Consider the following 71665-nt stretch of genomic DNA (forward strand, 5'->3'; position numbering starts at 1 on the left):
AATAGTTTACTCGTGTTTTTGTTGGTATGTGATAACATGCTTCAGTGTGACTGCATGGAAGGCCAGAGGAGGACATCAGGTTCTCTGCTGTTGTCCTCTGCCTTGGTCCTTCAGTCAGGACCTGTGTCTGACTGAACCTGCTGTGGGCTGGCAGCCAGCATCCTCCAGAGTACCTCCGTCCAATTCCCCTGCCACACTGCCACCCCTTCCCCCAGCCGTGCTGCTGTCGGGGGGCATGGGGGCTCACACCTGAAGCTGCTGTCACAGATACGAGTGTTCACACCTGGAGCTGGTGGCACAGGCACGGGGGCTCACACCTGGGGCTGGTGGCACAGGCACGGGGGCTCACACCTGGGGCTGGTGGCACAGGCACGGGGGGCTCACACCTGGGGCTGGTGGCACAGGCACGGGGGCTCACACCTAAAGCTGCTGTCACAGATACGAGTGTTCACACCTGGGGCTGGTGGCACAGGCACGGGGGCTCACACCTGGGGCTGGTGGCACAGGCACGGGGGCTCACACCTGGGGCTGGTGGCACAGGCACGGGGGGCTCACACCTGGGGCTTGTGGCACAGGCACGGGGGCTCACACCTGGGGCTTGTGGCACAGGCACGGGGGCTCACACCTGGGGCTGGTGACACAGGCACGGGGGCTCACACCTGGGGCTGGTGGCACAGATACGAGTGTTCACACCTGGAGCTGGTGGCACAGGCACGGGGGCTCACACCTGGGGCTGGTGGCACAGGCACAGGGGCTCACACTTGGAGCTGGTGTCACAGGAATGAGGGCTCACACCTGGTTTTTTATATGGGTTCCCAGGATTTGAATTCAGATCTCTAAATTTACACAGTGAGCAATCTTAGCCCTGTATGCTAATTATATTCTTTTGGCTTCTATATAAATATTTTACAGACTTACAACTGATAAAAATAGGTTGGTTTCATACAAAGTTTGCATAACTCAAAAAACATAAATATTGGGGCAGCAGGGAGGCTCTGAGGGTAAAGTGCCCAATGACCTGAGTTGTATCCCCAGGATGCACGGTGGAAACAGAGAACCAAGTTGTTCTCTAATTATCACAGTCATAGTGCCGGTCATCCCATTCACACACAGCGACACAAATTTATAAATTCACTTAAAGATCTGTAACTTTTTAAAAAAGTAGCCAGGCTAGTATTTAAGAGAGGTGGGTTTTTATAATGTCTGTTTAAGAACGATTCAGATTTACTAGAAGAAAATGAGAAATGATTTCATTTTGTTCTTTTTCTGTTTGCGTTTGTCTCTGTGCAGGCAATTGGCTGCACAGCAGCAAGAGCCTATGGGTACTCAGCAGTGTGAGTCCGAAGCTTTGCATTAATCACTTATGTGTCAACAAGATCTTGCATATTTCTACTGAAGACAAAAATGAACGAGGTGAGTCTCCTCCAAGAAATACAGTCTTATAGAGAGGCCAAGTCGTGGCTTTTTAAGTTAGGAAATAGTTTACTTGTAGTGAGGACAAGGGGGGAGGAGACGAATGGAAAACTGTGGGCTGGGATCTAGTTCATTCCTCGGGAGAATGTTGTGTAGCGTGCGAAATTCTGTGTTTAATTGCGGCACCGGTGAGCCTGCTGTAGTGAGTGTACTTGTAATCCCCAGCAATCAGTAGGACAAAGCAGGGGCATCAGGAGTTCAAAGTCTTCTTTGGTGAGTTAGAGACTAGTCTGGGATATGAGAGGTCCTTTGTTAAATAAATAAGAAAATAAGCAGCCCAGTGGTGTTGGCACCTGCCTTTAATCCCAGCATGGGGTTGGGGGAATTGGAGGCGGGGGGAGTGTGCAGAGGCAGGTGGATCTCTATGAGTTTAAAGCCAGCCTGGTCTAAAGAGTGAGTTCCAGGACAGCCATGACTGAGAAACAACAGAGAAACCGTGTTTCAAAAAACAGAAGGAAAGAAAGAAAGAAAGAAAGAAAGAAAGAAAGAAAGAAAGAAAGAAGAAAGAAAGAAAGAAAAGAAGAAGAGGAAGGAAGGAAGGAAGGAAGGAAGGAAGGAAGGAAGGAAGGAAGGAAGGAAGGAAGGAAGGAAGAAGGGAAGGGAAAGGGAAGGAAGGCGAAAGCTAAGCTAAAGCAACAAAAGTAAGCATTGTCTTAGAAAATCTGCTTATCCCTGGCTAGACAGAGACTGCGGGTTGTGTCTGACTGTGGCCCACGAAAAAGGAAGAGTGAGAACATCCCTTGTAAGTCTCAGTTGGGTAAAAAAGACAAATCCACCCAACTTTCCATTTTCCTCGCTGGTAGCAGCCACGCAGTGAAGCACTTTGATGTAAATAAAGTTCACTGTGACGAAGTAAGAACTGGCTCGTAAATGGGCCACAGTAGCACTAGGAGATCCCCCAGGCCCCTGAGTTATTATTTGCGATAGTCAAAATCAGATGAGCTAAGGAGCTCTTGAGAGCATGAGAACATGGTACATGAACATTGGGGAGCTGGATGCCATTACAGGGATGAGTGATGAGATGGGGGCCCTTGACATCAGGTATTAATAGGCCACTAGTGCCACACTTCTGTTGGTGGTAACCCTAGAGGCCAGTGGGTACCAACACCCTAGACCCTGAACAAAATAGAGCAGGGTGTGAGGTGACTGGGCAGTTTCTCCCTACTCCCCTCCCCCCCTCCCTCCCTGTCATCTAAACTCAGGAAAGTGAGGAGAAGGAATTGGGTTAGAAGAGGAAAAGTAAAGGTAGACAGGACTCAGTCTGAAAGGTCTAGCTGCTCTGCAAACAAGGGCCTGGGCTAGTGAGGACGAGGGGAGGACCTCTATGGGGACAGTACCAGAGAGTCAGCCCCTGGTCTGGGTGCCCTGTTACCCCCGCGTTACTCTCGGTACAGTTCTTGAGTCACAGTACTGTTCTTGAGCCCGGCAAGGGCCTGGAGATTGAAAGAGCACACAAGAGACCTGGGTCATTCGAAAGGAGATCAGCCGAATGCCCTTTATTCGAGTTTAGGAAAATCCCTATATACCTAGCTGCTGCACAGTGGAATTCCCCCCAGGCAGGTGGGAAATTACCTCGCCTGAGGTGGAGTCAACAATGGCCCTATAGCTAACCACCAGCGGGGCAAGGGAGCACGGGAACAAACGGGATGTTTAGCTGGCTGGCCAGAAATTGTCCTCAAGATGAACCCTTGGAGCAGGGGTAGACCCCTGGGCCCTACAGTGCCCTATTTCTTTGGGGCTTGAGCTGGGTGGGGCTAGCTAGGAATGACTTCTCACTTCTGCCGGTTGTGGTTTAACCAAGGCTCCAGAGAGGAAGGACTGTAAGGCCAGCTCTCCGGGTGATGGAGGCAGGAAGGATGAGTAGCTCAAGCAGTCCTTGGCATCTAGTGAACATGAGGCTAGCCTGTGCTACATAACATACTATGAATACACCAACCAACCAACCAACCAACCAAGCAGGGGTTAGTGAGCCATTGTAGCTGTAGCTGGACCGTGTCTTGAGGCCAGTCCCCACAGCTTCTAGCAATTAAGGCAGCTATTGGGAAACCTTCACTGGGTCAGCTCTATGGTCAATTCTTTATAAAAGACTTAAGAGAAGAAAGACTTAAGTAATTTACATCACACCTACGCTGGTTACAGATAATAAGTTTGGGTTTTGCATGGGCTGATGGGAAAGGCTTGTGTTAGGAATATTTCCTAACCGAGCTACTCCACCTACACAAAATAATCCCAATCAAACCAAATCAGACCAAATTAAAAGATATTCAGGTTTAATTAGACACCTGCGGTCCAGGGTGGCCCCAAGGGCAAACAGGAAGCCGCCTATGCGACCACCAAGAGGAAGAGGGGAAAATGTGTGTTTATTTTCTGGGAGCAGTTTAAATAGCCTGTGGGAGTGGTTTTGACTTTTCCTGGGGAGAGGTCAAGGTTTGAGGGGCACAGGGAAGGGGCCTCCAAAGGTGGAGGCCAAGGCTAAGATTGCAGTTTGTAGCAGAAGGGATAGGTGCCTAGAGTTGGTTGGGACCGTAAACAGGAAACAACCTGGTCATGGGTTCTGAGTTAAGGTTTGAACATACATTCAGGCCAGTGAAATGGTCTTTGCTCTGACCTAATGCTCGTCAGCTGGTGAATTGTCCCCATCCCTCACTTTTTTCTGTTTTCCAGCTCTTGAAATTAAATTGAAGATATCTTATAAGTTTTATTGTGTCTTAAATAGAAAAAAAAATCCATTAAAATGAGACTGATTCCAGTGCTTAAAATGCTGAGGCAGGAGGATCACCACGAGTTGGAGGCAAGCCTGACTACAAAGTGAGTCTGACAGCCTGGACTACAGAGCAAGATCTTGTCTCAAAAACAAAACAAAGAATGTCACGGGGAAGGCTGAGCTTGGAGCTCAGAGTACTTAGCTGCCCAAGCCCTGGGTCAAATCCTCGCACAGAGCAAACTAACATGGAGGTGCACTCCTGTAACACTGATTGTGTGTGTGCGTGCGTGTGTGGGTGCGTGTGTGTGTGTGTGTGCATTCATGGGGGCTGTGTATGTGTGTGCATGAGTGTGTATGAAAGTGTGGGTATATATATATATATATATATATATATATATATATATATCCAAAGTTCATGATAAAACAAAAGCTTCCCAAACGACAAAGGAAGCATAACAAAAGCCCTGTCTCAGAATAGATGCTTGCCCAACCAACCCGCTACACTATTCACAGTAGCTGAGGTAGGGCACCCATGCCCATGGGCAGAGGGAAGGTTACAGAAAATGTGATGTACACACTGCGTTACGCAGGCTTCTCTAGAGTCACAGAACTTACGGAACGAACGTACATATATGGGGGCGACCGACAGGCTACCTGCGGAACGAAACTCCAAGAATCCAGTAGTTGCTTACTCCCACGATGCTGGGTGTCTCTGCTGGTTTTCTGTGTATGCTGGAATCCAGAAGTAGGTTCCAAAGCCAGTGAAGGGATGGATGTGCTGGCAAGGTGAGGGTAAATAGGCAAAGAATGATTGAAACCTTCCATATTGCATGTCCTAATAGAGGCTTCCAGCAGAAGGTGTGGCCCAGATTAAAGATGTGTCTTCCCACCTCAGTATCCAGATTAACAGCATGTTGTCTTCGTGCCTCAAGATTGGATCACAAGTGCACACTCCATTTCTGGATTGTGTAGTTCATTCCACATATAGTCAAGACAATCAAGAACAGCCATCACATACACAATCGAGCTTTATTTGACCTTGATGAAGAAGGAATTTCTATCATTGCCACAGCATGGATGGCAATGGAGATCACTGCACTAAGTTAAAAAATGAAAGCCAGTGTTAAACAGGGGTTGGACCCCCATCCCTACAGTCCCCAAAAGCTAGGCTTAGCCACCCATCCCAACATGCCAACCAGAGAGATGGACAGGATGCCAGGCATTGTGGCACACACTTTTACCTCTAGCACTAGTCAGGCACTGGCAGACTCATGAACTAGGGCAGCCTATTCTGTAGAGAAAGTTCTAGGCTATCTAGGGTGATGCGTAGACCCCATCCAGAGAAACAAGTGACAGCTGGGCAAGGGATAGGGAAAGCGGAGAAAGGAAACTTGCTCAGCGCATCAGTGGAAGAAAAGGGAGACTGAGATCTCATCTTGGAATGCCGACAGGAGCTCTGGCTTAGACAGAGAATTGGAGGGGCCAAGAGGTACGCAGGATTAAGCAGTCTTTGTCAAGGTGTGGTTGCATCCATTGTCGTCTTATCTTGGTACTGTAACCTTAAAGGTTTGTTCCTTTGTTTTGATATGAGGTCATTTTATAGTCTGTTTTAGGGTTTATTGCTGTGAAGGGAACCATGACCACCATAACTCTTAATTAGGAAAGTGTTTAATTGGGGTTTGCTTATAGTTCAGAGGCTTAGCCCATGGTCATCATGGTAAGAAGCATGGTGGCACAAAGACAGACATGGTGCTGGAGAAGAGGCAGAGAGTTCTTTTTTTTTTCTCATTTTTTTTATTCTTTTTTAATTAAAATTTCCAACTGCTCCCCATTTCCCATTTCCCTCCCTCTCCTCCCACATATTGCCCCCTCCCCCCGCTCCCTTCCCCCATCCCCACTCCTCTTCTCCTCCCCCCCAGTCCATTCCCCTTCCCTCTCGATACTGAAGAGCAGTCCACATTCCCTGCCCTACAGGAAGACCAAGGTCCTCCCACTTCTATCTAGGTCCAGGAAGGTGAGCATCCAAACAGGCTAAGCTCCCACAAAGCCAGTTCATGTATTAGGATCGAAACCTAGTGCCATTGTCCTTGGCTTCTCATCAGCCTTCATTGTCCGCCTTGTTCAGAGAGTCCGGTTTCAACCCATGCTTATTCAGTCCCCGTCCAGCTGGCCTTGGTGAGCTCCCAATAGATCGGCCCCACTGTCACAGTGGGTGGGTGCACGCCTCGTGGTCCTGATTTCCTTGCTCATGTTCTCCCTCCTTCTGCTCCTCATTTGGACCTTAAGAGCTCAGACCGTTGCTCCAAATTGGGTCTCGAGGCAGAGAGTTCTTATCTGGATCCAAAGTCAGCAGGAAGAGAGAGAACTTCTGAAACCTCAAAGCCCACCCCCAGTGACATGCTTCCTCCAACAAGGCCACACCTCCTAATAGTGCCACTCCCAATGAGCCTATGGAGGTTATTCTCATTCAACTGACCACATAGCCCCAGCTGTCGTGGAACTTAGAGCAATCCTCCTGCCTCTCCTGCCTAGGCTTGGATAAAAGGCATCAGCTAAGGCTGGCTGAGCTTGATACATCGTTATCTGCTCATCACTGCCGTCACAAAAAAACCAGTGTGATTCCTCAGGGTTGCTGTGCTGGGGGTTGCTGTGCTGGGGTGTGGCCTCCTGGGGCATCTGATTGTTCTTGTTAGTATGCCCTTGTGTCCTGAGAGGATACTTCCTCAGCAGCAGCCTCTAAGAGCACCTCCTGCGTAAGTCTCCTTTTAAAAGGTGGATCTTGCCCACCTCCTGTGTCTTTCTCTCTCTTTCTCTTCACCACTCTTGTTCTCAGGAATCAGTCCCTGCCCCCTTCTCAGCCTCTTCTCTCTCCTCTTCCAATAAACCTCCCAAGTGAGCCCTGTTGCAGGAAGTGACTTCTCTTCACAGCGTTTTAAAATAAATGACGACAGTTTTTATCTGGGAAGTGTCTGTCCTGCTGATCATACTGACCCCGGAAGCTGAGGGATTGCTCTGGAACTGGCTGGAAGCAGGTGCAAGGCAATGGCATCTTTGTGTCCTCAGCTCTGAAGAGGTCTGAGACAGGTTAGGCTGACAGACACTCCCTCCTGATTCATGCCTTTACAGAGTAGTGCCAGAGACCAACACACACTCAAGGAGACAAATGCCACAAGAGGGCACAGTTGCCAGGACCCAAGGGAGGAGCCGGTGCTTTTTAACAAAAGTAGTTGCTAAGCCCCTGTATTGCAAGATTTCTTTCATACAAAGAAACTGTATTTTATTTTTTAAAGTTGTAGGGAAGGTGCTGGAGAGATGGCTCAGAGAATAAGAGTGCTTGGTGCTCTTTCAGAGGCTGAGTTCATTTCCCAGCACCAACACTGGTTCGCAATTGCTGGTAACTGTTAGGACTATTTCCTAAGACGAGCCGCTCCGCCAGCACAAAGAAATCCAAACAAACCATATATGCCAAATTAAAATGCCCATGTTTAATAAATGTTGCACTCTCCGGTGGCAGGGAGAGCATGGCAAGGGAGAGAGAGACGAGGGACCCATTCAGACCCAAAAACCACTTGTTCTTTCCGGGGCAAGCCTAAATAACCTGGGAGAGTGGTCCTGACCCTCCCAGGGAGGGGTCACCGCTTGGCAGGCTGGGAGTTGAAGTCCAAGCCAGGTCAGCTTCCAGGCCAGGGGCTTCCAATTTGTAACTTGAGCTCGTGGGCAATCAATGGCTCTAGGACTCTATAGGACTCTAAACTCTAAATGTTTAGAAAATAAAAGACATGAAAGTAGAAAGGGGACTGCTTGGGAAAAGAAAGGGGCCAGCAGGAGGAGGGGCAGGAGAGGTGGCAAAGGTGTCAACAGGATCAAAGGGCGCGTAAGAAATGGTTAATTAAACAGCCAGGCTTGGAGGCCCATGGCCTAGAATTCTAGCACTCCCCAGGCTGAGGCAGGAGGGCAGTTGGAATTCTAGGTCAGCCTGAGCTGCAGTGTAAAACTTTGTCTCAAAAATATAAAAATAAATAAATAGGCTAGGCATGGTGGGATTTGTTTTTAACCCCAGTATTCAGGAGGCAGAGGCAGGTGAAATTTTGAGTTGGAGACCAGTTTGAGCTACATAGTGAGGTTCTAGGACAGCACCAGCTATGTAACAAAAACTCCATAAAAAGAAAGAAAGAGAGAGAGAGAGAGAGAGAGAGAGAGAGAGAGAGAGAGAGAGAGAGAGAGAGAAAGAAAGAAAGAAAGAAAGAAAGAAAGAAAGAAAGAAAGAGAAAAGAAAAGAAAAAGATCAGTGTTTGCATGGAAGCATCACCCCAGCCCCTGGCATCCATATATCCAAAGAGTCTGGAATGTTTGGGTGGAAGCTCCATCCCAAGCCCCCTCCCTGGGAGCTGCTTCAGTCCAGACTCCACCACAGAGAAAAGCTCCCAAACGGTTACCCCTCCCCAGAGAGCTCAAGACCACTCCCACAGGGTATTTAAACTGCCCCCCAGAGAACAAACATGTGGTTTTCTGGTCTTCCTTCCTTAACTCCTCTCTGGGGAACTGGAAGGCCACCCCACCTGGGAGCACTGGCATCCATTAAACCTGGGCCCTTTCAAAGTAGGTTTGATTTGGTCTGATTTGGGTTATTGCATTGGCGGAGAGGTTTACTGGGACGCAAAAACTTTTCAGTCAGCAAAACAAACCGACAATATAAACAGGTGAATATATAAATAAAGTGAAACCTATTATTTTGAACCTTTTTATATTTGGAAAGTTACTCAGGCTAATGTGGCAATATTGAAAATACTTTCCTTAATTCTTAAAAATCTCAATTGTGGGATTTTTCATACTAGGGTAGCAATAACTAACCCATAAAAGAATTAAGATTATGTCAATGTCGATGGCACAAATCTGTGACCCCAGCTCTTGAGAGATGCAGGCAGAGTGGTCAGAAGGATTAAACTTGGCTCCATAGTGACTTGAAGACAACCTTCAGCTACAATGAGTCCCTGCTTCAATAAAATGAGAGAGAGAGAGAGAGAGAGAGAGAGAGAGAGAGAGAGAGAGAGAGAGAGAGGGAGGGAGGGAGGGAGGAAGGAAGGAAGACAGGGAAGAAGGGAGGGGAGGGAAGGGAAAGGAAAGGAAGAAGGAAAAAATATTAATTATAATGTCATAAATGTAGAAGTCACAAAAATTTTATAATTATGTTTATATAAATTATGATACAATAAAATACTTACTGTGAAGTTAATTAAAATGTTTTTAAGTGATAAAATGTGAAAAAAAATAATTAAAATTTGGGCATGGTGGCTTAAGCCTGCAGTTCCAAAAGGATCATCATTGGCCACATACAATTTTGAGGTCCACGTGGGCTACTTGAGACTCTGACTCAGACAACAATAGCTCCAGCAAGAAGATAAAAATCAAAACCTTCTCCCTGTCACCAGGACTGAGAATTGTTATGCAAAAATGAAGAAAAACGTGCCCCTTCAGTAATCTGACCCCAGGGAGGGGTCAGGACCTGGCCTGCTGGGATTTGAAGTCCAGATCAGGCCTGGAGGCTGAGGTAGATGCGAGGGACTGGGACCTACGCTCCCAACCTAACACTAAAGATACCAGCTTTTGGAATATTGAAGCAGGAGTGAAAATTCAACAGCCATCTGGGTCACACACTAAGTCCAAAAAAGCAGAGGTAACTTACCCGTGCTATACCATGAAGAAAATGATCCCCGCCCTACTCACCTCCTCCTCTCCCCTTCCCTTTTCCTCCCCTCCCCTTCTTCTCTCCTTCCTCCCCCCCCCCCCAGAATCTCGCTATTGTTCTGACCACATTCACTAAGACAATCGGAAGGTGCTCCTCCTTCCTCCACAGGCACTAGTCACGATGCCCAGCTTTTTCTTTTTACTGGCCATATCCCCTTAGTGTTTGGGCTTAGAGGAGGAGGCACGCCCCCAGGGAACAGTCTTTCGTGAATAACTTAGATGGGGATTTTAAATAACTGTGTTCATTAAGTTTGCAGATGGAAACTCCATGAAAATGTCAGATTTCATATTTACTGTGGCTTCAATAAAGCAGAAAACTAGATTAAAATGTCCAAGAAGTTAAACTATAGTAAATAGAGATTTTGATAAATCAACTCCACATTCCTTAAATGGGAAATTTGACTTAGAAAGATCCAATATTGGCTGGTATGTAGCTCAGTTGGTGGAAGGCTTGCTTAGCATAATATAGTCCTGGGTTCCACCCCAACAACCCAGGCACTCTCTGGTAAACATTCCGGAGTTCCCAAAAGCCTACAGGGGGACTCCAAGGCCAGCCTGAACTACACGCCCTGTCTCTTCTTGCTTGTTTGTTTGTTTGTTTGCTTGCTTGCTTGTTTTTATGAGGCTGAGTCTCACTCTGCAGCTCTGGCTGTATTGTAACTCATTACGTAGAAGAGGCTGGCTTCAAGCTCAAGCCTTCCTGAGGGACTAAAGGCATGCACCACCATGCCACCTGAGACCCTGTCTCAAACAAACAAACAAAAGCACTAGGCTAATGCATAACTCTGTGAAGCTTTTTCCTTCTTTATAGACATAGATTTTAAAATATTTTCCTTTCTTGATGTGGGGATGAGGCACGAATGTGCCACGGCTCAGTGTGGAACTCAAAGGGCAACTTGCAGAAGTCAGTTCTCTTCTTCTCCTTCTACCACATGGGTCCCGGAGACCCAGCTGAGGTCCTCAGTCTTGGCAGTAGACAGCACCTTTATTGCCCAAGCATCTCAGCCCCTGTAGGAGCAGCTGTTCTAACATGGTTGGTTCTTATCACTAAATGTTATGATTTGTATATTTCATTCTTACCTGACATCAAGCAATCCTGGGACCAAAACTCAAACCAACTCTGTCATTTGCGTTAAAAATCCTTGGCTAGGCTTGGGATGTGGCTCAGGGGCAGAGTCTTTGTCAAACACATGAGGACTGAAACTCAAAAAGTCTCCCCATGGCTTCACATTGACCCTCAACGCATGTATTTTTTTTAATGATTTTTGTAATTTCTTTTTTCTGATTCAAGGAAGTAGGAAAATTCTATGGGGCCTGAAATGGGTATCTTCTGGGGATTGCAACCGGGATTGCCTCTGTAGTATGGATCATGTTTCTTTTCAATATTTATAAAGCTTCACATTAGGGAAGAAAATAATGAAAACACGCATTGAAGCAACGGGCTAGGAATTCTGACTTTTGTTTCACTGTTAGTAGAGTGAAATTTTGTCTCAAATTGGAACTAAAACTGAAAAACAGTTGTCAAAACAAACTGGAACTAATTTTTAGTAGAAAATAAGACTCAAGCCACCTCCTGGGATTACGTAATGAAACCTCTGGCGGATAGAAAGGGATCGAAGAGATTAGCAGGTGACACTTAAAAAGCTCCCACACCAGGGTTTTTATAACTTTGATCAGTTTAACAGAAAGAAAACCTAAGAGTAAATATTTGGTAATTTGAGGATGTATCCATGTATAAATATAAATCTATTTTCACAGGATTTTTTTTTATTTGTTATATGTAGGTCTCCATAGATTGTGTGTGTGTGTGTGTGTGTGTGTGTGTGTGTGTGTGTGTGTGTAAAACCAGAGATCAGTGTCAGGTGTGTCCCTCTACTGCTCTGTGTTATATGTAGGTCTCCATAGATTGTGTGTGTGTGTGTGTGTGTGTGTATGTGTGTGTGTAAAACCAGAGATCAGTGTCAGGTATGTCCCTCTACTGCTCTGTGTTATATGTAGGTCTCCATAGATTTTGTGTGTGTGTGTGTGTGTGTGTGTGTGTGTGAAAAACCAGAGATCAGTGTCAGGTGTGTCCCTCTACTGCTCTGTGTTATATGTAGGTCTCCATAGATTGTGTGTGTGTGTGTGTATGTGTGTGTAAAACCAGAGATCAGTGTCAGGTATGTCCCTCTACTGCTCTGTGTTATATGTAGGTCTCCATAGATTGTGTGTGTGTGTGTGTGTGTGTGTGTGTGTGTGTGTGTGTGTGTAAAACCAGAGATCAGTGTCAGGTGTGTCCCTCTACTGCTCTGTGTTATATGTAGGTCTCCATAGATTGTGTGTGTATGTGTGTGTGTGTGTGTGTGTAAAACCAGAGATCAGTGTCAGGTGTGTCCCTCTGCTGCTTCTCAATTGGTTTTAGAAACAGGCTCTCTTACAGACTCTCTTACACTGACTGACCAGAGAGTCCCAGAGGCCATCCTGCCCTGCCACCCCACCCCTGGGTTATAAACACAAGTCACCGAGTCTGGCTTCATGTGGGTGCTAGGGATCCATGCCAGGTGTCTTAGTTATGTTTCTATTGATGTAAAGAGATGACACTGTTAGGAATATTTCCTAAGCTATCTCTCTGATGATGCAAAAAATACGAATCAAGCCAAATCAAAACAAACCAAATTCAGAAATATCCAGGTTTAATGGGAGATCTGCGCTCTCGGGTGACCACGAGGGGGAAACCGGGAAGTCGCAGAAACGCAACCCCAGGAGGAAGAAAGGGAGACCACGTGTTCTTCTTTTGGGGGGATCACTTTAGTACCCTGGGGAGTAGTCCTGACCCCACCCCCAGGGAGGGTCAGGACCTGGCCTGCTGGGATTTGAAGGCCAGGCCAGGCTTGGGATAGATGCGAGGGACTGGGGCCTATGCTCCCAACCTAACAATCACGACCGTAGCAACTCTTATAAAGGAAAACATTTAACTGAGGTGCCTGTTATGGTCAAACGCTGCAGGTCCCCGAGTGGTGGCAGTGGGCCATGAGACCACGGCAGCCACCAAGGCAGCCCGGCCCAGGCAAGGAGTCACACAGCAGGTGAGAGGCAGAAACGGCTAGGCACACGCCATGCAGTGAGTGAGGTTGGATATTTATTTAGTGGGTTATGGAAGGGAAGGAGAAAGGGGAGAAGGGGGAAGAGCAGAGACAGGCAGAAAGAGAGAAAGAGAACCAGAGAGAGAGAGAGAGAGAGAGAGATAGACAAAGAGAAGCAGAGAGAGAAAGAGGAGGAGGAAGGGGATAAGGGGGAAGAAGGGAGAGAGGCAGAAGAAAGAAAGGGGCTCAGACTGGAAGCAGAAGGAAGATTCTCTTGCCTCGCTGGTGGATGGGGGAGGGAGTGGGTGGGGCTTGTCTCTTAAAGGGACAGGACAGACCATTACAGTACCAGCTTCCATTTTCAGAGGCTTAGTCCACTATCATCATGGTGTGACATGGTTGCAAGCAGGTAGACATGGTGCTGGAGAAGGACCCAAGTGTCCTATATCTTGACTTGCAGGCAACAGGAAGTGGCCTCAGACACTGGGCACGACATTAGCTTATATGAGACCTCAAAGCCCTTTTCCACAATGCCACACTTCCTCTGACAAGCCCACACCCGCTCCTACAAAGCCACACCTTCTAATAGAGCCACTCCCTTTGGGGGCCACTTTCTTCTAAACCACCACACCAGGGTTCATGAACTTTAGCAGTATAGACTTCCCCATTTCCCCAGGCTTTCACAGATCTCACCCCTCTGAGCGGGTCCATAGACTCAGCTAAGTAGAAGTCGCATTATCCAAAAAGGCACAGCCTACTCATTCTGTCTTTTCTCATTACTGTACCATTTATCTCCCAAACTAATTCTTCTAAATTCTTTCTCCATTCTCACAGGAAGTGGATAATTTGATGGATATATAAACATCTCTTCCTGGAGGCTGAGGAGAGCAGGGGTCAGGATTTGGCCTCTGGTCACTTTTGTCCACCTCTGACAGACACATAATGAAAGAAGCGCGGAGCAGGGGGTTACTATTTCACGTCGCCTGTGTCTCTCCTCTGTGCGTGTCCGCGCTCAGGCTACGGGAGGAAGGCAAGGAAGACCTTGACGAGGAGGGCGTGAGACAGAGCACAGGCCTAGTCCATTCCTAAATGCCCTGACATTTAACACAACGGCTGCAGTTCACCGTTCCATTGTCAAAGGATAGAGATGACTAGAATGTTCAGAAACGACGGGCCTTGTTTGTGGCAGGAAGAGAGCTGGGAGAACAGTTTGTAAAAAAGCCAGAATTTAGCCACGTGTTTATTTCCATCAACCCTTAGGCCAGCACTTTAAGAACGAGTAGAAACCCTCTCTTCAGGGCAGACTGAAAGGCTGAGCTGTGGTCCTAGCTGCTGACTCTTAGTGCTTCCTTCCGTGTTTCCCAAGCTCTGTAATAAAATTAAGATTTCCATCTTTCTACCTCCCTTTGTCCCTCCCTTCCTCCCTCCCTCTGCCCCACCGCACCTCTTCTGAACTTTATCTCATCTGTCCCAGGCTGGCCTGTGGCTCCCTATCCATTTCCTGAGTGCTGACGTCGCAGGTGTGTGCCACCTGGGGCTTTGTGCTAGGCAATCATTCCGCTGATTGAGCTACATGCTCAGGCCCCTTCCTGCCGCCCCCTTTCTGTCAGCTTGTGCACGGATGTGTTTGTGTGTGCACACACTTGTGGAGGTGAGGGTTTGACATCAGGTACCTTCCTCAGTTGCTCTCTAGATCTTGACAGAGTTCCCTCCCTGAGCCTGGAGCTCACAGACTTAGTTACACTGACTGGCTGCCAGCCCAGAGGATTCTCTGGCCTGTGCTTCCCTGATGCTGGTATCGAAGGTGTGAACAGCCACATTGGCTTTTCCTTCTTTTATATTTTAAACATGGATGCTGGGAATGGAACTCAGGTAGGTCCTCCTGCTTACAAGGAGAGCATTTCATCACTGAGCCATCTCCCCAGCACTCCCTTCCCACTTTTCTTTCAACAGAAAAGCTAAGGATAGGTGTGTCCTTCAATAGAAGAGTGCATGCTCAGTGTGCAGAGGGCCTGCATGAAGCCCCAGCAGCCAACACCACTTAACACACACAGTAAAATAAAGGTAAACTCTAGCAGTTCTGTGAGCATGTTGCCTGAGTGCCACTACTGTAAACAGTAAGTGCCAAATAACAAAAATAGCATGGATAGCAGCAATAAGCTGTGTGCTGGTTGGTTACACACGTGCAGAAAAGTTTCCAACTTAGCATCGTGCAATCACAGCACAAGCAACTTGCAGGCCTGGAACCTCTGTGCTGTGCCAAGCCCGCCTGAGTTCATCTCACGCCACAGGACCAAGCAATGATGCTGAGGACTCACAGGGCAAGAAAGCTGACTTTTGACTTTTAGGAATCTGTTGTTGTTGTTTGATTGCCCATTTGCTTGCTTGCTTCTTTGAGCCACTGTGGCTCAAGATCCACAGTAACCCTCCTACCTCAGTTAGTTGTGCTTCTTTAAACCAGCTTTCTTGCCCTGGGCAGTGGTGGCACAGGCCTCTAATCCCAGCATTCGGGGCGGCGGGGGAGTGGGGGAGCGGCAGAGACAGGTGGGTGGATCTCTATGTGTGAGTTCAAGGCCAGCCTGGTCTACAAGAGCTAGTTCCAGGGAGGGCTGCAAAGTTACAAAGAAACCCTGTCTCGAAAAACCAACCAAACAAACAAACAAAAACAAAAAAACTTTAAAGGTAAATTGAAAATTTGCTTTCTTCCTAAACTCTCTGTGATGGTTAATATCGCCAACATGTCAGGGTCTAGGACACCTAGAGACAAATATCGGAATATACCTGGGAGTTTCTACACTGAATTCATTAAGGTGAGAAGACCCATCCTAAATGTGGGTGACACCATTCCATAGATTAGGGTCCCAATATTTAATTAAGAGGTGAAAACAAACTGAAGGCCAGCATTCACCACTGCATCCCGGCTGTAGGTGACAGTGGGGACAGAGCATGGCTCTTCTTCTCACCATGTCCCTCACCATGATGGTCTGGGCTCCCTCACACTATCAGCAAGATAAAGCCCGCTTTCTTACACGCCTTCTGGTCCAGTACCAGGTCACAGCAATGGGAAAAGCCACTGATAAGCTGAGTAATGGCACACCCACACCCTGATGGAGTGAAAGCATTTATGCCTTTTGTTACCAGCGGGGAAAGTCCTAGAACATCGTCCCCTGTCCCACTCAAGTATGTGTGGGAGTATAAAACCCCAAAGAACAGTGTCTCTTTTTTTTCATATTTTGTTTTTCTATAAACAAACTTTATCTGTGGCCTTGTGGGAGACAGTCAGTTCCAGGAAACAGAGCTGACAATGTCATTCCCCTTGAACTGTGCATAATATAAAAACAGAGTTTAAGTAAATATTTGAATTAGGACAATTACAGAAATCTAACTTTGGAGTAGCCTCCCCTAGTATGTATCAATCCTTCCTTCCCAGGGCTGTGGTTTCAGTGTGTCATACCTGCTCCGCTCAGAGGAATGACCATGACATTGGATGTGCTGGCACAGGGCGACCAAGGAGACTGTGATGGAGAGGTTAAGCTCCTGCCACCTCGCAAGGAAGCACGTGTCTATAAATAGCAGTAGAGCAGCACCTAGTGCTAAACCCAGACATAGCAGAGGGATGTAACAGCAGGCCTACTGAAGTGTAGACTGGGAGGCAAGCGGAGGATGCCTTCTTGGGAGTTTAACTGTGGATTTGCTCCAGGGATGACATGGCTAGTTCTTAATGTCCCTCTGGCTCTGTCTGTGACTCTCCGGTTGGCTTATCCCTTCCTGCTTTCCATTGTTAGTGCCACACATTCTTTTCAGTGACTTTGCCTGTTGGATACGGTGGCCGTGCTTGGCCCCAGCTTTCTCAGCTTGCTTTGTACAGACAGTGAGGAAGGAATGGAAGCGCTTTGTCATTTGGAAGTTGCACAAATGCTTCCTTCCTTTTCCTAGCGTGGAAAAAAACACCACCAAGGACAGAAACCTGGGCTGAAAAGGGAAAATTAGCCATTGCTCATGCTATAGATCTGCCAAAGGGTGATGCTTGCATTGAGACCTAAAGCTATACCCAAAGGGTTTATTCAGATGATCAATTTTTGTATCTCAGAAAAGATTGTGATATCATCTATATGGAGATTCAGTGGGAAAAAGAGTTTGCATAGTTCAATCCTCCTTTTTCCTCCTCCCCGCCCCCCCCCCCCCCCAGCACTTTCTTGTCAGGGTAATAGGCATCCCAGGCTTGCCTTGAACTCACTATGTAGCTGACGAGGACCCTGAACTTGTGATCCCCCTTCTCTACCCCAGTCCAAATGCTTGGATTACAAGTGTGTACCACCACAACAGGTTTGTCCAATGGAGGGGATGGAACCCAAGGCTTCATACTTGCTAGGCAAGCAGCCTACCCACTGAGTGTGCCCCCAGGTCCCTGTGATTATCATGAGAAGGACCTGCACTAGTGGATTAAAGAAATACACACCAGAGTGCTCTCCCTCCCTCCCTCCCTCCCTCCCTCCCTCCCTCCCTCCCTCCCTCTCCCCTTTCCCCTTCTCTTCCATAACCCACGAAATAAACTATACCCACTTTCTCCGCATGGTGTCTATCCATCTCTTACCCGCTGTGGCTCTTCCTGGGACTGGCTGCCCCTCGGACCCTCCGAGATCTCTTACCCACAGCCTCCCACCCACCTGGGACCCACAGAGGCCTCAGGTGGTCAGACCCGGCTGCCCCTCGTGGCCCGCTGCCACCCCTCAGAGAACCATGCCGTTTTATCTAAACCACTACAGTGTGTACAGTGCAGATCTCCAACTGGCTTGGCTCTCCTGGAAGGCAACCCTTGTGCTTCTATGTGGGCTTTCAGAGAGGAGAGCCCTGGTTCAAGGAACCAGCCATCACGTGCTTCTCGGGGAAGACCTGTGGGGCTGTCTTCTACAGCAGATGGCTTAGACACACTAGTGGTTGTGAGAAGCGGTTTATCAGTCCAACAATCCGCCCTAATCCTGTTCTCTAGGCTGGACACTGTTTTGGGGTGTGGTATGCGTAACTAAAGGCCTTGCATTCACAGGGCTTCCCTCTGGTGGGGGAAGATGCACAATAAACACATAATCCAAGAACTTGAAGACAAATCAGGCGTGATAAAACCGTGTCATAGTATGAAATGTATCCCACAGCTCGTATGTCCAAATACTTGGTTACCAGCTGGTGGTACTCTTTGGAATAGGTTCAGAACCTTTAGGACATGGAGCCTCACGGGAGAAAGAAAGTCACTGGGGGCAGGTCTTGAGATTTTATAGGCTGGTCCCTCTCTGTGTCCACTCTCTGTCCCCCCTACGCTTCCTGAGTGCTGGTGCCGTGACCAGCTGCCTTCGCTATCATGCCTTCCTCCCTTAGTGGACTGAGTCACCCTGAACCGTGAGCCCAAACAGTTCCATCCTCCTTCAAGCCTTCTTCCTGTCAGGTGCTCGGTCACAACAAGAAAAGTAACAGAGCCCCCCAAATAGTGGGAAGAGCACTGGGCATGTGCTGCGGGGGCTTTGTGCAGAGACTTTGGTGTGAGAGGATGGGATTGTTTATGACACCTTTACCTCACCTGGGTTCCCCACTTGTGTAAACAGAAGCCTGAAGCTTCTGGTAAGTTTAGCATTACTTGGAAAAGACAGAAAAAGTATTTTGTTTCTAGATTGGTCACAGATTTCTAGAGGCCCAATAGACATTTATACTGTCCCCTCTGGGGCTCAGAGCACCTTAAAGAAGAGGAGTCAGAATGGAAAAGCTGGAAAATAGCGAGAATGTCTGCAAAAATCTTAATGTTTGAACAAGACATAGCCATGGCAACCATGAACTCACAGCAGTCATAGCCATGGCATCCACGAACTCACAGCAGCCATAGCCATGGCAACCACGAACTCACAACAGTCATAGCCATGGCAACCATGAACTCACAGCAGTCATAGCCATGGCAACCATGAACTCACAGCAGTCATAGCCATGGCAACCATGAACTCACAGCAGTCATAGCCATGGCAACCATGAACTCTCAGCAGTCATAGCCATGGCAACCATGAACTCACAGCAGTCATAGCCATGGCAACCATGAACTCACAGCAGTCATAGCCATGGCAACCATGAACTCACAGCAGTCATAGCCATGGCAACCATGAACTCACAGCAGTCATAGCCATGGCAACCATGAACTCACAGCAGTCATAGCCATGGCAACCATGAACTCACAGCAGTCATAGCCATGGCAACCATGAACTCACAGCAGTCATAGCCATGGCAACCATGAACTCACAGCAGTCATAGCCATGGCAACCATGAACTCACAGCAGTCATAGCCATGGCAACCATGAACTCACAGCAGCCATAGCCATGGCAACCATGAACTCTCAGCAGTCATAGCCATGGCATCCACGAACTCTCAGCAGTCATAGCCATGGCAACCACAAACTGTCAGCAGCCATAGCCGTGGCAACCATGAACTCTCAGCAGTCATAGTTGTGGCAACCATGAACTCTCAGCAGTCATAGTTGTGGCAACCATGAACTCTCAGCAGTCATAGCCATGGCAACCACGAACTGTCAGCAGGTCATCACAAGAGTGGGCCATTCAACTGTCAGGCATGGATGGAGGAGGGCTCAGGGGTTCTATCCCTCATTGCAGAACTATTTGCTCCTAATAGAATCAGGGAACAATCATTACCTTGATCTGTATACCCCTTCACGACCCCGTCAGACCCCACTCACACCTCTAATCCACAGTCACAAAGATGGCTAACTAAATAGGTCACTAAAACCAACCAAAAGTCACAAACCCAGGAAAGGGACTGGTAGGGTTACGCATGTGATATGGTAGGGTGCTGGGGGTGGGAGAGAAATAAGACAGGCTGCGAGAGTTAGCAATTAAAATACATTATACACATGTACGAGATTGTTAAATAATAAAATTAACTAATAAAAGATGATAATCTGGAGGTTTGTTTTACCCACTCTTTGCCAATCAATTGCCTTTGAGCTCAAGAAGCTGGAGAAAACACACCTCTCCTTCCCCAGCATGGTACCTCACAACCATCTCTAGCTCCAGTCCTTCCTAGAAATCTGATGCCCTCTTTTGGCCTCTGTGGGCACTGCACACACAGGGTACACAGATGAATATGAAGTGAAACCTTTGAAACACATAAAATAAAAGAAAATTTTTTTTAAAGAAGATAGAAAAGAGTAGTGATTCTTTGTCTGCTCACGTGCTTTGATTTCTTTATAGCACAGACAACCATCATCTGATGGCTCAACCATTGTGACTGAGGTTAACAACACTGAAGCTGCTAAGTGTTTAACTGGTAGCCGCTAACTACCCTGATTGCCGTTATTCTCCCAGGTTCAAAGGGAATCTTCTTTCTAGTAAGGCTGGGCGAAATGTCTCAAGCAAGGATCCACCTAGTCCAAATCCAGTGCTCTCAGATCTTGCTGCCTTTGGCTTGTACGTCTAGGAGCTCTGTGACTTCATCTCAACTTTCCAGACCACGGTGCAAGGAATGAAGGTTTCCTAGGGGTATGTAGTCTGCTCACACAGGTGTGTCTGCTCTTTAGGGATCTAAGTCACAAAAATTCAGAGACCAACCATCTCAGAAACTATCAAGTCCTATCTCCACATTTAATGAGATTAGAAGGGTCGGAACTTAGGAAACGCCATTCTTCACTTTTTTTCCACCAAGAGGTGTTTTGTTTTGTTTTGTTTTGTATCCCGGAAACTTCCACACATAAGATGTTCGTGTCCATGTTTATCATTTATACTCTAAGTGAAAGTTAAAAATTAAACACACACACAGAGAGAGGCAAACACACATAGGCAAACACACCTACACACATATGCACACACAGGCAAACACACCTATACACACACGCACACACAAGCAAACACACCTACACACACTCTCACACATAAACACACAGACATATACATGTACACACACATACACAGGTAAGCACGCTACACACATGCACACACATGCACACACACACACACACACTTTAACTGAGATTGTATGTATTATTATCAGGGGGGTGCATGTCTTGGTACCCATGGAGAGGTAAGAGGACCACTCTGTGGAACTGGCTCTCTCCTTATACCTTCACTTGGATTTTGGGGATAAACTCAGGATGTCAGGCATGAGCAGTAATGTTTTTTTCAATATTTTTATATATAGAAACAAAGCTTTGATTTTAGTTCTCTTCTTTAGCTCAATTTAAGAGAATGGTGGGGAGAAATCTTAATACGTGTCTTTGTTCAGTTCTCTTTCAAATGTGGTAGTAAAGTCATTATCTCATGTCTGACATCTCCTTGGTGTGTCGGCTTCATCACCATATCCTCTCGTGTGCTTAGACTGAATACAGTTCTGTGTGCTTGTTAAAACGTTCAGGTGTACACACAACTGGGGGGAGCAGGAGGGAGAGAGAGGGAGGGAGGGAGGAGAGACAGAGGAACTCCTATGCGCTGGTCTAGTGGAGAAGAATGAAAGCTTCAATCTCCAGAGCCCGGGAAGCAGAACTCAGAGTGGGACTGATACCACACACCTCAGAAGGTCAGCAAAGCATTGCAGCCCCGGATCACAAAGGGAACCAAGGAAAATTTGGTGTTTGTTTTTTTGTTTTGTTTTTTTTAATATGTCAAAACAAGGAGTTAAGTGATGGTACATTTCCTAATTAAAAAGATAAAGGCCAAGGTTCTGGTACATAGGGGTAATCCTAGAACTTGGGAGGCAGAGGCAAGCTCAAGGCTAGTCTGGTCTATGCACCAAGTTCCAGACCAGCCAGGACTACATAGTGAGATACATACATACCTAATACATACACACATACTTACTTAAGTATGTACATGCATACATATATGAATCAAAGCTTTCAAACTATCTCCCATAAAGCAATATTTAAAACAAACAATACGAGAATTTTTTGGGCACCTGGCAACTTTGATTTGCTTATTTTTATCTCTTTTTTCTATTTCTTTCATTTTCCTTCACTTTTTTAAAACGTTTTGTGACCTGCACACAAGCAGCTTGCAACTTCCATGACTCCTGTGTTCCCAGTCCAACTCTCCCAGGTGCTGACTTTAGATTTGTGATCACCACAGGAAGCCGTTTATGGCCCCAGGAGTTCTCTTAGTTCCAGCTTGACTCGCTGCTGTCCGCGCTGTCTTCCCCAACCCTCTCTCCTCCGACACCCTTACGGTTTCTCCCTGCCTCTTCCTGGTGGCCAGAGCGCCAGTCTGCAACACCCCTGTCCCTGGGGTGGCCTTTGCAGAGGACAGTGCCCACGGTGGCCCGTGGGAGGTTCCTGGTAGGGACAACGGCACAAGTCACAGCTTCCCTCCCTCGCCCCCCACCCCCACTCCCCCGGAATGAGAAGGCTGGGCTGACACAGACGACGACGGGCTGCGTGAGCTTGCTTGGTGACTGTAGTTGTCTTGCCTGGGAAAACCAGGGAAAGGCTGATTGATTTCAGGTGATTTCAAAACGCGCGTGGGGGAAAGACACCGAAAGCAAATACAGTTGGAATCAGGTTAAGTATAGGTCGGTACAACTATCTCTAAGTAGGTCCAAATATCTTGCAGATTGGAAGGTTTAAAACTGAATTTGACAGTTCCTAGTTAGGGACAATAAACATTGAACTTTGCCCTCCATCACCCCCGGGTCATTATGAGGAAAGAAAGTTTAAGTCAGAGTTGAAACTAAACAACTAGTAAAAGTAGAAGAAACAAGCTGTGTGCGAACACTGGAAATGCTTAAATGAGTTGAGAAATGGGCTCCTTGGAAAGAAACAGTCTACGAAAAGGTCCTTATGCGTGGGAGGTGTCTCTCCACAATGTACCCCGGCGTGCATGCTCCGTGTTAGGCTAGAAACCAGGCTTTAGCTGGCTGCTGAAGCAGACCCAGGAGCCGTGTGTCCGGCACCTTCAGTCCGTCCTCGCCCTCAGAACTCGCTGAGCCGGCACAGTCCATGTTTAAGTTGAAACTTTGAAACCTCCGGAACTGTCCCAGCATCCTTCTTTTTCATGACTTAACTATTCAAGCAATGCTGACGAGTTCAGACATTTAGTACCTGAATTGATTTGTTTCTTTTTTTTTTTTTTTTTAATCAGGTTCCATTGAGATACTCTTGTACAAATGCTACGCAGGTGACCCTGAGCAGGCCATCCCATCATACTAGGAGGTGGTGATGTCGGTTAGTCCTGTTATGGTCATAGTGTGATCACTCGTTACTATGACAACTGGCATACTACACTGCCTTTCTCTTCCTTCAGTATCCACGGATGAACCCTGCTGGAGTCAGTTACTACACTGCTGTTACCAGTGGTTTATTTCTTAGATTTTTTGTACTTATTAGAAAGAATCTTCGCCGGGCGGTGGTGGCGCACGCCTTTAATCCCAGCACTCAGGAGGCAGAGGCAGGCGGATCTCTGTGAGTCCGAGGCCAGCCTGGTCTACAAGAGCTAGTTCCAGGACAGGAACCAAAAGCTATGGAGAAACCCTGTCTCGAAAAATCCAAAAAAAAAAAAAAAAAAAAAAGAAAGAAAGAAAGAATCTTCAATTCTAAACTAAGGTCCTTTCTATGTTAGGGTGGGAGGGAGGGAAAGAGTATATGGCTAGACAACTATGACATATATGTAGCTGTAGGAGGACAAGTCAGGCGTCCACCCTGAGCTTCCACCCTGAGCTTCCACTCTGAGGCAGGGTCCTTTATGTACCTTTGGATAAGCTGAACTAGTTGGCCTGGCAGATTCCAGGAAATTCTCTTATACTCTTCCCTTGTCTCTATACACCCCATCTTGCCTCGTGAATATTGGAATTACACACACACACACACACGTGCACTCACATGCACGCACACACTCACGCATGTAGGTTCTGGGAAATCCAGTTCTGGTCTTCAATTCTTGAGCAATCAGCACTTTATCTGTCGGGCCATCTCCCTAGCAACGCCACCCACTTTTCTCACTGGGTTTCTAACTTGCTATGTGGTGAAGGGTGACCTTGAGTCTGGATCCTCCAACTCTGCCTCCCTTAGGATTATAGGTGTGTGCCACCAAGCCAGCAAACTCAGGTCTTTCCAACACCAGATGTGTGCTCTATCTGCTATATGTGTGACCACCCCTCAATTCTAAAATAAGTCAGATGTCTGAAGCTACTAGGAAAATATATCTTAAGTACGTCTCTCTCCGGAAGCCCCATTTTCTTTCTTTTCTCTTTTTAATATAAATGAATCTCTCCAGTAGTTTTAAGCCCTTTGAAGCCTTAAACCTCTAGCACCCACAGGGCTGTTATTCATAAGGATTATATGTGAAGGGATGTACTTAAAAAGACACGGGATGGCCAGGCGGTGGTGGCACACGCCTTTAATCCCAACACTCGGGACGCAGAGGCAGGCGGATCTCTGTGAGTTCGAGGCCAGTCTGGTCTACAAGAGCTAGTTTCAGGACAGGAACCAAAAAGCTACAGAGAAACCCTGTCTCGAAAATCCAAAAAAAAAAGACACAGGATGATGGAATTTGTGAGTCTGGGATTCCTTGCTTGACTGTGTGCAGTGTGCGGAGGTGAGCTGGATTCAAATGTCCATTTTTGTGTGGGTGGTTTTTTCTGTTTTTGTCTTCGTTTTGGTTGAGATAGAGATTTGCTGTGTAATCCAAGCTGATCTTGAAGTACTGATCCTCCGGCCTCAGGCTCCCAAGTGCTAGGATAGGCGTGCAACGTCCAACACTGTTTTGGTTTGTTTTTCATTTTGTCTGTAGTGGAAAAGTGGGATTGAAATGTTGGTGGAGCTGCACCATCCTCCCTTGAGCCAATATCTTGGGGTTTCTTTGGGTAGAAGAGAAGGGAAGGTGTGCAAAGACTTTGACTCTGCCTCCTTCTAGAAGAATTTACAGAATTCCTGCTTGAGGAAATTGGTGCCAAGAAGGAGAAGGGGCTTCCCCGGAGGTGGCAGCTGCTGGTGCCTAGGTACAGAAGGGCTGACAGTGGAAGCCGAGAACAACTGCACACCCACTTCTGTGCCCGCTGAAAGACGCCCTTGCTTTAACAAAGTAAACATGAGTCCAACCTCTCTGGGAATCACGGAGGGAGATGTCCCTAACTCCACTTCATTTTCTACGTGGTCATATTTAGCAGTAACACCTTTGAACCACTAATAAAGTTATATGGACAACATTTGGGTTAATCTGGAATGTTATGGGCTCTTAACATGTCCCCACATTAAAAGGAAACATTCTGTCTTTGTTTGTCAGCCTTTGCACTGTGTACTGTTTAACAAGGGGATTTCAACAGTCTGTTTTTCAAACGTGCAAGCAGCAGAGAGTGAGCTGACCCGGGGCGTGCAAGCACACCACAGAGCTGTAATCTCGAGATAAGAAGTAGAGGAAAAAGTCAAAACAGCTCAATCAAATATGAATGCAGACAAATCTTTCTTCCCCAGACCCTTTCCCCGGGCATGAGGGAGCAAGCTGGCCTCGGCATCAGCTCTGGTGAACTTGAACTCACATGCATTCACCCTTGTGCTGCTCCGTGGGGCCCAAATGCAGACTGGACAGGCTAACACCTCCATAAATTCATTCAACAAGTATTTACTAGTGTGGCTCTGCTCCGTAGACACAGTCCTAAGCTGTCAGAGACGCAGTCCGAAGCTGTCAGAGAGGCCATGCGTATGAAGACTCACAAGTTCTCTGCCCTTCAGGAACTTCAGTAGTTTATGGAGAAAGAAAACAGTCTGAGAACCTAGCCCACAGCACTGAGAGGAACCAGGGCACAGTGGCCGTGCCAGACAGTCTGAGCAGCTTTCCCGGATTCTGCATATCTGCATACAGCTGTTTTGAAATCTGGGTCAGCTTGCAGAATGACTGTTGTAGATCAGAAAGACAGAAGGTGGGGAAAGCAGAGAACAGACGAGAGGCGCCCCTCTCTGGTACATGTCAGGGCCTTTTGGAAATCCTCATCAATCTGATCAGCAAGAGTCAAGCCTAGTGTTTCCAAGGTGATGGACAAGAAGATCAATGATATCTGAGTCACTGTCACAAGAACCTCGAAGAAAGGTGAGTTCAGGGTGTTCTCTGTGCGGAGCTTGCTCCACCCTAAGCATCTACACATGTGACCTGAACTGGTGTTCTCACCCAGCCACCTGTGAGAGAAACATTAGTGTCTCCTGCTTCTCTCATGAAGAAACAGACCCAGAAGTGGTTTGTTCTTCCTCAGGATACAGACCCAGCAGACGGTGAAACTAGAATCAGACCCTGCTCTGCCTGACTTCAAACCCAAGTTCTGGGCTGAAGCACTGGCCTCCAAACCTGAAGACCTAAGTTCAAAGCCAGGCCCAACATTGGGGAGGAAGAGAATTGACTCCTGTAAGTTGTCATACTATGGCATGAGCATCCCCCTTTAAAACACACGCTTGTGCACTCGCACGCGCACTGACACACACATACATGAGTAATATGTGTGACTATTTTATGTGTGATACCACATGTATGCCTGGTGCCCAAGGATGACAGAAGAGAGTATCAGATCCCATGAAACTAGAGTTATAGACAGTTGTGAGCCACCAAATGGATGCTGGGAATAGAAGCCAGGTCCTCTGGAAGAGCAGTCAGTGCTCTTAACCAGTAAGCTACCTCTCCAGCACCAATAAATGTAATTTAAAAATTGAAACTAGCTGAGCGTTATGCCTATAATATCAGCCCTTGGAAGACAGAGGCAGGAAGATCCCTGAAAATTCAGGGTCAGCCTGGTCTCCTTAGCAAGTTCCCATACCTTGCCTAAAGTAATAATAATAAATAATTGTATCAAATTAAACTTGGGAAGGAAAGGCTTGTTTGCTTAAACCGTTTAAATTAAATATAACGAAAAAGGAAAAGTGATTGGCTGTGTGGTTCTTGCCTTGCTTTGTGGGAACTCTTGCTGGGAATGTGGTTCTATTGTGCAAGAGGATGTTGGCTTTATACTGTAACCACCAGGCAGGTTGAGCTCAGAAACAATTAGCTCAGTCCCTGAGCCTTTGAATCTGATTAAGCCAGGAAGTGGTCACTCCCTAGGACATAGCAGATGAAGGGAGTGAAGGGAGCCACTCCAAAAGGAGAAATCAGCCCCCAATCTCCCTGAAAAAGGACAGTGTTAGAGTTTATCCTGTCTAACTCACATCCAGGGCTCTAGCATGCCCTCCGTTCGCCTTTGGAGAAGCAGGGACTTGTTGTCTGCAGGAACTTGTTGCCCGTGTTTGCAATCATCTCAGTTACAGTCTCTAAGAAACTTATGTTTACGGGGGCTGGCTTACCCTTGTGTTTTGGTAACAAATTATCTCAGAGCAAAGACTCAAGTCACAGAGGAAGATGAAGGGCCCCTACCAGGCTGCTGGCAGGACCCTGCTTACTCTAGGGAGCCTCAGCATCCTCTCTGGAGCACTTGCCTTCTTCCCTGTCTTCTCTTGCAAGCTTCAGTATGCAGGATGGAGCGTTTGGATCGCCTGTCCCATCTGGAACGGGGCTTTGGTAGGACATATTTCATTAACACACTGACGTAAAGGGAGATGAGAGGAACAGGGAAGTAAAATATATCAGTTAAGAGTTTTCCAGTAATTCAAAGAAGTATATACCCTGCAGAAAACCATACTCCTGAATTGGGAGCAGGAATTTCTATGAATTGAATTTTAAGCATGCAATTTTTCTTAGCACTGTTTTATATGTATTTGTATGTCATGTATACAATGAAATGTTAAAAAAAAATTCTTATGGGGCCTCGTGGCACAGATCTGTGACCCCAGCTCCGGGGAGACTGAGGAGAGATGGGAGCTGGAGGCTAGCCTGGGCTACACAGTGAGGCTCTGATTGTTATGCAGCTGTACATCCCTGCCAAGCTCATGTCACCACACTGGGCATAGTTTTGACCAAGATTATATACATTTGGTGCAGGCTGAGCATATATTTTAGGCATAGGCCAAGAGAAACAGCATGCATGTCTCTAACATGCCTCTGACAGAAGGTGAGCAGGGGAGGCTGGGGTTGGGCCCTGAGTCAGAGGCACAAGGGGTAGGGAAGGAGCCTGTGTTCAAGTTCTGACTTTAATGTTCTCACTACTTGCTCTGAAGCAGGCGTCTCAGCCAGCTAGTTCCTTCTTGGTCTTTCCTGTGCTGTGGGTAGATTCATGGGAATAAAGAGATCACGTGGACAACTGTCTAACGCTAAGACACTTGGTGAGGGTGAAGGCAATTTGAGCAAAGACTTTGTACTCTATTCCCGTACCGTGTGCTCTGGCCAAACTCTCTCTTCTTACCCACTCGCTGCCAACCCTGCTCTGTTATCCTCCTCCCCAGAGTGTAGCTTCCTGGACCTCACTACCAGCCAGCTTGTTCTTAGTTGACGTCTCCCCCTTCACATTCAAGGCTGCCATTTCATGAATGCCAAGGTGGGTTTCACCCAGGCCCTTTGCTCTAGGGTCTCTGTCTAAAACCTTCCTGTATCTGGCTGGCTCCCAAACCGTATTTTCAAAGGCAGGATCTCATGTGTCTCAGGCTGTTCTAGAATTCTCTATGGAGCCTAGAACTTCTGACCTGCCCACTTCCACCTTTCCAGTGCTGGGGTGACAAGCAACCACCACCACGCCCAGCTTCCGCAGTCCTGCAGGTCCTGCCCAGGGCTTCAAGGCAACAGCTCCACACCCAGCCCCCCCCCCACCAAAGTCCTCCCTCTTTTATGCTATTCAAACTGCAACCCCTAGAGGCCAGCAGAGATGACCCAGCCGGTAAAAATGCTTGTCACTGAGTTGGAAGACTCAAGTTCGATACCTGGAACCACACGGTAGAAGGAGAGACTTAACTCCCATCAGAGGTTCTCTGACCTCTGCTCGTGTGCTGTGGTTCTCATGTGCCCAATCCCTGAACCCCACACAAAATAAATAAATAAATAAATAAATAAATAAATAAATAAATAAATGAGAAAGGCATCTTTAAAGCTGTAATCCCTGCCCCCCTCCCCAGTCTGCAGTTCCCAATCCTGTGGGCCTACCCCCATCTACACTGTAACACTGCCCCTGTCTGCGGTTCCCAATCCTGTGAGCCCACCCCCATCTACCCTGTAACCATGCCCCCATCTGTGGCTCCCAAGCCTATGGTCCCACCCCCATCTACACTGTAACCCTGCCCCTGTCTGCGGTTCTCAATCCTGTGAGCCCACCCCTGTCTACACTGTAACCCTGCCCACCCCCCAGTCTACGGTTCCAAATCCTGTGAGCCCACCCCATCTACACTGCTGTATGACTTAACTACTTCCTGTGCATTACACTAGGAAAGGCTTCTGTTTCTCTATCTCCAGAGCTTAGGACAAAGACAGCCACCTGTTAGATTTTGAAAAAAAGCAGCATTTGATGGAAACTCTTGACTGAGTAGATGTCTCCCAGGCCCTGCATTCTGGCAACAGACTGTGTTGTGTTGAACTCTGGCTGGGTCGTGAGGATGACAGGCGAGGCTGGGTCTGTGCAGAAGAAGCCCCAGAAGGAAGCGGTAGAGTGCCCACTCCTCCCATGTCTAAATCTGGAGCAACAATCATTTTCTTCCTCTTGAGTTTCTTACTAAGCTAGCTTTGTCTGATCTAGGTCAGCTTCACAAGGCCGCTGCCTTTTCCACATCACCCCTGCCAATCACTTCTTTAATTGCCACTGAGACACACCTTCCTCCAGTGAAAGATGACTTGGATATTTCAATCATATTGCAATCTCCTTTACAAATGACTTAGTATTTCTTTTGAGGCGTGAAAGAGAGAAGTTTTTGCATGTGATACAGTCCCTTGTATTTGTTCAAAGCTTTTATTTAAGACTTTCTAAAGTCCAACCAGCGTTTTGGTCCACACCCTCCTAATTCTGTTCTAAGGCCACATGGCACACAATTTTCCTAGGATGTCTGAGCAAGGCTATTTAAAGGCATCACCTGCTAGGAAGCATGCAGCCAGCAGGTCAGATGTCCTCCAGAACTGAGCCCTGTTAACCCTCAACACATGGCCCGCAGAGCCTTCTGATGAGGACACTGGATCCATAAACACATGGTCTGCAGAGCCATCTTCAATAAAGGAACTGGATCCTGTGAACACATGGTTCTCAGAGCCGTCTCTAGTGAAGACACTGGATCCTGTGAACACATGGCCCACAGAGCCATCTCCGATGAAGACACTGGATCCATAAACACATGGCCTGCAGAGCCGTCTCTGATGAAGACACTGGATCCATAAACACATGGCCTGCAGAGCCATCTCTGATGAAGACACTGGATCCATAAACACATGGTCTTCAAAGCTGTCTCTGATGAGGACACTGGATCTATGAACACGTGACCTGCAGAGCCGTCTCTAGTGAAGATACTGGATCCATAAACACATGGCCAGCAGAGCCGTCTCTGATGAGGAGGCCGGATCCTAAACACATGGCCTGAAAAGCCGGCTCTGATGGATCCCATGCATTCAGTCGAAGAATCTGTATGTTGAGAGTCAGGATCTTGGACAGAAACAAGTCCCAGCCTACCTCCCAGAGCTTGGCTAGTACAAGATCAGGGTTCCCCTTGAGCCCTGCTGAGCAGGCTTCTCAACTGTTGCAGAGTGGGCTCAGCCATGTGAAGGCTTAGCAGCCGTGGAGCTACCATTTACCAGACAGCAGCAAAGGAGAGACAATGTTTGGCAATGGTTACAATAATGAAACCAGACTTTATTCAGTACTAATGCAGAGTGGAGGAGAGCTCCGTACAGGACCAGGTTCTACTCCAGATGCTGCAGCACAGCAGAGAATGTAGGTCAAGGAGCAGGGAGTGGGGTGGTGGATAGGAAATCACACAGAGGAAACAGCAAGGAGAAATTATGGGGATTTTTGCTGAGGACAGACTAAGTGATCAGACATTGTCTGCAGGGTGATCCTGGAGGATAAAGAGATCAAACACACGGCTAATCAAACATCTTGGTTAAATGTTTTTATTTATCTACTGCTGTCTTTTAATTCATTTATTGTGTATATGAACGCACATGGGTGCCCCTGTGCAATTGTGGGAGTCAGAGAACAGCCTTCAGCAGCCAGTTCTCTCCTTACACCATGTGGGGTCAAACTCAGGCCTTCGTCTTGGCAGCAAGAGCCCTTACCTGCTGAGCCATCTCATTCACAGGTCCCCAGGAAGATCTTACAAGGAAGTGCTGATTCTGGCAGTTTGGCTGGTTGGAGTAAGCAAATTGTTCTTTGTCAGCGGTTAATTTCCCACTTGAATAGTCCAAGCCTCTTTTTAGTCATCCTGCCTAAAAACAAATTAGTCATCTCGTCATCCAAACCAATTTTTTCTTCTCCAATTTCCCTTTCTTTCTGTTGGGAAATCAATTTCAAACCAAGAATGACCTTTGACTCAATTCTTTCTGCTAAAGTAGTCACTTTTCAGACTGTGGAGATAAATCACTGGGAACCAATGGGAGACAGGGTCAGAGCTGGGGGAATCTATGGGTAGAAGGGTCAGTGCTGGGGAAAACTACCAACAAGAGGGTCAGTGCTGGCGATCTATAGTTGCAGCATCTATAGAGGGCAGGCTCAGCACTGGGAATCTATGGGCATCAGGGTCAGCACTGGAGACCTAATGGGTGGCAGGGTCAGCCCTGGGGAATCTATGGCAGCAGAGTCAGTGCTGGGGACCTATGGGCAGCAGGGTCAGCACTGGGATCTATAGAAGGCAAGCTATACAACTCTTACAGATGACCTGAGTTCAGTTTCCAGCACCCATGGTAGGCAACTCAAACCTGCCTGAAACGCCAGTTTCAGGGGGTTTGTGTGATGAATCTTTTCTGGCCTCTAAGGAACTCTCTCTCTTTCCCTCTCTCTCTTACACACACACACACACACAAACACACACACACACTAAAAACAAATCAACAAATTTACTAAAGGAAATAATGTAAAAGTAGACGAGAATGTGAGTTTGGCACATTAGAAGTATGTAGGTGTTGATTTTAGTAGGAAAACAAGAGAGATAGAGCCTGGAGCAAATCTCAAGGAAGGCTTCTATTGCCAGGCGATGGGCAGGTCCAGCCAGAGACCAGCATCTGCAGAGGCGAAGAAGTGACCTTGTGCTTGGGGCACAGGCCGTTCCATTTTCCCGTCCACTACCTGCGTCATGAATATAGATGCACCGTGGCCAGCCAGCCTCCCGCTCTTGACGCCGCCTGCCACCATGCCTCCCCCGCCTGCCGCCACATCTTCCCTGCCTGCCATAGCGTCTTCTTCCCTGCCTGTCGAGTCTTCCCAGTGAGCTGCCGTGTACTCTCATCCCCAGTGGACAGTATCTCCCTGAAACTGTCAGACGAAATAAATCCCCCCTCCCGTAAGCCGCTTTTGTCAGAGTGTTTTATGACAGAAATAAGAAAGTAACCAATACAGGGTCTCAGGGAGTCCAGGCTGGCCTCAGACTCTGTGTATGGAGAGTGACACTGATTCCGATCCCCCTGCCTCCGTATGCCGAGTGCTAAGACTACAAATGAGGGCCACCATGCCCAGTTCACGTAAAGCCTGGGATCACAGTCAGGGCTTCTGCGTGTTGGGAAAGCATGCTGCTAACAGAACTACACCTTCAGCCTCATTGTATAGATGCAACGTGTGAACGCTGGCGTGCTTACCACCGGGTTTGCCCTCTATTCAGGCAGCATGAAGATTTGCTATCACTACTTTATCTGCCTCACGACTACCTCACTGCTTGCGGTAGTAGACCCACAATAGATGCTTGTAACTGACTGCATTGTGTATCCTATCTTCTCATGATGCCTCTAAAATTGCTTCCTTCAATTCATCCGCTTCTGGGAACTGCGCGCTGTACTTAAGTAATTTAAATGTCCAGTGGAAGGGCTCACAATTACCCCGGAAAGCCAGCCAATAGCATGGCAGAGGGAGGGAGTGCCCTCTCTCCTGCAGCAGGCTCCTCACCTCCTGTCCCTCCCCAAACCCCACTGATTCACCAGTCCTTCGCTTCCCAGACAGCCCGCTCCTTCCTCCTTTTCTTTGCCATCGTGACTTCGGTTCTCTACTCTCAAATCTCTTCCTTTTTCATTCTTTCCCTCTTCTTATCTAAATATAGGAGTGAGCACCAGGAAGATGGGTGTGCTCAGCCCCATTCCATCAGCCAAGTGGATTTAAAAAGTTACGGAACGGTCAAACATCCTAGGCTTCCACTTGGTGGAAGAGTTTTCTCAGAGCCATGAATAAACAAGGCAAAATTCAAGCTGGCGGCTGTGACCAAAATAACAGGAAACTGACTGCAATTCTGCAGCGTGTTTCAGCTTTCAAAAGGAAAGAAACTCCTGCCAGCACACTTAAGGCAAGTTAGCGTCTCAGCATCCCACAATGTCTGCTGTCTTCAGAGCTAAGCCAGCCAAGGGACAGGAGCAGTCTCCCGCCCTCCTGCTTCTGAGGTTCTGATGGATGACAGGTGAGCGGTGTGTGTCAGTCTGGAAGCTGAGACAGCCCCAGGCACCATCGCTCAACTCTTAGTAATTCTCCCGTTTGCTGGGCTGTTTGTGCCCCGCTGCCTCCTTAACATCCCCTGGAAAGGTTCCTCTTGCAGAATCAAGCCAGGGACTTCTTTTGACTGCAGATGGTCCTGTTTTTTATCCACGGGACATTCATAGCAGACCCACGCCAAGTCTGCAGTCTTGGGCTCGTCAACTGGAGCCGTGCGTGAGCAGGAGCTTCCCTCTCTCCCAGTTTCTCTAAATCCAAGTTTCAAAATGGTAAATAGATTAAGTCTGGAGCTCCGCGAGCAGCATCCCACTGGCGCGCACAGCAAACTCTCGTTTCCCCTGCACCCAGCAGGTCTGAGAGCTGATTCATGCTTACTCCTCAGACAGAATCGAAACGGGGCTGTGTTTAAACCTTCCTGCACTCGGTTCGTCTCTTCCTGACTTTCTATCTGAACCTCAAAACCCAAGCTTTGATTGAGAAGAAGGATTTCTGTGGTTTGGGGATAAGTGATTTCTAGTCTCAATAACCACAAACGCTCCTTCATCAGACCTCACGATGAATCCAAGATGAGCTCAGAAATTCTTTTTCCATTATCTACTGCGGCATTCTGGACACACCGTCCCCTCCTTATTAACTGTTTTCTTTCTGCACTTTGGGCCTTTTTCTTTAAACATGAACTGTAGAGGAAAACTCTTCATCAAAACAGACGTGACTGCACCTGGAACACTAATGCCTTGTCGCACGTCCATCCCAACGACTGTTTTTGTTACTTAGGAAACAGAGGTCACGTGTCTGCATCCCCTCAGCAGGTCAAGGCCACAAAATGAAATGAAAGCACGCTGTGAAAGACCAGGCCAGGGCTGGGGATGACTCAGGCCTTGGAGACAGGTCTCCATTTCAGTCTGTCCCATTTGGAAAGATGAAAACCAGAGTACTGGGGTGGCAACATGGCTCAGTGAGTAAAGATGCTTGCAGCCAAGCCTGTCACCCTGAGTTCAATTCCTGGGACCTACGTGGTAGAAGGACAGAACCAACACACACACACACACACACACACACACACACACACACACTCACTCACTCACGGGGGAGGAGAGACAAAGATAAATAAATATTAAAAATCCTTAAAATTTATGTATGTTACTTTTCTGTTGCTGTGATTAAAAAATACCACAACCAAAAGCAACTTCGAGGTTTATTTTGGCTTATGGTTTCAGAGTCTACGGCGGCAGGAAACGTGTGGCATGCCAGCAGGAGGAGGAAGTTGACTCTGTACATTTTTGCCACCACACAGAAAGCAGAGGGAGCAAGCAGGAAGTGGGGCAAGACTATAGCCCCTCCAGGCCCACCCCCAGTGGGCTTTACATACTCTTCTGGCAAGGCTGCCATTCCTAAAGACTCTAGACCCTTCCCAAACAGCACCACCAGCTTGGAACCAAGTGACCAAACCCACGAGCCCATTGGGGGGCGTTTCTCATCCCAACCACCACACAAAGCATAGGTCAAGATCTGCGAAGCAGGATTTAGCTGCGGTGACCTGACGGTAGCAGAGGTGGCGGCTGTGAGGAGAAAGCAGCACAGGGAATGGAAATAAGCGGGGTGTGACTCACGTCCCGGTGACTCTAATGGCTATTTTCCTCCCTGTCAACACAGTTCCTCCCACAGACGAAGATGGGATCAGAGTCGTAAATCCATTTCACCTCTTGCCCTGCCTTCCAGCTTGTGATAAAGTTGTCACGCTGTGAGACAGATTGAACTCTTTGCAGAGGTCCTTTCCACTGGGGATGTTATTTTTTTCCAATTTTCTTTTCACAGGCCATCACAGCTGGGGCACTTGTACTGCTTGCTCACCGAGAGTGGAGCCAGAGACACTTGGTAAACACAAAAATGTCGACAGGGATGGTACAGTGGGCTTGGCAGTCACGTGTGCATGTGTGTGTGCGCGTGTGAAGTGTATTGTCCTTGAACTAGCCATATAGCTGATGATGACCTCAAATTTCTAACCTTCCTTCCTTCTTCCAAGTTCTGGGATTACAAGCATGTGCCACTTTGCCCAACTTTATAAACTATGTATTTTTTACATATATTATTTATATTATTTAATTTAATATAATACACAGCTGGTCCTCTGCATATAATTTTTATCCAGTTCTTACTCCAAATAATTTATCTAAGTTCATGATTATTGTTTGGGGTCAGTGTCAGGGCTCCGGAGTTTAGTACAGAAATGAAACGACTTTAAATAATGTAAGTGCCCCTAAGGTGATGGGGGGAGGTATAGACTGAACCCAAGACTTGGTGTCTGCCAGACAAACACCCTGCCCACTGGATTACACCCCCAGCCTCAATAATGCAGTTCATAGCTCAATTCCTCAGCCTGAGGTCACCTCCCAAGCTCGCTCAGATCTGGGAAGGATGAGAACTCCAAGCCTGCTTGAATTTAATAGCACTGAGCCAGCTCTTTCCAGGCTACAGGAGGAGCGTGGTATCTGATTCCAGGTCTCATTTCCGTGGCAAAGGCTGTAGTGGGTCGGCTGGAGCTTGGGCTAGCGCACAGGCTCTGGTGAAGGTCTGGACAAGGTCTGAGAGGCTCTACAGCAGTGTAGTGCGACCCAGGCACAGATGGCACCTGAGAACCACTGTCCAAGAGAGGGCCTTGTTTCCCCAATGCCAGCTGGCCCTCTGTGCGTGATAGGGAATAAGCAAATATTTATTGAATTGATTTCATTTTAGCTCCAATTGGCTGACATGGTTTCCTCTTGTAGCCTAGATTGGCATAAGAGGAACGGGTCCTAACAGGAAGGTTGAGGGGACAGGGAGTGGAGCTCAATGGTGGAGGGTGCAGCAAAGGAGGCCTTGGGTCTAAATTTGAAATGGCAGCACGGGGGATGAGGGTGTGTGTGTGTGTGTGGGGGAATCCAATGTGGCACTTGGGATGTAGAAGCAGGAAAGACCAAGAGTTCAAGGCCAACCTTAGCAACACAGAAATCTGAGGCTAGCTTGGGCTACAGGAGACTCTGGCAAGAAGTAGATATGAAAGTTGTGTGTGTTTCTCCTTCAGCATGTAGGGGAGACTGAGGGCCACTGGCTCTTCTTCTAAGTAACAGCTTGTTTCTGCTCTTTTCCAGTGGGAAGCTGGCTTCACCTTTGCGGTTCTGAGCATTATGGGATGTCCACTTCATTTTGCAATAGCCTTGGAATCTGCTCTCCTTGGTCCATATTGCTTCTACTCCTTTTCAGGGGTTGCAGGGACCAATTACCTTGGTTACGCAGTTACCTTTCCTTTCCCGTACACGGCGTTCCCATCAGTCTGCGTGGACCCGCTCCACTATGAAGAGTATCACCTGACCCTTCAAGTCCTGGACCTGTGCCTGAGCCTCATCCTATTCTGTGTGTCCCTGGCCGTGTTCATCAAACTTTCCACACGACTGGTGCAGAACGGACACGTAAATGTAAGTTCTCAACGGAGGAAGGCCAGACCTTGCTCACTCTGGAAGGTGAGGGGAAGGACCACATGGGAATTTCTAAATGGTCTACCGTGATCTGCTGCCATGGTTACCAGGGTCCAACATGTTTCAGGCTCTCCATAAGTGATTTTGGATGAATGGGAGGACTATATTGAGGGAATAACTGGTTTATCCCCAATAGTAGGCACTATCTGCTAATTTTTATCGCAAACTAGCATTTTAAAGCTGTATGGGAATAAATAATAGTACATACATACTCCCACCTCTTGACATTTATCTCCTTTTAGGTTTATTTTCAAATTTTTAAGTTAACTGACAGTTTCAGACATGTATGTAATATATTAGGTCATGTTCTCCTCACATTACTCTCTCTTGTCCCCCTTTTCTCTTCCTCTGAGCCCCTTCTACTTTCATGTCTTTGTGCATGTATATGTGTATACACGTATGCATGTTTGTGAGCGAGTGTGAGTGCGTGTGCATATGTGTGTGTGTACGTGTGCATGTGTATTGTGTATGTGCATGCAATGAGCTCACTTGGCCCAATGGGTTTCACTGAAGTTTCTTACAGATCATGGTTGGGTGGACATTTACTGGCACATGAGCAGTTAACCCATGAGGCGACACCACTGAAGAAATATCTCCCTGGTGCAGGACAATTGTCTATATTCTAATTATATTTTAAATAAATGCTGATTGTCCAGTAGCCAGGCAGGAAGTAGAGGCGGGTCAATGAGAACAGGAGAATTCTGGGAAGGAGGAAGTCCATTCCTCTGCAGTTATGAGCCCGCCACAGAAGAAGCAAGATGTAAGCCGGGCGGTGGTGGCGCACGCCTTTAATCCCAGCACTCGGGAGGCAGAGGCAGGCGGATCTCTGTGAGTTCGAGACCAGCCTGGTCTATAAGAGCTAGTTCCAGGACAGGCTCCAAAACCACAGAGAAACCCTGTCTCGAAAAACCAAAAAAAAAAAAAAAAAAAAAAGAAGAAGCAAGATGTGACTGCCTCGCTGAAAAAGGTACTGAGCCATGTGGCTAGCATATACTAGAATAATGGGCTAATATAAGTTATAAGAGTTAATAAGAAGCCTGAGCTAATGGGCCAATCAGTTTATAGTTAATGTAGACCTCTGTGTGATTTCTTTGGGACTTAATGACTATGAGAACTGGGCAGGACAGAAATCTCAACAACATCTCCTCTTACTCCAGCAATTATCAACTGCCAAGAGCTCCCCAGGAAGGGCTGTGACCCATGAATGCTCCCCCCAGCCCTCCCCGTGACAGAATGTTGGCTGATCCAGTCTTATGGACAGGGAACTAGGGAGCTATAGCAGCTGTGAGTTCACGAGCACACTGGGCAGGTGGTGTCTGGAAGCATTTCACAGCCTGCCTCCCAATCCTCCAGCCCTTGAATTCTCCCCAGCTCCACCTCTGTGATGCCTTGAGGGAGGTGACATGGATGTTGCATCTCAGTCTGAGCACAAACAGTCACTCAGACTCAGGCCTTCAAGAAGTTGTGAGTCTGTAGTAACCGCCGTCCTCTGGCAAGTAAGCGTCTTCTGAGGAAGGCTGAACTTTAAACAGGCGCTCCTGCCTCAGGCCACAGCAAAGGGTAGGAGGAAAACAAACACTGTGTGACCTACTATCTGAAATCAACAAAGTCAAATTCACAAAACAGAGCAGAGTATAGTTATTGACAGAAGTTGGTGAATCAAGAAATGGGAAGATTTTTGTCAAAGAATATAAATTTTAGATGTGAGTAAATAGTTTGGGGCATAATATACACCATGAGACAATAGATAACAATACTGCATCATGAACACAAGATTTTCTAGGAGAATACAAATATATACATACCGTCTGTATATTTATGGTATATATTCATAGACCATATATACATATTATATAATATATACCATATATATATATTTATGGCTGACCTCATACCCTATATTCTCACACCTCAGTTTTCCAATGCCAGGATTGTGGGTATGTGCCAATATACCCAGTCTTCATGAGTAAAACTTGTGTGAGTGTGCATGTGTCAATTGGGGCTGTACATGTCCAATATGTGCGTGGAAACCCGAGGATGGTGTCAAGTGTCTCTCTCTATTGCTCTCCCTGTGTCTCTCTCTATTTCTCTCCCCCTGTGTCTCTCTCTATTTCTCTCCCCCTGTGTCTCTCTCTATTGCTCCCCCTATGTCTCTCTCTATTGCTCTCCCCCTGTGTCTCTCTCTATTGCTCCCCCTGTGTCTCTCTCTATTTCTCTCCTCCTGTGTCTCTCTCTATTTCTCTCCCCCTGTGTCTCTTTCTATTGTTCCCCCTGTGTCTCTCTCTATTGCTCTCCCTCTGTCCCTGTGAGGCAGGATCTCTCATGTATCGGGTTAGGCTGGCCAACCAGTGAAATCTTAGGATCTCCTGCCTCCACTCAGTTTTTCACGGGTGCCCATGTCCCCAGGTTTGCACAGCGAGTGCTCTCACCCATTGAGCTGCCTCCCCAGGTCTCTTAAGCAGTAATCTCCAGTGTTGTCACCATGCAAATGCCTGCATACAGACAGACAGGGTGACACATGAGCCGACTGACAGCAGACTCAATAATCTGACCGTGGAAAGGCATTTGCCGACACACCGTATTGTACATCCTAAATTTAGACAGTATTGCTTATCTAGTCTAGTTTGTGTCAATAAATTTGAGAAAAGTCAGTTTCTTACTTGTAGCAATGGCAGGTGCCCACCCTGTCCTGCAGGGGGTAAGAGCAGAATGGGCAATGGATTTTTCTTCTAGCAAAATGGGTATTAAAATAAGCTAACCTCAAATTTCAAACTTCAAAATAATAGCTTTGTTTGTTTTTGAGAGGAGGTCTCTCGTTGTAGCCCAAGCTAACTGGAACTCACTATGTAGCCAAGGATGACCTCAAAGTCTTGGCAATCCCCGTCTCCTGTACGCTGGAATTATACTTGTGCCTCACTGTATCTGATTCTCACGTTTATATATTTTTTATTTTATTTGATGTGTATGGGTGTTTTGCCTGCATGTATGTCTACAGAGCATGTGCATAACATATCTGTGGCTGCCAGAGAGGGCTTGAGGTCCTCAGAACTGAAGTTCCAAAGTTGTGAACTGTCATATGGGTGCTGGGGACAGAATCTGCGTCCCAAGCACGAGCAGCCAGCGCTCTTGCCTGCTAAACATCTTGTCAGCCACAAACCAAAATTTAAATCATGCTTTGGCCTATTCCTTTGTAATTCCTCTGGCGTTAGAATAAAGTGAGTCATTTGCTTTACTTTAACCACATTCAACTTTACCATATAAAATTATTCTAATAGAGAATACTAAAAGCTTTGTGGAAACTGGCTATAGAAACATCCTTAGTGCTTTAAGTATTTGTCAAATATGGACTTTTTTATTTGGTAGCAAAACAACATACAGAAAAAGTTCTCCCCGTATTTCTGTTTGGACCTTGGTAGCGAAGTCTGTATATCCCAAACCAAACTGAATGTCCTACTTTTTCCAAGAGGACTAGTTATAATACTAATGCATGGTCCTAGCCAGCTTCAGACTGGGTGGTACTATTTGCATTTTACAGGTTTATTCTCTGCCTAACCAGTTCACTTAGGGCTGGGTGTGTTGGTAGAGTACTTGCCTAGTGTGTACATAGCTCTGGGTTTGATCCCAAGCATCGCAAAATGAGGTATGGTTTGCACACATCTGTAATCCCAGCACTTAGGAGGCAGAAGCAAGTGGATCAAGAGTTCAAAGTCATGCTTGGTTATATAGAAAGTTCAACACTCGTAAGGTACATGAGACCAGTCTCAAAAAAAACAGGAAAAATATAGCTTGCCTCAGCTCATCAGCTAAGAGGCAGAACCCAGGGCACCTTGTTGCTTCCTTATTCCTACTGCTGGCCTGCTGGCCCTAGCACAGTCCACTGCAACAGACCTGAAGGTGGAAAAGCACACGTGATCTCTGCATTAATTCTTCCAGGTGTGGCCAATGTCAATCCCCTGCTGTTGGAAGAGCCTTCCTTAGGCAGAAATGCTCCCACTGCAAATGCAGCTTTTGTGATTCAGATCTGCTAGGGTCAGGTCGTGCTGCTGGCATATTTTCTTCCAATTCAATCCTATGTACCCAACCAGCAAAGCTGGAATACAAGAAGTTGGCACTCCGGATGCCTTTTGAGGTCAGTCCTGTCCTCATTGACTTCTGCTTGAGTCTGCAGAGGAAATCCTGTCCATTCCTAAGACAGAGCTGATTTTGCAGGGAGGCCTGCCAAGCCAGGCAAGTCAGCCTACATTACTTCCCTACCTGTACTGCCAGGGCATCTGGAAAGTCAGGAGTTGAGATTTCGCCCAGGTAGTAAATAGCCCACATTTTCTAGACTTCTTGTTAGATAGAACCCATGGCTGTGAAAGCCAGAGAATTATTGGCAGTCGTATAATGCTATGCCCTCATCACGGAGTCCCCCCAAAACCAACTGGAGACCGAGTCTTGTATGTAAAAGCAAAGAGCTTTTATTCGTACACAAGTTTGCCAACTTGGACTCCCCATGTGGCCATAATACTGGAGTAGTTGGAGAGCCCTGAGCTCAGTTGGGGTTTGGTTTTTGTAGTAGCAAAGGTGAGAGTGAGGGATTTCTAAAGTTCAAAACCCCTGATTGGCTGACATTTGCCTAGGGGTGTCCTGATGAAAGTGATGGGTGTGTGCTGGCAGCTGATCCTATCTACAATGGTTGGAACGTTAGGATTTTTTTTGGATGGTCTGTTCCTGGGTGGTGCCTGAGTAGTCTCAGTTTGTGGTCTTTCTTGGAACCAGGGTAAACTACGGAGACTCAGGATTCTACCGAGCTTGTCATGGCTTGGTCCCACAATTCCCCACCATGGGAGATCCACAGCATATGGCTGTACCCCATTATGCATGATGCTCCAAATCCCTACATTTTGCCCAGATATAGGGCAGGGAGAAAGGAAGGGAAACTGGATGTGGAGGTTGGTCAGTGAGCTCAGAGACTGTGCTGGGAGGAGACCTGAAGTCCCTGGAGGGAGATGAATGGGCAACAGAATAAGTGACCTGGGGACCATGACCCCTTTGTGACCCCTTTGGGGCTAGAACAACCCTTTCACAGGGGTTACATATCATATATCCTGCATATCAGGTATTTACATTACAGTTAATAGCAGTAGCAAGATTACAGTTATGAGTAGCAACAAAATAATCTTATGGTTGGGGTCACCACAACATGAGGAACTGTACTAAAGGGCAGCAGCATTAGGAAGGCTGAGAGTCACTGGGCTAGAGGGAAGGTGTGCCAACGTGGAAGTCACTCCGGTTGCTGTGCTAAGTGGGAAGCTGTACTAGCTTCCCGGCCCATAGAGCCCACGAGAACTGTGGTGCACTTCTTCAAGCAGATGACAGCAGACACACTCAGGCAGGTTAGACCATTTGTTGTTCGCTTTGAGATGGTGTCTTCTGTAGTCCAGGCTGGCCTCAAACTCACTGCATAGCTGAGGATGACCCTGATCCTCAGTCTTCACCCTTTAGGTTACTCGGATTGCAGACAGGCTCTAACATGCCTGGTTTCAGGGTTCTTATTAAATTTCTGGATCCCACCTGAACCCTGCAATGTCGAAACCCTGAGGAAGAACAGACAATATGCATTTATAACACACATCCTGGGAAGTTCTAATGGCCACAGAAGTCAAAGAATTGACATTGTAACTTCTTCCTTCCTTCCTTCCTTCCTTTATTTCTTTCCTTCTTTCCTTTTTTTTTTTTAAATATAAGTTAACAAATAACCCAGGCTAGCCTTCAACCTGCAACGTAACCAAGGCTAACCTTGAACTTGACTTTTATGTTTCTCCTTTTATTTTCTGGGACTACAGTGTAAACCACACCTGGTTTATGAGGTGCTGGAAACTGAACCCATGGTTTCATGCACACTAGGCAAGCACTCTACTACTGAGCTACATCCCCAGCCCATTAGACAGTAACTTCATGTAAAAGTCTCCCCTTACTGCCATTTCTGGACAGAGTCCTCATTTCCCTATCTGCCTACAATGCAGTACCAAATTTAGGTAAACGTCTAGATAAATCTAATACATGGCATCTTCTGAGAGAGCATTTTTGCTTGATTTGACATTAATTAATCCAGAATGGCAGCAGATCGAGTTCCATTAGCCATGCTGTGCGGCTCATACAATGGAACCTGAAAGTCTGCATTAAAATAGATGGCCCTGCCCCTAGCCCACGTCTGCACAGCCCAGCCAGGCCCATCTCCATGTACCTCTCAAAAGAGTGCACACAATTTCCAGCAGTGAAATTATTATATTACGTATCAAAGTTTCAGAAAACATAGGCTTAGAAGAAAACAGTGACCCAGGTATAGACTCTTCCACAGTGCGACTATCTGTGAGGCACCCACAGACAGTTGTTTGTTGGGGGTTGTGCTCAGGTGCCCACAGCAACTGTAATACACTCCATGTGTCTGTGGAGGTCAGAAGACATCTTCCACAAGTCGGATCCCTCCTTCTACCATGTGGGTGCTGGGAATGGAACTTGGGTCTTCAGGCTTGGCAGCAACACCCTTACCACTGAACCATCTCACCAGACTGGTGTAGGAGGTCCTTCTGTCTATATGTTGCTTTCATTGGTTGAATAAAGAAACTGTCTTGGTCTTTTGATAGGGTAGAACTTAGGTAGGCAGAGTAGACAGAACTGATTGCTGGGAAGAAGGGCAGAGAGAGAGCCACCATGGAGCTGCCAGAGACAGACATGCCAAATCTTTCCTGGTAGGCCACTGCCATGTGGTAATATACAGATTAACAGAAATGGGTTAAATTAAGATGTAAGAACTAGTCAATAAGAAGTTAGAGCTAATGGGTCAGGCAGTGTTTAAATGAATACAGTTTCTGTGTAATTATTTCAGGTATAAACTAGCTGGGCGGCTGGGACGACAAGCAGCCCACTCGTTCCTGTTACAGATTGGTCCCACGTTGGGTGCCATTCTGTAACAGGAAGGCCTGCTCGTTGGGGTTTCTGTTCTGCCCAGTTCCCACAGTTGGCAAGTCCAAAAGAAAAATTACAGAGATGTCTCCATAAGTTATAAACTGATTGGCTCATTAGTTCAGGCTTTGTATTAGCTCTTATAACATATATTAGCCCATTATTCTTATCTATATTAGCCACATGGCTCAGTACCTTTTTCAGTGGGGCAGGTCATATCCTGCTTCTTCTGTGGTTTGGGTAGGACTGTGGAAAGAGCTTCCTTCTTCCCAGAATACTCCTGTTCTCATTGTCCCACCTCTACTTCCTGTCTGGTTTTCCCACCTATACTTCCTGCCTGGCTATTGGCCAATCAGCATTTATTTAAAATATAACTGACAGAATATAGACTTGTCCCGCACTACCAGACTGTGTTGCCAGAAAGTGACTGAGTTTTTGTTTTGTTTTTATTTTTCCTAATAATACCTTAAATTTTCCTTTGGACTATAATACTTATTATAAAACATGATCCTGGCTGGTACTTTGTCTTCTTACACATGAAACATTGGTAATGCTTTAAAGTGGCAGTTATGAGAGTCACTCTGAACATCACTACTCTTCAGGAGAATGGCACGATCTCAAAATTGTGAGAGTCGGGAGGCTCTGTCTTTTAAAAAGAAAAAAACCATTATCAAAATACATTGTAAATGTACACAATTCTTTGGGAAATAATAATTATGTTTCATAAACACAGAAACCCAAAGAAGACCGTGTTTGAAGGGAGATGACAGTACATGGTGTGTGGTGTTTGAAGGGAGATGACAGTACATGGTGTGTGGGGTGGGCACACTTGTTCTCCAACAACCAGAGCTACATCCTTCTGAGGGTTTGTCTTGTAAGGGCAGATACATGTTTTCAGAAAGGAGTCGGGCACCACATCTCCCTCCCTCCTCCACAGATGTCTTTCATAGACTTGAGGTCATCTTGTTACAGGTTGCACGGATAAAGGGCAGTTCAACCCCAAGCAAATCACCCCGAGAAATAAATGATTAAGAGAGGCATGGAGCATTTGGAGACTCTGAGAAACGTGAAGACTCGTGTACAGTCATTCTGACTTCAGTGGCTGGGTGGAAGGCCTTGGGGCTGCAAAAATAGGATGGACCACCTGCCTCACACAGTCCCACCCACAGTTTAGGTAGGCCAGAAAACCAGGAACACCACAGCCAGAACTGTCTGCATTCTTGGTCCAGTAATGAAGTTATGAGAAAATAAGAGCAAGGATTTCTGGCACCCTGCAGGCATTCCCTGCAGCTGCCCTCCCCCTCCCCCACCCGGTGAGATGGCTCCTTTTATTTTTCTTTCATTATTTTTTGTTATGTTTATGGCTTTTTTTAATGAAAGGGGGAAGGAAAACATCCCCCCCCCCCGTCATGTGAATGGTGGCTTTAGATTTTTGTTTTTTTTTTGTTGTTGTTTTTTTTTTTTTTGAATGGAGATGTGCTTGCTTCACATAAAAGACACTGGTAAACCCTGCAAGTACAATTTTAAAGACAGTCAAGCGAAATATTTGTTAACGGGCAGCTCTTTCCCACAGTGGAAGACAAATAAGCAGTGGCCCACATCTTGAGTAGAATTCTCTGCCTCATTACAAATATAAATGTGTTGGGAAGGATATTATTTCTGAGACAGGATCTCTATGTAGACGGGGCTGGATTGGAACTTTCAGCAATCCTCCTGCATCAGCTTCTGCAGTGCTGGGATAACAGGTATGGCCCACCCCACGGCGTCTGTAAATGTGTGTGCGTGCATGTGCAGGAGCTGTCAGCTGTGTGCACATATGTGACTGATGTCTGCTAGCGCCTTTCTCCACCTTGTCCTTTGGCACGGGTGTCTCGTTGATCCAGGAGCTCCTCTTTCCGCTAGATTGCCTGGCCCATGAGCCCCAGGGGTCTGCCTGTCTCTACATTAGCGCCCCAACCTCCCCCTCAAACCATCTCCTCAGTTCTACAATTATTAATAAACTTTGAAATAAGTTTACCTGAAGTTACTTTCAAATTTTTGTGAGTATCCAGTAATTATTTACAGTAATTACTCCTGGGTTTCACTGTGACGTTTTTATACATGTAAAGCCCACTTTGATCATAACCCCCATCACCTCTCTTGCTCCCTCCCACTCCCAGTAAATCCCTTCCTCCTCCCCACCGACCCCCTTTTGCTTTCATGTTTTTAGCTTTTTTCTTGGTTCAGTGAGTTTAATTGGGTTTGCTTACAGGAACGAGTAAGGGGCTTCAGCTATAACTCCTGCATTAGGGTCTGAGGCCTGAAACTGAACGCCAAAAAGATCTTTGTAGGAACACTGGGAACTCAGTTCTCTTAGACGGATACAGCAGGGCTGAGGTGGGCTGGTAGCAGTCAGAATTCATTGCATTTCTCCCTCTGATTGGGTTGTCTTCAGTTGAGTCAGTAGAGAAGTCAGAATCTAGGAGGATAATCGCAGATCTGTGGAAAAGGCTGGGGTGGGGGGTGGGGTTGGCAGTTAAAGTGCTGACCCCTGGGGCTCATGGGCCAGGCATTGTAGTGGAAATAGACGCTCTAGGATCAGTGGGAGACCTGTGTCAAAGGGCAAGGTGAGGAGACATAGAAGAAGCCAGAGATATCAACTTCTGGCTTTCATATGTGCACACACGGCTGACAATGTATGCAGACACACACGCACACACACATGCCACAGTGAGAGGGGTGGGGAAGGAGGGGAGAGAGGAGGGGGAGAGAGGAGAGAAAGAAGAGAGAAGAGAGGAGAAGGGGAGAGAAGACAGACAATCATGACGCAGGGTACTCCCACACCTGCCGTCCCAAGTTCTGCGAAAGAATGGTGACAGCAGCCTGGACATAGGACAGTGACAGTAGGTGCTGTTTACCAACCACTTTAGCTGTGTCACTGCTGCGGGCCCAGTCCAGGTGCTTTGCTTCTTTGTCCCTCAATACTCAAAAGTTTATGTGCCCGTTTCACAGATGTGGACACTCTTGCAGAATCTGGACTCTTGTCCCATCTGACTCTTTCAGGGTCGGTCAGGCCCCGATCACTGTACCTTATCAGGCGGGGTGTCATCAGTCCTGTGACCTTGCACAGGCTTGCTTCTCTCACTCCTGAATGGCAGTCTCTCTGAGGCTTCCCACTGGGGAGCGTTTGATGTTCTCAGGATGCTTGCATTTCACTTAACCCATGGGGTCAACACCAAAGATGGCAGCAGCTTGTGAGGGGAAATGATGAGACGAGTGTTTCTTGTAGTGAGCTTGGGTGGGCTGGGTAGACGGGAGGACTGGGTCCTTGACAGCTAGACTTGGTCAGTTTTCACGGTAGCAACCACCTTTAGCTTTGACCTTTTGCTATGCCCACAGTTTCACCTTTTAACATGAAATATCATATCATAGAATATCATATCATAATCTAAAATAATGTTAATGAATACGTTTGAATAGATATTAAGCACCTTTAAAAAGTAATCAGGGCCCCATGACCACTACTTAAGAGCTTGTCAGAGGAGGATTGAAAGTTCAAGGCTACAGCATGAGTTCAAGGCCAGCCTAGGGAAGCCCTGCTTTTGAAAGTGAATAGAAACCCCTGCGATATAATACTGTAGAGTGCTTGTCATGCCATGTGAGGCCCTAGGTTCAGTTATGAGTGCGGGGGTGGGGGGGAGGGAAGGCAGGAGAGGAAGAAAGAAATAAATGGAGAAAATAAAATGTTTAAAACATGGGATAGGATTTTTTTTGCTATTGCTATTATTATTAAAAAGTAGAACTTTGGGAACTGGGGAGATGGCTCAGTCAGTACTGCTCTTGCCATGTAGACAACAGGAGCTGAGTTCAAGCCCAGCACCTCTGCAAGATGTGGGTACAGCAGTACCCATCTGTACCCACCAGGCCCTGGACAGGAGACAGGTCAATTCCTGCAGCCCCGCTGACCTGCCAGGCTGGCTGGATTGGCAAGCTGGCAGACAGTGGTTGAAGAAGACACCCGGTGCCTCACCTCAGGTATCCACAGGTTTGCACACACAGTAGTGTTGAGGAAGACACCCGACACCTCACCTCCGGTATCCACAGGTGTACACAAACAGAATGCTCACCTCTCCAGGCAAACATGTGTGCACACACAAACACACCTGCACTCTTCACTTGCATGTGCATATAATATACTCATATCACAAGGTAGAATCTTGATTTAAAAACCCAAAGGCTTTGATTCTCTAGAACTGTGAAAAAATTCAAAGCACCACAGTCACCCCTACAGAGATTCCTGGGTCATTATGATGGTGGTAAACAAGAGAAGGGAATCCAGGTCTAGTCAGAAGGTAGCCATGTGGGTTTCCTACTTCAGAGGAAGTTAAAGAAAGCCTGGCTGGCTGTCTCAGGATGCTTGAGTTCATGCCTCATAGTCAAGGAGGAAGAAACTGAGAAAGGGAGCATGGGCTGAGGAGTGGCCCTGTGACGCCCCAGACACTGGCCTGAGGCTGTAGGTGAGACCGGTGTGGGCTGCAGGGCTGTGCTTGCTCTGCGCTGGATTGCCTTTTGGAGAGGCTCAGGACAGGCTGACTCCAGAGAGCTTTCCCGATCTCTCCCAGGTTAGGACTTTGCAATGAAAATTTCTTTCCTTCTGATACTTCATTCAGACACAGTGTCCCAAGTCTCAGAGGGGAGCACTCTGTGAAAGCAAGCAGAGAAGGGGACATTTGTTTCATCTTGTGTAAGGAGCGCACGGCTCTTTCCCGTTTGAATACACAGATGTGTCCTTGGGTTCCATCCTGCTGCTGAGTTACGGCATCAGCCCATGACACAGCGCATACAAGAGCGTTTCTCATGTGAGAACACGCCTGTTCACAGCTCCTGGGTCGCTCTAACCACAGTCTTAGCTTTTGAATTCTTTTTACTTCAAGCACTTCAGAGCAAAAGTTTTCTTTACCCAATCTCCATTCTCTCATATCAAACTACAAGAGCTTTTGGGTTGTCTGTCTGGGAAAGCAATCAACTTTCCAGTAGATTATTGGATAGTCTATTTGCAGGAAGACGAGGAAGAAGAAGAGGAAGAAGAGGAGGAGTGTTCTTTTAAAATATTTTCCCTACATAATCAACAGAATGTTCAGAATGGCAGTCTTTGTCCACTATGCACCAAACAAGGGATTAGTATTTAGAATATAAAAAGAAATGAAAAACTTAAACACCAAAAGATATGTAATTAGTAAATGGGCCAGTGAAATGAATTGACAGTCTCCAAAAAAGGAAATACAGATATGCAATAAATATTTGAAAAGGTACGCAGTGTCTTTAGCCATCAAGGAAACATGAATTTAAGCTGTTTCTGAAATCCCATCTCACCCCACTCAGAACGGCTATCATTAAAATCCAAAAGTAACAGGCACTGGGGAGGATGTGGGGCAAAGGGGAACTCTTGTGCTTCTGGGGGGGGGAGGAATACAAGGTGGTGCAGCCACTGTGGACCTCAGGTTGGAGCCTTCTCCAAATCTAAACCTAGAACCCTAAATGGCCCAGCAGCACCACTCCTGGGCATAAACCTGAGGGTGTGAAATCAACACAGAGACACCCACACGTGCCTACTGCTGCGTTCGTCACAACCGGCAGGTGATGGGATCAGCCTAGATCTCCAGCAATAGAAGAACGGATGAAGAAATATGGTGCATGTTCACAATGGAATTTTATTCATCTGTAAAGAAAAATGAAGTCATGGCCTTTGCAAGAAGGAATATGATTGACTGTCACCATGCTGAACAAAGCAAGCCAGACCTACAAAGAGATATTCTGTATGTTTTCTTCCATGTGTAGAATCTAGATTTCAATTCAAATGTATATGCATATATACATATATAAAAAATGTTTTTCTTAGCCACGTGATGCATGCTTGCAATCCCAATAAGCAGGCATCTGGTGTAGGAGGATCATGAATTTGAGTCAGTCTGCTCTATAATAGCAAGATGTTGTCTTAAAAAACACTAAAAATGAAGGCAAGAGAGAGGGCTCCAGAGTCAAGAGTAGTTCCAGCTCGTCCAGAGAACCTGGGCTGGACTCTCGCCACCCTTATCAGGCAGCTCATACTGTCTGTAGCTCCAGTTCCACAAGAGGCAGACAGGACATACACACATGCATCCATATATGTGTGTGTGTATAAATCTTAAAAAAAAAACCCTAAAATGAATGCCCAGTACTACCCCCCTGAAACTCCCACAATATGAAATGGATGAAAAATCAGATATTCCTTTCCTCCCTTATACCGTAGGGCAGCCTCATGTCACCAGTGGGAAAAGCGACTGTGGCACCAGGGCTGGGCTATAGTCAGAGCCTCTTTGACAGGAACATTTACCTTAGAGGCATTAACCTTACGAAGATGGTCTTCCTCGTAAATGTCCACATTCATAAACTCAAGCATTACTTAGTCATCCTTCATACCCGCTTCCCACCGTCCACTCACCGCAAATTACAATAAAGAGGGAGACAACTAGACTGTGTCCTTGCGTTCTAGTGACTGACGGAGAAAAATGAACCGGAGACTTGGAAGCAAGAGGCCAGGTGAGGGACTGCAGTGTATGGTACAGGAGTGACTTGTAGCAACAGGGAGGAAGACACCCATCTTAGAGATTGCATTATGCAGGATTCTCTAGAGCAACAAACCCAACAGACTCTACACATCATGTTAAGACAACTTTATAAGGTCAGTTACCGAACAGACCAATCCCACAAAGGCTGTCCAAGGCTAGACAGCTAGAGAAAGCAGTAGCTGATGAGTCTGAGCAGGTAGAAGCCTCAGAAGCAACAAGACCAATGACCCAGCTCCAGGAAGAGCCTGAAGGTCCTCCGGCCCCACGGAACGACAGCGGTCAAAGTCATGTGGAAGGCTCAAAAGTCTGGAGTCCGACAGCAGCACTATTAGGGCGCCTGCTCAGTAGGGCGGAGCATGCGCACAGGCTTCTCTTCATCCACTGCTTTGTTCTTTCCGTGTCCCCGTCCTGGACGGTACTACCCACCTTCGGTGCAGGTCTTTCCCCTGGATTCACTGACCCATGTGCTAATTCTTTTTAGAAACACACCTCACAGCCATACCCAGAAGTATGATTTGCAGATTTTCTGAGCTACCTTTAACCCAATCAGGTGGACATCCAAGATTCAGCACCAGAGAGTACCCAAACAGTGGCGCCTAGAGGACTCAGCGACAGTTACTGTGGAGACAGGAGATGCACACAGACGCGAAAAGGATCATGAGAGGTGAAACTGAGTGATCGACTTTAATGTGAGCAGTAATCTTAACAGGTAAACAGTTCCAAGTCTCTCAGCACCAAGCAAAAGTCATTGTGAGGACTGAAGAGAAAGCCGAGGCCAGCAAGCCCAGCCAGAGAGTCCCGGAATCCTCCAGACTTAAGGTGTTTACATAGTCCATACAAACAGTGCCTTGCCCTTGAACTCATAATAAATCTAGTGTTCAATGCCGTGGGCTGTAAGAGTCTTAATTTAACTCAGTATTAGGAAATGATTTATGCATGTGTTTCTTTTCCTGTTGCTATGACAAAATGCCCGACCAAGGCAGCTTGAGGAAGAGTTGGTTTGGGCTCCCAGCTTGAGGGGCTGATGGGGAAGTCACAGCAGCAGCGTGAGGTGGTGGCCACACTGCACTGTAGTCAGGCAGCCAAGACAGAAGAATGTCAGCGCCTCTCCTCTCCTTTTTACCCGGCATAGGGCCCTTGCCCATGACGTGATGCTGCCCACATTTAGGGTGGGTCTCCCCACCTCAGTTAACTCTCTCTACACACGCCCTCACAGATATGTCCAGAGGTCATCTGCTAGGTGACTATAGATCCTGCCATATTGCCAGTCTTAGCCATCACCGTTACCGATTTTCCCTTTCTTTCATGATGAAGAGCTCAGGTAGGGACTCAAAGGTGGCCAGGTTCTGCCTCGAGCACCACCCTTCCATGCCCTTGCATCAGTCCTTGGCTCCCCCTTTTCTCCACAACCTCTTCCCAGTCTCCCCCTCCTAAGATCACCTCTTAGGATGGTGGCCTCCTTACCAGCCTTCAAGCTGTTCGGCCTCACACCTCCAATTCTGTAACTGAGTTCCCTCTCCTGTTCTAAGGAGCCATACAATTGTCTGTTTCCTGGACACATCAACTGAGCACAAAGTTGCTGGGCCCGGGAGATCTCCTCTGAGGCTCCCATTCCTCTTCACCTCCTCCTGAGCTCCCAGCACTAGTGACACGGGGCGCAGCTGGAGACCTGACATTCTGCCAGTGCCTTACACCTCAGGTCAGCTACCAAATCCTGACAAAGCCTCTAAAGAGTCTCCGTTGTTCCCGGCCAGCACCAATTGCTACCTCAGGTTCTGCACGCCACCTTCTGTCCCCCTAGGACACATCATGCGTGTCCATTCTAGAACCTGGATTCTAGAACAATCTCTATCAAGTTCAAATCTGCTTTTATCACTCCCTGGCTTTGTATCTGTGGTGATGTGAATGAGATTGGTCCCCGTAGGCTTGTATATTTAAATACTTGGTGACAAGGGAGTGGCACTATTTGAAAAAAACTGGGAGGGATTGCCTTGTTGGACGTAGCACTGAGGGGTAGGTCCTGAGGTTTCAAAAACCCCATTCTAAGCCCAGAGTCTCCTCCTTCCTGCTGCTTGTGGGTTCAGCTGTAGAACTCTCAGCTCCTTCCCCAGCACCATGTCTGCCGGGCCTGCTGCCTTGCTTCCTGCCATGCTGATAATGGACTAAAAATCTGAAACTGTAAGTCCCAATTAAATGTTTTCTTTTATAAGAGTTGCCTAATCCGTGGTGTTTCTTCACAGCAAAAAACCAAAAAACTGACCAAGGCAGTAGACAGAACCCCTCTATGCTACCCCTTCCTCCTCGGGCTACCATCCTAACCTCAGTCCCAACGCAGCCTGGTACATTCAGCTCTTCCCTGAGTCTGTGAGTTTCTTGGAGGCAGAGACTGTCTCTGTGACCCTCTATACAAGTTTTTGTTTTTTAAAAATCTTTTGTAATTTCCTTCATGAATACAATGTATATCATATGCACCTGATACTTTCCCTTTACCACCTCCCAGAACCCCTTCCAATTTCATTTTTCCTCCTCCTCACTGAGTCTAGTTAGTTAGTACTGCTTGTATGCTCATGGATACTGGCCCATCCCCTGGAGCTGGGGTAACCAACCGTAGGCAATGACCTTGAAGAAAACTGACTCTCTTCCTGGAGCAGGAGCTCTTCGGGTTGGGGTGGGGGCTTGTGAGCACGTCTCATCCACACTGGAATGTTGGCCGGCTAGATCTTGCGTTGGTCTTGTTCAGGCCAGCACAGCCGCTGTCACGTCCAGGGACCCTGTTGGGCAGTGGTCATCTGACGTTTCCCTCTTACTGTCCCTTCACCCCCACTTGCCAATGTTCCCTGAACTTGAGTGTAAGGGGTATGACATAATTATCCTGCTTAGTGCCAAGCCTATGAGTTGTTTTTCCTTTCAGCCATTATTGAACCTAACAGCCCCATGGCCCCTGTGTTAACTCTGCAGTCCATGCAGCTGTCCAGTGATGCGGCTTTAACATTTTTTTCTAATGTTTTGTATTTTGGTAGGCTTGAAAGTTTGACGGAAGAGGCCAAGGCAATTCAACTCTGATTTATTTCTGATTTCTCACTCCCAGGATATTATCTAGCTTAAAAACTATTTTTTTAAAAAAATAAATAAGTCCCACTGTTAGGGATTGTTAAGTCTCCTCTATTGATTTTTTTTTTTCATCTGGGCCTCAGTTCTCAAAATATTATTGACATCCCATTAATTTTACTAATAATATAGCTGTTCTTCAGTTGACATGGGTTCCAAATTCTCTTCTTCAATTGATCTCAGATCAAAAATCTAGGGGAAGTATCATTGTTTTATGTTGGGGACTTGAGCAGCACAGATTTTTATATCCAAGGGCAGCCTTAGAAACAATCCTCTGGGGCACCAAGGGATGGCTGCATGTTGAAAACTTCAAGTTGGGAGCTGCAGAAAGGGCTCACTGATGAGACCATTGGCTACTCTTCCAGAGGACCCAGGTTTTATACCCAGCACTGACATGGCAGCTCACAACTATCTGTACCTCCAGTTTCATGGGCTCCAAAGCCCTTGCCCGGCCTCTATAGACACTCTGTACACATGGTATGTAGACATACCTGCAGGCAAAACAACCACGCACATAAAATAAAATATTTTTAAAAAACTTTTCAAATTGTATGCATCAGTATGTGCTGTTATCCCAGCATTTGAGAGGCTGAGACAACCAGGACTGAGTTCGAGGCCAGCCTGGGGCATATAGCAAAGTTTTCCCTAAGGGGGAGGCAGGAGAAGGAAGTGGGAAGGAAGGAAGGAAGGAAGGAAGGAAGGGAGGGAGGGAGGGAGGGAGGGAGGGAGGGAGGGAGGGAGGGAGGGAGGGAGGAAGGGAGAAAGTCAAAAGAGTAAAATATCAACAACAGAACAAGTTCAAGAAAATGCCCAAGCAAAATGGCCAGTTTTAATAGCAAGGATCTTTTTTTTTTCGGGGGGGGGGGGGGGAATCTTTCTTCTTAAAGTCTTCATCAATGGCAACACAACAGCACAAATGGTTCTTTCTAGTTATGTCTTGACAGTTGGTCAGCAAACGTAGGGTTTTTAGAAATTATTTTAATGTGTGTATGTGTATGCTTCTCTGTGTGGATGTGTCCATGAAGTCCAGAGGACAGCGCTGGATGTCATCCTCAGGAATGTCAGCTCTCTCACTGGCCAGAGCTCACCCACCAGGTCAGAATGGCTGGCCAGTGAGCACACTGTTAGGGAGAAAAATGTAATCCAAGGATTTGGGGAAAATAATCCTGAGGCATAGTGTCAAAATGATCATCATTGTTATGCTTTTTTTTAAACTTGATTTTGACATCAGTGTTTCTTTTCATCTTTCTTTTTCCAAAGAGTATTGTTATATCAACTACATCAAGGAAATAATTAAAATGGGCAGTAGTTTAAACAGTTGTGGCACACAAAAATATTCTGAGATGGAACACCTCTCAGAAGACGGCAAACACCTCTTTCTCTGTGTACATGTTTCTATATGTGCTTTCATGTCTGTATGTGTTCACATGTGTACACATGCATGTGAATGTATATTGAGACCAAAGGGCAATCTTTTATCTGTGTGCACGTTTCTACATGTGCCTTAGTGTATGTAGTATTCATATGTGTACACATACATGTGTGTGCATGTATATAGAGCCCAAAGGACAATTCTTTTTGTGTGCGTGTTTCTGTATGTGCCCTCATGTATGTATGTGTTCACATGTGTACTCATGCATGTGTGTGCACGTATATAGAGCCCAAAGGACAGCCTCAGCTGTCATCCTCAGGTACTTTAAGCACTTTTTTTTTTTGAGACAGGGTCTTCACTTCACCAAGTAGTCCAGTCTGGCTACCTAGTAGCCATCGGCATCTACCTGTCTCTGCCTTCCCAGCTCTGTGGTGACCAAGTACCACCATATACATCTTTTTGTTTTCATGTACAATTTAGAGGTGGGACTCAGGTCCTCTCACTTGCAAGCAAGCATTTTAACAACTGAGCTATCTCCAAACAATTCTGTTTGAACTGTAAAATAATTGCTTTGGGTGGATAAGACAGTCTTTTTCTGTAGCCCGGAAATAAGGCTTTTACTCAGAATATGGTCCAGGGCAGCCTCAAACATGCGGTCTTCTGGCTTCTGCCTCCTGAGTACTGGGTTCAAAGGCTCACTGCACCATGACCCTGCCAAAGCACGCAATCGGGCTGCCGGTGTTTCAGGTGGAATTAAAGTAGACTTTTGAACAATGCAACGATACAATGGTTTCTTTGTAGAAGACGTCGGAAAAGGTCGTCTCAGTGTGTGGGTGTGTGCGAGGTCCCTTCAGCTCATGCAGACATCAGCCCCGGAGGGCAGTGTGGAGCTTGCTATTCTAGCTATTGTTCTCCTGTGATGGGGAGACTCAGGAATCGTGTGGGGCCATTGGACCAATCACAGTGCGCTCTGTTTTCTGAGCACTTGCTGTGTTCCAGGCACTAGTTTCTAGATCAGGGGTCAGCAAACTACAACCCAGGGGCTAAAGAAGACCAACTGCCTTTTGGGAAGTTTTGAATCTAAAGCTAAAAATAATTCTGTTTATTATTATTATTATTATTATTATTATTATTATTATTATTATTGTAGATTTTGTTAGAGAAAGGTAACTCTCAAATCTAATTTCTGGGACCGAGAGAAGGCTTAGTGGGTGAAGGTTGCTGCCAAGTCTACTGACCTGAGTTCAATCCCCAAGACCCACATAATAGAAGAGAATCAACTTTTTTTTTTTTTTTTTTTTTTTGGTTTTTCGAGACAGGGTTTCTCTGTGGCTTTGGAGCCTGTCCTGGAACTAGCTCTTGTAGACCAGGCTGGTCTCGAACTCCCAGAGATCCACCTGCCTCTGCCTCCCAAGTGCTGGGATTAAAGGCGTGCGCCACCACCGCCCGGCGAGAATCAACTTTCAAAAGTTTTCCTTTGATATATATACATAGTGGCATGTGTGTCTCTGCCTCCATATGCACACTAAATAAATGTAAATAAATGAATTTAATTTTCAGCCTTCCTTTCAAATTTTAAAGACACATTTCACCAAATATGAAGACACTGGACATTAAGACAGAGGTTCACCACACCCAGTCTTTAGGGTCCAGAGCAGCCACTTCTCTTCCTCTGCCTACTCTCTTAGTATTGTTACAAAATCCAAGACAATCCCACTTTTTGAAATTCTGGCACTCTACTTAACAACAGAGTTACTTATTTTTTTACTTTTTTGTTTTGTTTTTTGTTTTTCCAGACAGGGTTTCTCTGTAGCTTTGGAGCCTGTCCTGGAACTCCCTTTGTAGACCAGGCTGGCCTCAAACTCACAGAGATCCGCCTACCTCTGCCTTCCAAGTGCTGGGATTAAAGACGTGTGCCACCACTGCCCGGCTCAAAGTTACTTATATTCTTTTAATGTTTGGAGGAAAAAAAAAATCAAAATTTCATGACACTTAAAAGTTCCATCATGCACAGATCTCCATGTCCATAGAGAAAGTCCTATCAGAAAACAGCCACCCCTGTCTGAGGCAGAATATCAGTGACAGAGACCATGCGACCAGTTAAACCTAAAATATACATCAACTGGCTCCTTGCAGAAAAATGACCCAGTCCCTCTTTTAAGCACTTGACATGTGCTGGACACACCAAAAATACAGCTCCCTCCAAGCAGGAGAGACATACGATAAATAACACACATCATTTAAAAAGTAGAACAGTGTTTTCGTAGATGGTTATCAAGACAAACAAAGGGGCCAGAAATGCAAGGCAGGAGCATAGGGTCAAAGGAAAGCAGGATGAACATTAAATTCCATTTTTATACCTTCCCAGCTATAGCTAAAATCATACTTAAGCCTACAGTAGTCATATTTTAAGTCTTAAAACAATTTTCACGCTACAGGGAATTTGCTATAGCCATGCAATCAAGAAACATCTCCAGGAAGGAATATAAGGGAAAGTAGCTTGGGTTTCTACCCAAGGAAAGTGGCTGTCTGCGGAGTTGTGCTAGCATTATTAAGGGTGCACAGAGAAGCCAGCTTTCCACGGCAGTGTGTGTGTGGGGGGGGAATGTCTAGATATGAGTGTGTGTGCTTGTACGTGCATGTGTGTGTGCATGTGTGTGTGTACTGGCACGCATGGGATAGAACCAATCACGTCAAGTGTCTCATTTCTCACTGAACTAGAAGTTGGCTGTTTGTGGCTAGGCTAACAGGCAGGTAAAGAATGCAAGGGTTACAGGCACCTGCAGCCTTCCCTGGCTTTTTACCTAGCCCTTCTTTGGCACTTTTGCTTTCAGATTGGGGTTTAATCATCTCCTCTCACCCTTCCCATCTGGGTGTCCGGGCAGCTTTCAGTAACTCAGGATCAAATCACTTCACGTGAGCCTACTTTCTCCTTTGGAAAACAGGGCCAGCCCCATCTTCAGCCACTGAGGAATGACATCATTTCTGATGTGAGACCAAGGAGGCCAGCAGGGTCCTGGAGAAGTACTTAAGAAATACTCGCTTCCTTCCCTCCCTTCTAACCAAATCCAAGTTCTTGGCTCCCAACTAAAGATTTCCGAAAGTCCCCTTTCATCTCCTGTTGGGTTTTGAAAAGCCCCAAGCCAATCCAGACAACACAAACAGCAAATGACCAGAAGAAATACTCCGTGCCAAGATCCCCACTTGCGCACACGGCCCCTGCCCGCCACAGCAGTGGCCTGCCGGTGCTGTGTTCCTGACAGAGTCTTGATTGCGTGTGTATTTCTTTTTTATAACTTGCTGACACTCTTTGCGCCACTCCCAGCAATGTGGCTCTCTCTGCTGATGCCTCTTAAATACGTAAGTGGCTCCATGGTGCTGTGATCTGTGTCATTCTTCAGGGCTTTCTGGGACATATAAATGACTAAATTAAATGTCAGAAGCAAAATTGTATTTTCTTTGATAAACTGTACAAATAAATACTTCTCTTTTTCTTCTCTTTCTAGGGTCGAAAGAATGAACGATAAATTTGGAGTTGTGTTCCCCTTAAATTGACCTTAATGTCTGGTCATTTTGAAATATTAGAAAGTAATTGTGTTCTTTAAACCCCCCCCCCCCATGTTCTTCTGAAATAAAATAGAAACAACTGTATACTTTGGTCCTCCCATTAACATTTTAAAATGTACATATTATGGTGTTGAAATGGAAATATTATTGTTGCCATAGAAATATGAAATATAACTTTATAGCCAATAAATGATTTGTTTTCATTTTCATTATTTTACGATGGCAATCCCATATCACATAAAGGAAGGGACATTTCTCTCAGTTTTTCTTCTTTACTACCACCAACGTGGCTCTAAAACTTCAAGACACAAAACGTGGACTTGTGGCCTGCAGAGGAACCTCACACCCCCCCACCAGCAGCTGCCTTCCAGTTCTTGCTTTTAGCATTAAGAACAACCACTTACGAACTAAGAATGGCCCTCCGTTGGTCCGTCACTTCACCTCCAGCATGTGTGAGGCCTGGGTTTGATCCCTAGCACTCCGTAAAATTGGGTGTGGCCGTGACCCCTGTAATCCAGCACTTGGGAGATGAGGCAGGAGTTTAAGGCCATCTCTGTCACGTAGTGAGTTGGAGGTTAGCCTGAGCTAAATGAGACCCTGTATGAAAAATGCTGTAAGCAGATCTACAAGGTGGTTCAGCCAGTAAAGGCACTTGCTGCCATACCGCCAGCCTGACATCAACCCCTGAGACCCACTCGGAAGAAGAGAGCCAGCTCTCACACACGGTCTTCCCATAGGTACTGTTTAAGCTTCCATTAGCATTCACATAAATAATTTTCAAATTGCAATAAAAAAAAAACCCAACCATACAAACAAACAAAATACATTTTGTAGATCCAAAGAACCTTAAATGCATGTTAGGCCAATTTCTCAATAAATGCTCCAAGATCTGTTATGGCCCCTTACAGTCTTTACCAAGAAGGCATGGCAGGCAGTTACTGCTTGACTACAACAAGACAGTTGAATTGGAAAGGTGCTTCTTAGCATCTGTGTGTTTGCTCTTGGTTTGGGGCTCACCTCAACTCATTGCTGGATTGAGATCAGTGACCCAGCTCAGTATTGTCTGCAGCCCGGGGAACTGGCAGGAACTGGGAATAGTCAGATCCCAGCCATCATCTCCAGGAAGCCCTCCTGTGATGATTCTGTCTCACAGGACAGTTGGAACACACAGGTGTTCTGGGAAAGGAAATTGACAGAGCTTTAGAATGAAAAAGCACCGGCATGGGAAAACTTCCTCCTTCTGCATTTTAGGACAGACTCTCAACTTCCTCATATTCCAACGGGGATAATGAGGGCAGCTAATTCATAGTCTCACTGAGAGAAATCAATGAGATTCCAGCAGGAAAATGCACAGCAGAATGCCCAATCAACCTGAGATTCTCTAAACACCCAGTGTTGGTGATATCGATCACTCAGGGATCAATCTCGCTGATCCAACTTTTATTCCCAGAATGCACTTAATGGGGAAGGAGAGGACTCCACAAAATTTTCTTGTGACCTCCAGACGTGTGTTGTGTGACACATGCATGCCTATACACCACACACACACATGCACAGGTACACACCACACACACTAAGTTATAAGGGTTTGGACTTCATTCAACACTTTTAGTAGATGTCTTCAAACATCAGCTAGGAAGGATTCCACTCATTTGAAAACAGAAAGTTCAGAGTAAACATTTTAGACATAACATTTTAGACACAAGACATAAACACCTTCATCTCACAGATGCAGTATCTGAGATTGGGAGAGGCTTCATGACTTGCTCAAGGGCATAGAGCTGAAACAGCGCTATCTAGCGATGCAGGACACGCCTCCCAGGTCCCAAGTCTTCAACACACTGTTATCTGCCTCGTTAAGATAAGATTTCTAGCCAGGGTCTGGCCATTGCACACGCAGGGACTTCATGTTTGTCTAATGTCTGAATTAAACAGTTGAGTGTCCGCCTAAGCCCTGGACGCCCTTCTTATTCATGTGCATACATCCTGGTTTCTTATTTATGCCCCTCTCTGGGCTGAAATAATTTAAGGTGGCCCTTGGGCATTTTATCAACAAGCCAGACCTCTGGCTGCTATCACATCACTACTGACAGTTCAGTAGTTGCTTTCTAGAATTGAGGGAAGAAAATCTGAGGAAAATATGCACAATTTGGGGGCCTGGAAATTTATCCAGTCTTTGTTGTATCGTGTGTACAGTGCGGTAGCATATGTCTTAGGTTAACCACAACCCCGTTCATAACGCTAAGAACTACACTGTGTATCAACAGGTTAGTGCTTGCCATTCTGGTCACGAAGAAAAGAGCAGGCATTTTACTGTGCCCTTGCCTGAGAAAAATGAAAGAGTTAATTCTCCCCCCTGTGTGCCAAAACCACCTAGTTTACAGACTGGAACGAATATATACCGCACCTTTGTTTTAGAGTGTGGCTGTTGAGATGCCTGAACTAGTGACAGGAGTCTGCGCAGGAAAACGGCCTGGGTTACTTACTTTGAATGTGGACTCATGGGCTGTGGGAAGGAAACTATTTAAAATGGGGCTTAGGGAAAGGGGGGAAATATCCCCTTTCCCCAGCTGAGATTCTTCCAGGATGTCGTCATACAATCTCCAAGACCTCCACGGAACAGTTAGACGACTCTCATTGGCTGTATGCAAATGATCTGAGAGCACTGGTTTCCTGGCGGAGAAAAACTTAGACCAGAGAAGAAGGATGCAGTCAGCCTGGCTCTCTGCAGTCTGCGAGAACAGAGTTGTTCTTGACAGGGCAATTTCAGTCTTTGACATTCCAGGAAATTATTCCAGAACATCACTCGGGCTGGGGTTTCACCCGTCCTGCGACATGGAGACACAAGTGCCGTGTGTAAGATATAAGTTTTCGCCCAGACTTTAATACAAAGCCCAGACCAAAAAAAAAAAAAAAAAAACCATGCGCGGAGGCCGAATTTCACTGAACATTATCACTAGTAATTAAACCCAGTATAGGAGAAGAAAGGTCTGCTGGCCAGGAAACTGCAGGCACAATCTGAAGTCTATTTCCTCTCTGTTTTACAGACGGGGGTTCTTGCCGTGTCCCAGATGTGACACCCAGATAAGGTGTTTGGTTAATGTAGCTGCAGAAGTTAGCCGCATCCTGGAGGCACAGAGGCCTTGCTGAGGTTTGCTGGGCTGTACATTTCAAAGTGTTTCATTTTGTCCAAGCAGGACAGCTGAGAAAGGTCAGGAGACTCGGGTTAAAAGCCCGGAAATGGAGCAGGGCCCCACACGATGACATCACTTTCTTGCAATGTGGTGAAGCAATGACAGTTCCATGAAGGGGGAAATACATGACTAGGGAGGCCTGGCCACACTGAGTCCCAGAATCCGCAGAGGAAAGACCTGCTTAGCTCAGCTCTCGCCCCTTTGTTAATGTTCTTGGAGAGAGATCTCAGAAGAGAGGGTTAAGAGAGATTGGGAGAAAATGTGGTGGGGGGGGTGGGGGGGATAGACATAAGAGAGCGCAGTGCAGGAGAGTGAGGGGAAGAGAACAGGAGAGGAGAGTGACCTAGAACCTGGCCCACTACTACTTATTGACAGTCCTGTGGCTGGTGCAAGGGGAAGAATTAAGATAAAAACCTGTTTCAGTGTCCAACTGCCCAGGGATACGTCGGCCTTTTTCTGACTCAAACTGCCGTCTCCTGAGCAGTAAAGGGGGCCTCTGTGCTGCACTGACCTTCCTGGAGATGTGAGCATAAAGGCCTAGTAACTCAGCTACACAGGGGGACAGCAGACAGGAGAAAACAGTGCCATACAAGTGTACAATTTGCTGGCAGCTCCACAGAAGTGATTTCTCTTCCCGGCTGCCGCTCTGATGAATTCTGGGCATGCGGAGGGGCAGCTTTGAATCTGTGTGATCCTCCTGAGACTCGGAACCTTCCTGTGAATTCCCTGAGCGGTCCTCCTTCTCCTCAGAGGGACTGTTTCAATCCAGCAGAAGCAGCTGTAATAACCTTGTCCTGAACACAGTGTGAAGCAGATGACCAGACTTTCCTTAGTAGCCCCATGATTCTGTGAGTACCTTCCTTGGGGAGTGTGCTCAGAAGTCTAAGCTTGAGAATTTGCCTGATGGTAAGGTTTGGGCAACATAAGCCTCCTGAGTGGGCATCCCTAAACACATAGAGATCACTTTTGCGGGCTGACAGTAGGGTGTCTTCAAGGCACGGGCACAGGTCCTAGGAGGCTTGTTGACCCGGCGAGCAAGAGCCCTGGACTAGGTGCCAGCCTGGCCACGTGATCGTGTACAATAGATACAGTTGTGGTGGCGCTATTGGACTCCCCAGTGGCAGAGCCCGACCTGGATTCCATCCAACTGGTCCAGCCCTGAATCAAGTCAAGGATTTCAGAGCTCTGGCCAACACAGAGAGAAGCTGTATGGGAGCGCCCTGCTGTTCCACTGTTGGCAGAGACTTCTGTCCCGCCCAGTCCCACAGCCATTCGTCCCAAAGAAATATACAGAGGTACCATATTAATTATAAACTGGTTGACCTATTAGTTCAGGCTTCTTATTAACTATTTCTTACATCTTAAATTAGCCCATTATTCTTGTCTATGTTAGCCACGTGGCTTGGTACCTTTAGCAATGAGGCATTCTTATCTTGCTTCCTTCTTCTTCCCAAAAGTCTCCTGTTCTTGTTGCCCCACCTCTACTTCCTGCCTGGTGGCTCCACCTATTATGTCTGGCTACTGGCCAATCAGAGTTTTATTAAAATACAAGTGACAGGGTACAGACCATTGCCCCATAGCTTTCCACCTCTGACCAGAGAGCAGGGTTTGGAGAACTGGGCTTCTGCTCTGCACCTTGCTCACTGACTGGGTGGCTGCTTCCTGTAACTGAGTGTCTGTTCCCTTTGTCATACCCCACGTGGGGACACCTTTAGAATTTTTCCACTTTTTTTTGTTCTCCCCATTTAGATCCTCTTAGAAGTTAGCAGGAGCCAGCAAACACCAACTCCAGGTAAGATCAGCAGATCACAGCTTCTTGAGACTTCAATAAGCATTTTTTAATAACAATTGACATTAAATCACTTTTACAATGCCACTTCTTAGCCCCCTGGATGGGATAATGTACTACAAAGAATGTCCCAATCATGCCAGAACAACCCTACAATAGCTGAGTCAGTACCAGGAGGCCCATCTAATCTGAGTTTTAGGGAGTTATTTTACCCAAACTGGAGGAAACCATGCAGAGACATATATGCTCTTGGGGAAACTCACACATAGCTGAGAGGTGGACCCATACCCAGGAGGGCTCACCCAGTCTTCTCCCTCATTTTCCTGGGGGGAGGGCATCTTCCTGTGTCACTATCCCCAAGATCTGTTGAACGCTCTAGTTGCTGCACGGCCAGGAGCAGAGCAAATCTAGAGAGACAGATAGAAAGAATTTTACTTCAATGCCCACAATTTCTGAGGTTTTATTTTTCTACCAAATTGGCATTTTGGGGCTCTGTGAACACTCCCTTTAAGCATTTCTTGGTTTTCTACAGTTAACCCTACAAGGAAAGGAAATTTGTTTTACACTGGTGTATTTGATCACGGAATCTGAGGCTTGCATTTCTCACCATCTGAATAGCCCTCATGCTTGCCCACACATGTTGAGAGGCTGTTTAGCTTAAATACACAGATCACACTGACTGCAGACTCCCCTTTCACCTTGCTCTAGGCAAGGAGGAAGATCAAAGCCGCCTGGCTTTTTCCAGGATGACCCCTGCTTTGTTCTGAACCCTTCCCCCATCTCCTGTTTGCAGAAGCTCCTACAAAACCTCCGTGTTTGTCTGTTCTATAACCCTCCTTCTTGTAAACAAGAGCCCATTGCTCATTTGGCATCCTAGGGACAGGGACTCTCCCACCAGTGTAGAGTCTTTACTTTGAGGTGTCTTTCACGGTTATGGAACCAACTCATTCCAACTTTTAAAACTCACAGTGTTAAGCAGTGAGAAGCAGTGCAGGGTTTGCCGGGTGATGAGAAGACCCGGAAATGGCTACATTCTGACAAGACTGATGTAGAACAATGCAGCTTTTCTATCATGAATTCTGCCTTGAAATACTCACATGGCTAACATTTTTTTAAAAGTGGCCCTGGACTATTTAGTTATTAATTCCCTTCATATTGGAGGAGAATAGAAAGTAAATAATAATAACTGATTTCACTTAGCTCATCAATTATTATTGATAAAGAATATATAGGGTACCAGATTCTGTAGTCTTAATACGGCACAATGATTTGGAAAAACAAATCTCCCAGCCCAGGGGCCAACAAGAGGCTCAGTGGAGAAGCACTTTCCACTAAGCCTAAGGAACCATGTTCCATCCCTGGAACACACCTCCTGCTGGCTTGCTGTCCTCTGACCTTTACACATGTGGCGGTAGCATGTGCACACATATTCACATGTGCTTACACAAATAATTGTAAAAATAACAACGGCAAACAACAACACTCCAGCCCACAAAATAGAGATGATATAGAAGATAAACCACAAAGAAGTTTGAGCAAATTATACATTAAGAAAAGGATTGAAAACCAAACCCTTTCCTCTTGGGGTGTGTGTGTGGGGGGGTCCTCTCTTTTCTCACACGTAAAACAAAGAAGCCAAAATTAACTATCATGTATAGAATCCTGGGACATAACATACATGTGCTGGTGTACAACATTAAGCCCCCACAAGCTTTGTTTGTCAGATTTCATGAAAAAGATAAGCTCATGGAATTATGACTTCAGATGGGGAAGTGGATGCTATCACCAGCTGAGGAAACAACAGGCAGGGAAGCCCGGAGCTTGGCCACAGATATGCAAGAATGTCTATTGCCACAGGCAGCCTGGACAGAAGGGAGAGCAGGCTGAGAGCCGCTCACTCAGGCCAATCAATCAACAAGGATTTAATTTGACTCAGGTTACTTTATTTGTCAAGGGATTCTTACGGGGGCGCCTGAGATAACATGGCCAAGGATTATATGCCCCGCTGAGTGTAGTAGATTGCAAAAATATCCTAGCGACTAGCTCTGTAAGACTAGGGAGTGAAAGGGCCTGGGTAACCAGAGAGGGCTCAGGAAATATTCCAAGAATGCTCTGAGGCTGAGCCGAAACAGTGGGGCCTGGCTGGGGACTGTGAAGAAAGGGCAGTAGCAGCAGACGGAGAATGGGAACCAAAATGGATTTATCCTCTTTAAGTAGACTGCGCAGCCAGCTTGGGAGGGGACATCGTGCTTACACACAAAAAAGGCACTTTGACCGTGAACCAAAGAATAAGCTTCAGATGTTCCCAAGGTGCCTTGGTAGTGAGGATTTCCCACTGGACTCACTTCTCCAGAGAGAACGACAAAGAGATCACAGAGCGCTCTCCGGGCCAGGTGCTCTTAAAACACGAGACCGCGAAGTGCAGTGCGGTGCGGTGCTCTTGCTTCCATGCCCGCCAGGAAGCTGACACAGAAGTGGGACTGAATTCTAGGACTCAAACATCTAACTCTTTCTCTTTTTTATTTCCCTCTTTGTCTTCCATTCCCATCTTTCGTTGGAAGTTATCTCCTTTCATCTTTTTCAAAGACAGTGGTTGAGTCCTCTGGGTGAGGCACGTGGGAGCCTTTGGGGGGGCGGATGGCGTGTGAGTGTGGAGTGGCAGGCAGGAGATATGAGCTTTTAGTATTAGCACTGCCTATGACTCATCCTGTGTTTAGGTCTTGAGGCTTTGTGTTTATTCTTGGGATATAGTTCAGGCATTTTCCAGATGAGGAAGGGCTCTGGGGCACCTAGCTGGCTTTTCCTAATAACTCACCGCATCGTCTTCACGTCGTTTAAGCATGGGTTACCTCTCCAAGGGTCTTTGATTTCCTGGCTGCAGACACTCTGGCACCAGGAAGCCTTAAAGGTCAAAGAGCGAAGACACACACAGAGGTGGGTGAAACCGGGGGACACTTGTTAGCAGCCTCTGGGAGCCTGTGGGGTGAACACTGGTTTCTAAGATAGATGGATGGTGTCATTCACAGTATGAATAACTGCGCTCGCTGAGCTGGGGCGGGGACCCAGCAGGTGTGTCCTGCAAGAGAGCTGCTAAACTTTAACCAGTGCGGACTGCCAGTGCTGGACGTCATGAAGCCCAGGAGCAACAGCATCCCACAGCCTCAGTTCCCTCACCAGGGGAACAGAGGGCCTGGACCCACTCGTCCGCCGTGGTTCCTTGCAGCGCTAATCACTGTGATTTGTTCAGTTTACTAGTTCTCATTACAGTCATTTGACTCCACAGGGCGCACAGATGAACAACTTTTGCATTCTCTTCAGGTACAATGCGAAGCAGCACACAGATAGAGTAGACAACGATGCATAACTGGAAACAGCGACTGGCAAGATGTGGATCACTGAAGGAACTAAGTTATGCTAGAGACCTGCTAGCTGTGTGTGGTCGTCAGCATTGATTGTCCATGTGACAATGTAGAATCACTTGGAAACAGAGTTTCATTTGGTGTGTGGCTAGTTCAGGTTGGTCTGTGAGCTGAGACTGTCTCTATTACATTAACTGATACAGAAAGACCAAGCCCACCTTGGTCAGCCTCTCCCATGGTTTGGGTCCTTAGCTGTCTAAGAATGGAGGAGGCGAACTGAGTACTGATTGTACATGCATTGGTTTCTCTCTGCTCTTGACTGTGGACATGACTAGCTAGTGTAAGCTCTTGCCGGTCTCAGCTTCCCGCTCTGATGGATTTGTGATTTAACATCTTTTCTCCCCTGAGCTGCTTTTTGTTGGGACATTTGATCACAGTGGCAAAAATGAATCTCAGGCAACATCCTTAACCACTTCCATGAAAGCATAGCCAAATACTTGACAAACCGTGTTTATGCAGGGTTGTCTTTGCTTGTTGGTTTTAGATTGAGCTATGAAAAGTCACACAGGGAAGTATCCTGTGTACCCTGTATCAAAGGCCCCTCAGCAATACTATCGTGCAAAACTATCGCACAAATTCAGAGTCAAGATGAAAGCCATGTCTGTTGTGGTTGGGATCCCTCCTGCTGCCCTTCTGTGGTCTCACACATTCACTCTCCTGCTTCAGTCCCTAGAAATTCCTGGAAACCACTTATCCATTCCCAATTTTTTATAACTTTACCAGTTCATAAACTTTATATAACAACACAGATCATAAGTGTCTAAAATAAACTTTTATAATCTCAGCCTCGTTTCTGTTTATTTATTTACTTACTTTGAGACAGAGACTCATGCAGCTCAGACTGACCCCAAACTTACTGTGTAAGTGAGAATGACCTTGTACTTCTGATCTTCCTTCCTCTGCTTCCTGAGTGCTGGATTGTTGGTGTGGAAGCCAGACCTGGGTTATGCGGTATGGGAATCCAGTCTAGAGCTTTTCTCGTGGTATACAAGCGTTCAAGCAGCGGAGCTATAGGCCCCATCCATCAAATACACACCGTTGAAGGCAGTGACCACTGTAAAGCAATTCAACAGAATGGGGAAACAGTCTCGAAATGGAACACCAAGGTTAGTGAATCCAGGCGGTAAAAGGAAGCACTGACTTCCAAAACCAGATCAAAACTCCCCAATTCTTTTGGGATGTTCACCTGTGAGAAGCCATGTCACAGGCCAGACGACTGGAGGCTAACAGCTGGGGAGGCCATCACAAGGGTCAGACGATAGACAGGCACTCCGGCTGACAGATGAATTCGTCTGTGGCTCGGCCTGTGATTGAAGCTGTCTTGGGTCCTCCAGTCCAGCTCGTCTGCTGGCTGTACACCTCTGAGTGACATTCATTACGGACCCAAGAAGCCAAAGAGTCACACAGCTGAGACCTGTGTGAGCATTTGATCCACTGAAACTGGTTGTATGGTGAAAGTAATTGTTCTCTTAGGCCAACAAATTTGGTGTAATAGTTACTTAGCCACAGCAGCCTAGGCTTAGCTAAATGCTAAACAGAGCAGCCCAGAGCCCTCCTGCAAGTGCTGAGGAAACACTTAGATTCACTTAGTGGATCCACAGAGATTCACTCATCTATCAGTGTCATCACTGGAAGCCACAGAGAGATTCAAGACTCAACTCTCTGACCGCCCCCACCCCTCAAGTCTCTACCCTTTCACATCTAATGAGTGATACTAAACTAAGAAAACATCTGCAGAGCCACATCTGTAACCCCAGCGCTCAGGAGGCCGAAGTAGGGAGGTCACAAGTGTGAGGTCAGCATGTATGCTGCGTTCCCACCTCAAAGAAAACCAGAAAAGAGGAAGAGGAGATGAGGAGAGGCAGGACGAGAAAGGGGATAAGGAAGAGAATGAGAAGGAGGAGGAAGAGAAAAATAAATAAAAGAAAGGACCTTTCTGTGCAGGGTACAAACACTAGCTCTTTGACATGCTGCACTTTTATTTCTATTGAATAAAAGCTGAATTAGCCGAAAGCATTGACATATAAACAAAAAGTGAACTGGGTGGCCTCACATGTGTGGAGCTTACAAACGCTGCACATAATTGCGCTATTTGAATGCAACTAGTTTCCAATTAGGGGAAGCAACGTGCTCAAGTACATAAAACAAGAAGTATTCTGGAGTCTCGGGGTTTGAAGGCTGCCTGTGCCCAGCACACTGAAAGTCTTTCCTGCTGCAAGAACAAAACGTAGCCTCTATTAATACCAAGCTGGCCGCCTCTGAACACTTGCTTCCTGGTGATTTATGGTGGCCAGGCTGCTTCCTGCCCCTTTGGAACTGTCACAATTCAACCTAGGAGGAATTCTAAGCAATTCCACATCCCTTGGCTCCGGGGGCAACTTCAGGGGAATCTTTTAGAGAGAATTTGGGTATTTACAACTCACAAATTGATCTTGCTTGATAGCTCGCAAAGGAGAAAGGGGGGCTTGTTGTTCTGGCTGACGCCAACTGGGACTTGATCCAAACACAAGTAAGAAAGTCTAGCGCAGACAGTGTGTGTGGGAACAGGTCCTCCCTGACCTCCCAATTACTGTACGAAGATGGAAACTTTTTCCCTTAAAAAGATCAAAGATATTATCCTTTGGTCAACGACAATGACATTTTGCTTCTAAAATAATTCCATTTGAGGGAAACAACTAAATAATCCAAGTCACATGCTGCCCATAATTGTATTTCAAAGAAAACAGTGTAAGCGGCTCAGAGCTGCTTTTCACTCGGCTGCAACATTTTTGCTACTCACACAATTTAATGAAGGGAAAGCTGCACTCAGCTCGGTTCTGAACACTGTTTCCATCAGCACACACCCTGGTGGCTACAGGATATAGCTATCCAGGTTTGACAGTCCCACCTGGGATGCGGACAATTGTCAGTATCCACAGCTGGAGAGGATGCTGTTAGAACGGAAGAACAGGCTGCTCTGAAGTGTGCAGCTCAGGAGACAGAGTGCTTGCTTGGCATACACAAGCCGGTCTTAGTGTTCGGTTGCTGTGAAAAGACACCATGCCCTAATGGCTCTTAAGAGAAACATTTAATCGGACCTGGCCTACAGTTCAGAAGTTAGTCTGTTTATTGTCACAGTAGGAAGCATGGCAGCAAGCAGGCCGACGTGCTGCTGGAGAAGGAGCCCTGAGTTCTTTATCTGGAATGGCAGGCAGCAGAAAGAGAGAATGAGACACTGGTCCTGACTTGAGCTTCTGAAATTTCAAAGCCCACCCCCCAGTGACATACTTTTGCCAGCAAGACCACACCTACTCCAACAAGACCACATGTCCTAATCCTTTCAAATAATTCCAGCCCCTATGAGCCTATGGGGACCATTTTCATTCAAAACCACACATATCTAAATATTGATATTCTTCAAAATTCATCTCAAGTCTCCTTTATTGGTCTCTTGTTGGATGATCTCCTGCCACCGTGGGATGCATGAATCAAACTCAGGTTCCCAGTCTTGGCCACAGTCACCTTTACCCCCTGAGCCTCCCCATCAGCCCTGACTTTTCACTTTGTCTGAATCTTCTCACTGAAAATACATGGGCAATATCCACTCAAATGTTCGTCGTTTCAGGATATTTGATCACACTGTGTAAAGTTGTTTCTCTCTTTTACTTCTCCTGCCTTCAAGGCACCTCCTGAATGGTTTAATAAAGAGCTGAATGACCAATAGCTGGGAAGGAGAGGCTAGGCTGGACTTCCAGGGAGAGAGAAGAACTCAGGGGAAGAATCTGAGCGGTGAGGAATTGTCAGCAAGATGTGGAGAAAGATGGATGCAGAGTACTGAGGAAATGTAGCGAGCCACAAGGCAGAATGTAGATTAAAGTAAATGAGTCAAGTTTTAAGTCCCAGTTGGGAACAAGCCAAAGATAAGGGCAAACTTTCATAACTAATAAAAAATCACCATGTCATTATTTGGGAGTTGGTGGTCCTAAGAAAGACCTGTTGCAGCTCATCCCATTTTATAAGCCAAAAGATTCCTTCTTAAAAATGTCCCATTAGTGCTAGGCAGTGGTTGCACATGTCTTTAATCCCAGCATTCATGACGCAGAACTCTGTGAGTTTGAAGCCAGCTTGCTTTCAGAGTGAGTTCCAGGACAGTCAGGGATGCACAGAAAAATCCTATTTTGAAAAAACAAAATGAAACCAAACCAAACAAGCAAAAACTATTAGTAAACTCATGGAGTCCTTACCCTCATCCATGCTCACCCATGTTTGTGCTCCCTGGTTGACCCACACCAACCACATCCTGTCTTTTGTTGAATTCTTTCCTTCTCTTCCCAATAACTACTATTTCATTAGGTTCCACCAGTGTTAGACTCTTTCAGTATTTCTGCATCTCTTCTTTCTCGCTGTTTGGTAGATTACACTCTGCTGGCCTTTTTGGATGCAGTCATGCATCAATGCCATGACTTACTTGAGTCAATCAAATCGAAGTGCAAGGGCTGAGGAGATGCCTCACATAGCAGACGCTTGTCCTGAAAGCATGAAGATCTGACGTTGAGACTCAGAATTCACTTTTAAAAACACGGCAGATGACAGGCTTATAATCCCAGTGCTGGGGAAGCAGAGGCCAGCAAACGAAGCCTGGGACTCACTGTCGGCCAGCCCGCCTAGCCTACTTGTTAACGGCTTTTGTCTCTTCCTTATCGACCAGTGGTTCTTTAAGCATTCTGTCCACG

At 46.6% G+C, this 71665-nt stretch overlaps 1 protein-coding gene and 1 non-coding gene across 4 annotated transcripts; one reads left to right on the forward strand and one right to left on the reverse strand.

Moving 5' to 3' along the window:
- Positions 1 to 1356: 1356 nt before the first annotated feature.
- Positions 1357 to 58594, forward strand: Tmem212 (transmembrane protein 212). 3 transcript variants are annotated; one of them, XM_057757197.1, is made up of 4 exons: positions 1357 to 1413; positions 35273 to 35332; positions 36586 to 36909; positions 58491 to 58594. In XM_057757197.1, the coding sequence occupies exons 1-4, from the start codon at positions 1405 to 1407 to the stop codon at positions 58509 to 58511; spliced, it is 414 nt and encodes a 137-aa protein (XP_057613180.1). In that variant the 5' UTR covers positions 1357 to 1404; the 3' UTR covers positions 58512 to 58594. The 3 variants fall into 3 exon arrangements, with proteins under 3 accessions (XP_057613180.1, XP_057613178.1, XP_057613179.1); XM_057757195.1 differs by lacking the exon at positions 1357 to 1413 and adding an exon at positions 27316 to 27486; XM_057757196.1 differs by lacking the exons at positions 1357 to 1413; positions 35273 to 35332 and adding an exon at positions 27316 to 27486.
- On the reverse strand, positions 56566 to 56738 carry LOC130866148 (small nucleolar RNA SNORA81). The gene has a single exon (XR_009056323.1). It is a non-coding gene; the product is annotated as a small nucleolar RNA SNORA81 (small nucleolar RNA).
- Positions 58595 to 71665: the final 13071 nt, after the last annotated feature.

Source organism: Chionomys nivalis, chromosome 24 (genome assembly GCF_950005125.1).
Source record: "Chionomys nivalis chromosome 24, mChiNiv1.1, whole genome shotgun sequence".
NCBI classification, from domain to species: Eukaryota; Metazoa; Chordata; class Mammalia; order Rodentia; family Cricetidae; genus Chionomys; species Chionomys nivalis.

Coding starts and splice junctions, on each gene's coding strand:
- Tmem212 (XM_057757195.1), top strand. CDS start 27,328: ATGAAGGGCCCCTACCAGGCTGCTGGCAGGACCCTGCTTACTCTAGGG. Junction 27,487..35,272: donor CCATCTGGAACGGGGCTTTG/GTAGGACATATT, acceptor TTCTTTTCACAG/GCCATCACAGCTGGGGCACT. Junction 35,333..36,585: donor AGTGGAGCCAGAGACACTTG/GTAAACACAAAA, acceptor GCTCTTTTCCAG/TGGGAAGCTGGCTTCACCTT.